This window comes from Dipodomys merriami, unplaced genomic scaffold, assembly GCF_024711535.1.
Source record: "Dipodomys merriami isolate MVZ:Mamm:240054 unplaced genomic scaffold, mDipMer1.0.p SCAF_14, whole genome shotgun sequence".
Taxonomy (NCBI): domain Eukaryota; kingdom Metazoa; phylum Chordata; class Mammalia; order Rodentia; family Heteromyidae; genus Dipodomys; species Dipodomys merriami.
In genome coordinates this window covers 37,848,083-37,920,171 of record NW_027202715.1, presented here as the reverse complement: position 1 = coordinate 37,920,171, position 72,089 = coordinate 37,848,083, and the positions used below count along the sequence as shown (strand labels likewise).

Here is a 72,089-nt window from a genome sequence, read left to right as displayed (position 1 = left end):
TGGTAGAGCGCTAGCCTTGAGCTGAAGAGCGACAGCACCCAGGCCCAGAGTTCAGGCCCCACTACCGGGCCCCCCACCCAAGAAAAGAAACCATAATATGGATTTTTTTAGTGTAAATAATTAAAAGTTTTTCATTCAAGGTAAAGGAAACAACAGAAGAATTATAAAATGGTGCCTGAGTGTGATGTTTTGTATCCCTAATCTGTATTTAAGAGGCAAAATAGGGTAAAAACAGTCCAAGGATAGACTGGGGCAAAAAAAGTCCTAAGTAAAAAATAATTAATGACATTGGATAGTAGAAAGGAAGAAAAAAGAAAAGGAAGGAAGGAAGAGAAAGAGAAAGTAGAAAGAAAGGAAAAAGAGAAGGAAGGAAAAAAGGAGGATAAAGAAGGAAAATGAGAGGAACAATGTGAAAGAAAAAGGGGAAGAAAGAAAGAAACAGGGAAGGAGGGAGGGAGGAAGGAAGGAAAAGATAAAGCAAGAAAAGAAATGAAGGAAAGGGAAAGGAAGGGAAGAGGGAAGAGAAGAGAGACTTTTTCTCAATGATTAAAATGATGCATATCCATCCTGAGGGAGTAAATGCACGTCAACTCCAAGAAATTCCAAATATTAATTAATTTAGGCATAGTCGACTTTTGTGGATTCTGGGATACTGTTCTACACAGTTACCAATTGAACAATATGCTTAGTATTATTTAGAATTTATTCATCACTTAGGCCAAGTTTATATTGGTGGACCATAATAAAGAAATTAAATTCTACTCAAGATTTCTTTTTGGCTTTGAGCTCTGCAGCAAAATGGCTGTGATCAATTCATCAATATGTTTTATGGGTAACAATCTCACAAATTCACATGTAGACTCTAACTAAGGGTGACATGACTTAAATTGTTCTGACTAAATAGTATAGGGCCTCTGAGCATAAGAAACTTGTTATCTTCCTGTATGCCATGCTTTATAGACATTATAGTGTTCTAATATGTCAGAAAATCTATTGTTTTACCCCAGGGTGCTGAGGACAATTTGGAAAGCATTGAGACCGTAGGTTTAAATATGTATCATTTACAGTTAAACTCTTATTTTCAATCTCTTCACTTTACTTGGAAGAGAGAATTTCAAAACAGTCATTTAGATGCAAATAACTAATCAGATTCACTTTTGAAAATGATTTAGTTAGTAGGTGAGTAGAGTTGACTGTGGTAGGGAAATTATCACCATAAATTTCGAATACACAATTCAAACAAGGCCAAGTAAAATGACTTATCAGTAAGTCCAGGAGTCAGAGATAAGAAAATTGCATTTAATAAGTGAGTACAGGCAAAATATTAATGTAATCCTCTCTCAAAATCAAGTTGTTCTAGATAGAGAATGTCTGCAATGCCAGTGCTCAGGAGGCTGAGGCAAGAGGACCATGGTCCTAGCCTGGCTATGGCAAAAAAATAACTCACATTTATGTGAAGGAGAAAACATTGTTCATTAGCCAAGAACATAGCCACAATATCTACATTCATAAGGTTATTCTTTGCACAGCTAACAATGTTTGGGATAGAATAGGATGAACACAGGTTTGATGATCACTCTGCATGTACAACGATGCTTGATACTCACAACCTGGATGCACAACTGCTGCCTGCCATTAGACTGAAACCTTCTTCTTCTACTTGAGCTCACAACTCAGAACCAAAGTGAAAGATCTGGCTGCTCCTGAAATGTTCCCAAGGGCATCAAGAGCAAGGACAGCAACCTGTACGGGTCAGCGAGAAAGCAGCACCCACCACTGGTTTTTCTGAACTCCTCCACCAGGCAGCCAGCTTCCTCTTGAACTCTGTCCTCAATGCTCCTCTTCCCCATCCCAAAATTCCGCAGGGTCGTGAGTGAGAAATGTCTCATCTCTTTGCATCATTTTCCATCGCTGGAAATGATCCCTAGAAGCAGGAGCATCAGAAACTGAGAGGGAAATCCAAGGCCAGACAGATGAAGGTGAAAGCCACACATCTCTGTGTTCTTTTCCCCTCAAACCCACTGCCCACTATGCAAATATGCACACTCTCAGGCACACTTACCATGGCGTTGACTAAATTGGTGTACTGCTGGAAATGTGTCTCTTCCAGAAAACTCCTCGCCATGATCCATCAGGGCTTCCTTCACAGGTTCATATCCATGAAACACCACAGTGGGCTTCATACCAAAATAGACAGTGAACACATGGCCATAGACTTTTGAGAACTGAATATGAGAAGTAAAACCCAAATATTAGCAAGAGAAGTAATCATTTGGTCTATTTCAAACAGATATTACCATTGAAATGTTTATGCTCTTAGTCTAGTACACAGAGTATGAAATAGTTCCGAAGTTCATACATGGACACAGTGGTGAGTTTTATAGCTGTCACTTTCTGAACAGCAGGCAATATGCCATGCACCTGCTGATGCAGTTGGTGCACAGATTAATCTGTACATGACTACAGCTATTGAGTGTATTCATCATGCTTCATGGTATCCAACGAGTGTATTCATCATGTTTCATAATGAATGCAGCTGAGGTCTCAACATTCTAAACTCATTTCCAATGTCCCTGGACTAATGAATAGAAGATTCTGATTTGAACCTGTGTTTATTCAGCATTTGATGCTTGATCATTTTATCATTCCTTTAGGCTCCTGTTGAAGTCAATGTTGATATCAACTGCTTCAGGATGAACTGTCACACTCTGGGTGTGGAGAATCTAGCTCTGAAGCCCTATCAACAGTAATGGCTTGCTACAACAGGTGACTTTTACTGCCTAGATAATTTTGGAGTATAATATAACAAACTCGGGGAGTGTCCCCCCCCACCCCAGGCAGCCTCAGGAAATGAAGCATCTCCTGAAAGAATAATTTCTTCCATATTCACTATTCTTTGCTGCAAATAATAAAGTTTAATATTGTTGTTCAACATTTTGTGATTCATCTTCACCAGTGACTTAGCATAAACATGAGCATAGTTAAAAAATTTATAGAAGCAGTGAGCAAAATGGAGGTCAGGAAGTTTGGCTTGATAAGATTAGAGCTTGAGTAATCCCAAGTATTTTTGAGCCTTGATTATAGGGCAAAGTAAGCAGTAAGTTGCAGCATCACTCATATAATTATAGAAACAGTTGAAGTCAGAAAATACAGGTCAAAAAAGTTTATGTGTTAGAATGTGAATGATCTCATTTCTTGGTGAACCTTGAATCAAGGGCTAAGTAAGAAGGCATTTACTGTATGACACAAATAATTATGAAAAATGGTTAAAGTCAGAAAATGAAAATCAGATAATTTGTTTTTTCTCAGTTGTGGGGCTTGAACTCTGGGCCTGGGCACTATCCCTGACCTCTTCAGCTCAAGGCTAGCACTCTACCCATGGAGCCACAGTGCCACTTCTGGGTTTCTGGTGGTTAGTTGAAGAGTCTGATGGACTTTCCTACTTGGGCTGGCTTTGAACCTTGATCCTCACATCTCAGCCTCCGGAGTAGCTAGGATTACAGTCATGAGCCACTGATGCCTGGAATATGTGAGATAAATTTGTGGGTTATTTTGTCATTAAAATTGGAGATTTTATGTAGGTTCTGGTGGCTCATGCCTGTAATGCAACTATGTGGGGAAGGAGTTGACAGAAGGGTGACACAAAAGTCTTCATTCCAGCAGATCCCCAGTAGCTGTCCTCTTGCCTCAGACACTTGATAGGCTTCCATACTTGACTGACTATCTTTACTTGTTTGTTTGTGTGTGTGCCAGCCATGGGGTTGGAGCTCAGGGCCTGGGCTCTATCTCTGAGCTTCTTTTAGTAAAGTTTGTGCTTTACCACTTGAGCCATAACTCTAATTGTGACTTTTTTTTGGTAGCTTATTGGAGAAAAGAGTCTATAGAGTTTCCTCCAAGATCTGGCTTTGAACTGGCATCCTCAGATCTCAGCTCCCTGAGTAGCTAGGATTACAGACAGGAGCCATCAGCCCCCCATTGATGTTTCTATTTTTTATTTTCCTAAATCAGGAATCTTTGAGTGTTTCTTTCAGTATCTCGACCTTCCCAAAAAAGCAAACTAGCAGCATTTCCAAAGTTCCAAAGGGTGATTTTGTGTCATTGTTTTTGATGGTTTAGATTCCAGAGATAATTCATAATGAAGATGGCATAGTACGACAATCACGTCATTGAGGGGGACAATAGTTTCATCTACTCCACTGCCATGTGCTCTAACTCCTTCATTTAATAAGATGGCATCTGTCAGATCCTCTCTTGTGGATGTTTGCATTTTCCATGTTATTATGCAAACATGGCAAAGTACTTAATACTGGGTAGAAAAAACTGTTACCTTCTTTGCTTTTGTTTCCATTAATGATCCTTGCTTGACTCAATGATCCTGACCTGAAAGGCTAAACAGGATGAAATTTCTAATTCTATCCTCACTTTTGTTTTCTCAAAGGTTTACTGTTTCTTAAAGACGGTTTTGTATTGAAACAAACTGAATTATGACGGGTGTTAGGCCTGCTTTTTGGACTTGTTTATATTTTAGAAGAACACACCTGATGTTTTTATTAAAATGTTTTTATTGTTATTATAAAGGTAATGTACAGAGAGGTTACAGTTGCATGTCAGGTAGAGTATATTCTTTTTTGGACAAAGTCTCCCTTTCCCTTTTTCTCTCCAAGTTTGTTCCCTCCCATCTTCACCCATAAGATGATTCCTTTTCATTCATGATTCATGATTTCATTCATGATTCATTCATAAGATGGTTCATTTTCACCATAGAGTCTAGAGAGTACCATTGCTTTCTTTGTTCACCCTTTTGATGTTTATTTTTAAAATCCTTTAATCCTGTGTTCTGAGAATTCACCCTTAACTCTATCATTTGAATCCATAATCCACATGAGTTGTGTGGATGCTCAGGGACAAACTGGAGTGAGAGGTGGGACAGGCACAAGAGCCCACTCTTGAAGAAAACATGAGCAGCTCAGAAGTTTTTGTAATACCAGAGTGAATGGAATTTCAAATGGTTTTTGAGGGCACATTATTCTTATCTTTGTCCTTATTCTCAGAAACAGCCCCATTGATTGCAACATCTGTCTCAATGGAAATGTCATTGCTCTGTTTTTGAAAACTAGAACTAATTTATTCCAAATGTAATTCTCAACTTCATGATTTTTTTTTATTAGCCTGGTGTTCTGTGTATGTGGTTTCCAGGGCACAACCATTTTGATGTCTGTGCTATATGATAACAAGGTATTCTCCAACACAGAAATGTTTGACCCTGGCCACTTTCTAGATAAGAGTGGCAACTTTAAGAAAAGTGACTACTTCATGCCTTTCTCAACAGGTATCAGTCATCCACTAGTCCATTTGCCTGTGTATCACCCACTCCAAATTCCATCCAATAACCATATTCTCTGGGGCAGATGCAAACACAGGGCTTAGTATTGTAACAATTACATACCAGGAATAACTACACTCTGGTGTATTTTTTTTGTTTCTCTAGGAAAATGGATGTGTGTAGGAGAGGGTCTGGCCCATATGGAGCTATTTTTATTCCTGACTACCATTTTTCAGAACTTTAAACTGAAATCTCTAGTTGACAGAAAGGAATTCACACCATCCCAGCGGCCAATGGATTTGCTGTCTTTCTACCCACTTACCAGCTCTGCTTCATTCCTGTCTGAGTAGGTACACTGTGACAGCACTTCTTCTGAGATCCTGGCTTCTTCTTTACCTATGCAGGATGCCTTCCCTCCACTCAATGCTCATATCACCTCCTGTGCTCAAGATCCAGGAAACCCATTCACCACTTTGTAGACTTAGTGAAAGGTGGGGTGGGGGTGGGGGAGGAAGGGTGTCATTCCACAAACACACCTGCTATTCCTCGTGTTTTATTGTAGTTGTTTTGACCATGCCAATTTCCAGTGCACAGCTGCAGCTGTGTGGTTCATATGCTATCACTGAAAAACGACAAAATGAATCACAGATTATATTTTGGAGCCATTTCTTCTCTTTATGTTCTTGAAAAAAAGTATTCTTGATTGTTCTGACCATTCTTATATCTCTTTTCCTGTGTCAAGGAAGATGAAAGAAAACAGAAATGCAAAGAGGCTCCTTTTCCACTCAATGAAAAGCTGAAGAATTTAAGGGGAGGATGGTAGAAAATAGAGTCAACTGAGTGTCACTCAGTGTTTCTAGAGGTTTTATTTCAAAACAGATGGACGAATCTTAGAAGCATATCCGGCCTATAGGGAAATAGAATGGAAATGAGTCATAGGAAGGAAAATAAATGAAGGTTAGAAATCATGACCCTGTTTTGATGTTACTGTGAACAAATAAGAAAACTTGAAATAGTATTTAGCTAACCTAGAGCCATATGGGAATGTTTGTTTCCATATTTCTGGGTGTTATTCATATGGGTTGAGTCTTCTTCTTTCTCCCCAAGACAAAAATCCTAGAAAACATCTCCTTTACTATTATTTTTCTACCTCCCATGTAGGTTTACATTCCATCTAAATGAGGACAGCAAGAATCTAAAGTCATTATCCCATGATAATGTACATCTAAAACAGGACTGAAATTCGTTTCCTTCCTTTCATCTTAAAATATTATAATGCAAAGTAACTTCTCATTACACTTCCTCTACTCTCCCAAAGGCAACAACCTTGTCAGACAATTTTCAGTTAATACCAATGTCTATGTGGATATGTGACTCTGGAATACATGACTACACAGACACAGATCCACATACCATGCATATTCTTTATAGATATGGCATTATAAATAGAATTCTTTATAGAATTCTTCTTTTTTGTTTTTGTTGTATTTTTTTTTGGGGGGGGAATGTCTGGTCATGGGGCCTGAACTCTGGGCCTGGGTGCTGTCCCTCAGCTCTTCAGCTCAAGTTCAGCGTTCTACCACTTGAGCTGCAGCACTGCTTCCGGCTTTTTTCTTTTTGCTTATGTGGTGCTAAGGAATCGAACCCAGGGCCTCGGGCATGCAAGGCAAGCGCTCTACCACTGAGCCACCTTCCCAGCCCCTCTTTATAGAATTCTTTATAGGTCCAGGTGCATGAACTTTGTACAATGTGTTGTTTGGCCACTGAAACTCTATGCCAGGAAAACCTTCAAGATATAAAAATATGAGACATGATTTTTGATATTTAGGTTAATATCAATTGATATGTTGAAAAGCGAAAATTATGGTATATTTTGGGTTTTTTGAAGCATATATACATTATTGAGTTTACATCAGAATAACCATATTTGTATCCTTACATATTTGTAATTTCTTTGTGATCAATCATTCTCAGTCAATTTTTTTTCTTTGGAAATAGACACTATTATCATAACCAAGTTCCTCTACTGTATATTAGACATTATGGGATTTTATCTGTGCTGTTTTGGTACTGGTCCAGGAGCTTGAACTCAGGGCCTGGGTGCTGTTCAGGAGTTTCCTCACAGTTAGTGCTCTATCACTTGAACCAGAGCTCCACTTCTGGGGTTTTGGTAGTTAATTGCAGTTAATGGTCTGATAGACTTTCCTGCCTGTGCTAGAAACCATGATCCTCAGATCTCAACCTCCTGAGTAGCTAGGATTACAGGTATGAACCACTGGCTCTCAGCTAACATCATATACTTTTATTCCTCTCTAATTGTAACTTAAGATCATTAGTCAAACTTCCCAAATTCTCATTAGACAAAACTCTTCTCAAAGTCTGATAATATCTGTTCTATGCTCAATTTCAAGGAGTTCAATAATCCAATAATTATGTTTATGGTTGGACTACTTCAATAATGTAATGTTTCTATTTCGACATGTTTTACAAAAAATATTATATTTGTGTATGTGTTTAGTATTATAGTGTAAACATGTAACCTATTGGTTACCTTTTTATCTTTTGGTGTTTGTGCAAGATGTCTGTGTCTTAGGTGTAGTAAAGTGTGCTACAGTATTGTCATCAACATACTGTTTTAATTTTCTGTGGAAATTTAGAAGCATTGGGATTGATTGATCCTACTATAGTTCTTTTTCAAAAAAATTGCAGAGCTCACAGACAATATTGCAGAATGTCTATACTACTTCTGATTTACACCAGTATGCACAAGAATTCTAGTTAACCCACAGTACCACCAGCATTTGTTATCTATTTTCTTATTGTGATCAACAATCCTTATGTGGATGAGATATTATCTCTTTGTTATTTGCGTTAGCCCTTAAATGACCTAGTCTCAAAACTAAATCTAAAGAGGGTTGAGTATATGGATCACTAGCCAGTTTGAGGATATCTATCTATCTATCTATATCTATCTATGTATCTATCTATGTATCTATCTATCTGTATATATCTTAGAAGGTTGAGATCTGAGATATATATCTTAGGAGGCTGAGATCTGAGCATTGTTCAAAACCTAGGAAGGAAAGTCTCTGAGACTCTTATCTCTAACTCCTAATAAAAAATGGAACTAGAGCTTTGTCTTCAAAGGTAGGGTACTAACCTTGAGCACAAATAGCCAGTGACAGCATCCAAGTCCTAGTTACAGCCCCAGAGCTAGCACAAGATAAATATAGAAAAAAGAGATAAGATGATGATGGGTGATTGCTAACTATTCTTCCTAGAGATACACTCAATATACGCTCTATAGTCTCACACCTAATTCTAGACAAAACTGCTATGAAAGTGAGTGCGATGGAAAAGTAGTTTTGATTTCATCAAGAGTGCTGAGGCCATACTGAGGGTAATGCAGATCCATAGACTGTAGAAGTAGAAGTCCTAAGGAACTCACCGTGGGCACTGAAGCCTGAGAACATTCCATGCATGGACACCTCTAAAACAGTACAGAAACCAGCAAAAGAATCAGCAGAAAATAGACAATGCATACATAAGAGCCCACAATGACTTTATGTAACATACACATACACATACACTATACATAGACACACATATGTATTATATATGTATTATTAATCCATCAGGAATAATAATATTGCATCATTTACAGAGAAATGGATGGAGCTAGAAAAAATTCATGTTGAGTTAAATCAGCCTGAGAGAGATGGAGTGAATGACTTATCAAATATATGGAAGTTACATTTAAAATATAAACATATATTACAGCACACACAGGAATATATACACAGTCAAACTGAAAAAGCCTGGTTTTCATGGTTTAACTCCTTGAACACATTTAATAGTTCAATGAAGTGAATACTAGGAAGCTGAAACCTGGCTGGTCTGAGCCAGGGTAAAATCTAAGGGGAGGAGCAGTCATGTGGAGAGAGGAATGTCCAGTGAATGAAGTCACATCATTCACTGAGAGTGGAACCAGGAAGATGGAGAAGAATCATGGGAATTGGACAGATAAGAGAGATAGAATGAAGGAATGGGTAGCTGATCAAATGCATCACATACATAGAGGGTCAGGTTTCATGAAAACTCCTTTTTACAACTATTTGAACATAATGAAAATGATTGTAACTATTGTCAATGAAATCCAAGGGGCCAGGAATACTTGAATGAGATCAAACAGAATAAAATAGGCAGCTACATAATATTAAGAAGACAATTTATGACACAAAGAATGACTCAAGAGATGCAATCTGGAAAAAATTAACTGGGAGTTTGAAAAGTTAAGAGAACAACAGATCAAATAAAAGAAAATACTTGGTTGAAAACCCTACCGGTAGGGAAGATCAAGTGAGAGAGAGAAAATCAAGACTAGAAGACAAGAGGGATGAGTTCACATTTTCACTGACAAAAGAGAAGCACAGAGAGACAGTCTCAATAGAAACAATTGGAAAACAGTTCTGGACACTGTTAATAATCCAACAGGAGGGTTAGAGGAATCCCAAGACACAATCACACTAAATACACCTCTTCCACAAACCTTAAAGCCAGGGTGGGGATTTAAGGAAATAATGACTACTTTGAGGTATAAGGCTGGCCTCTGTAAAGAAAAATTTGTCATTGCTCCTCTTGTCTCACAGGGCTTATAACAAGGGCAATCTGCTGAGAATGAGTTTGTTGCAAGCTTGAAAACAGTCATAGCTCAGGGAATCTTGGGATAGCTTGTAACAGTGTTTGGGTGAAATATAAACAGAAGAGTTGGTGGTGGACAGGGAGAAAGCCTGACATGGACCTACAGTGAAGTTTCAGTGGCTCAAGTAGTGAAGAGGGCAGTGGTCAGATGCCCTAAGTCATGGTCTAGCCCAAGCACTGAGCCTGTGGCTGGCAGAGTGTGTGTACTGCGGGAGAGGAAAGTCAGAGGGCTGAGTAGAGTGGACTTATCTTCAAGTCTTATGACACATGTACAGAACTCAAGTATTTGTCATAATGGTAGAATAGAAAAGTGATAATGAATAAAGGCCAAGAGAAGATTTTCACAAATAGGTGAAAGTGATCTGTGGCAAAGCCACCCAGTCATTTGGTTCTAATCTTACTTTGTCACCATGTGCTCATTCCTTAGGGGGAAAAAAAACCGTGTTTTTATAATATTCAGACTACTTGGTCTCAAAGATTGTTCATATCATTGTAAGAAGAAAAGGTCATGTGGGATCCTCATTTCACCAGAAGGAAGACGAAAAAAAGAAGGGGCATCTATTTCTCAGTGTACAAAAAGATGCATCAAAACTACTGAGCTTCTTTTATGCAGAAGAAGGTGGTGTGATACTTTTTTCATTTAGAGCTATGTAGGTCACTCAAACTCTAAAGGTTATAAATGCATACTTTTCTGAACTCTATTAATTATTAACTGAAGGCATATTTATTGGAATGTTACTGATTAAGAACAAAATCAATTTTTTGTATACTTTTCATTTCTTTTTTTATTGTGAAAATACTGTACAGAGGGGTTACAATTACATGGGCAAGATAATGAGTACATTTCTTATCAAGCATTGTTGCCTCCTCCTTTGTTTCCCCTTCCCCTTCCTTCCCATCTTCCCCCACCCCCTCCACCCACTCCTCCCCCCCACAAAAAATCTTCTCACAATCCGAGGGCTTTCTATTAATCGTGCTAGCTATGTCTTTTTCATGCAGAAGCTCTGCAACTACATGCAATCCCATTTGTCCAGCCTTTCTTTGATTTATTGTGTTTCTAGGTCTCTATTAAGAAAATTTCAGCCTGCACCAAGGAGACCTAGGGTTTCTCCTAGTCCATCCTGTAATGTTTTCAGAGTGTCTGCTTTGACTCCGAGGTCTTTGATCCATTTGGAGTTGATTCTGGTGCAGGGTGATATATAAGGATCTAGCTTTAGTTTTCTACAAGTAGTTAACCAATTTTGCCAGCACCATTTACTGAAGAGGCTGTCTTTCTTCTATTAGATGGCTATAGGTCTGTAGGTTCATTTCTGGGTTTTCAATTTTATTCCATTGGTCCTGAGGTCTGCCAGTACCAAGCTGTTTTGATTACTATGGCTTTATAGTAGAGTTTGAAATTTAGTATTGATATTCCTCCAGCACTGCTCTTTCTTTTGAGGATCGTTTTTCCTATTCGGGGTATTTTATTGTTCCATATGAATTTTTGGATTGTCTCTTCTATTTCCTTAAAGAATGAGGTTGGAATTTTGATAGGTATCGCATTGAATTTGTAGATAGCCTTGGGAAGTATTGCCATTTTCACGATGTTGATCTTTCCAATCCAGGAGCATGGGAGTTTTTGCCACTTTCTAAGTTCTGTTCTGATTTCCCTTTTCAAGTTTTTAAAGTTTTCATCATAGAGGTTCTTCACTTCTTTGGTTAAGTTAATTCTTAGGTATTTTTTGGGGGGGGCTATTACGAATGGAATTGCTTTTGTAATTTCAGCCACACTTTTCTCATTGTTGGCATACAGAACAGCCATTGATTTTTGAGGGTTAATTTTATACCCTGCTACTTTGCCAAAGTTTTGAATCAGCTTGAGTAATTTGGGAGTGGAGTCTATGGGATTCTTTAAATACAAGATCATGTTATCTGCAAAGAGGGAGAGATTTACTTCTAATTTGCCTATTTGGGTCCCCATTATGTTTGTATCTTGTCAAAAGCAATTATTTTTCGTAAACACAATTGAATTGAATGTCTTCCTCTGGAGGAAAGGTACGTAGATGTCATAGCTAATGTAAGACAGAAATAGAATCTAAGGAAATGTGTGTTTTAGGCTCAGTTCAACTAACTGGTATTTATGACTTTCACCAATGTCCTCAATATCTAATATTCCGTTTCTAAGCACTAAAAGGGAACAATTTAATGGCAAGCAAGGAAAAATGAGAAAAAAATGGTTATATAAGATATCAAAATCCCTATATACCAGGCTGAAACAACGATAGGCAACTGGATTTTAACAAGTCTTAATTTTTCATACAAAGGAAGAAAAGAGGCCAAGTATAGTGGCTCAGGCCTGTAATCCTATTAGGGGCACCTGCCATTTAGGAAGCAAAGATTCAGAGGACTGTAATGAGCCAACTTGAGCAAATAGCAAAACCCTACCTCAGGCATGGGGGTGTGTGCTTGTAGTTTTAGCTTGGTGGAGGGCTAAGTAGGAAGATTATGATAGCTTTAGTGAGCATAAATATAAAATTCTATTTTTTGAATAAATAACTAAAGCAAAGATGGAGGTGTGTCTTAAGTGTTATAGTACTTTGCACTTGTAAGTGTAAGGCCTGAGTTTCAATCTCAGTACCACCAAAAATTAAAATTAAAACTATCTGCTCTAGTCGATTTAGAACAAATATGATATCCTTATAAACATGCCTTTAGTTATGCATTACTTTCCAAACATTATATGTTAATTTAGTTGTATTTGAGTCTTTCAGTTTTGCATACTGTGGTTGTATTTTACTTGAGTTTAGATGTCCTTATGATCCATGATGACTCAATTATGTCCATATAATTCAGTGACTATTACTCTTTATACTCTCCCTTCTTTACTGTGTATTATTTATTGGCATCAATGAGTTATATAAGAGGCTTTCATGTTGACATGTTGATTTATGCAAACATTGTATCTTGTTTAATTTTCCTTTCCTTAAAAAGAGACCAAAATCAGCATAATAGCTTTTCTGGTTGTGAATGAAAAGCAGAAATGCTGTCATTTCTCCTACTGCACCACTAAATCACATGACGAAGGCTTTTACCTCAGTTATACTGAGCAAGTTTCAATGCTGCAGTGGTGGGAAGAGAATTCCAGGACTGTTCTTCAGGAAGCCATGGTGTATGGCAATGGCCATGAGACATCTCCTTGAAACCCTAGCTCTTCCACCTATGAGCCACGTGGCATCCACAGTTCTGACTCCTGATCCTCCCTTACCTCACTAGAAGAAGAAAAATAATAATGAGCTTTCCATTTTTCTGTTGTATAATGGTTAAGGACCTGCAAATATTGGTCAGTACTCAATATATATTTGGCTTTTCAAAATGCACGACTGATGCTAAGAAATAAAAATGGACAAGTCTACCAACTTCTTGAAGAGTCACAGTAGTGACAACACATCTGGAAGTGTTGAATAGAGCAAAAAACAAGTTTAAATACACATTTCCTGGAAAATACAGGAACTTCCCAAACTTCTCAACTTGTCACTAATCTGAGAATCAAGAAAAATACTCTTTATTTGACTTATGTAATTGCAACCCCTCTGTACATCTACCTTAGAATAGCAACAAAATTTTTTTTTAAAATGAATACCATGTTTGAATAATGTTCAAGTTGTTGACTTTAATACTTCTCAACCATAGCTGAACATTGAAAGAAGGCAGGTTTGAATTTTAAGTAGCCGTATTTGATCACTAACAAGTACAACCAAATCACAATTGCCTCTGTGCCCTCTGGAAAGAGGGACATGTGTACAGGTCATTCTACTTTTACCTCTACCATCAGGACAAATTCTAATCAGAAGAGAGATTAAAGTAAACTTCTATCTAATTCATGACTAAAGCATTAAAGAGGCACACCTACAGTCTCAGGGAGCATTATAAAAGGTCTGCCCTGCAAGCTCACAGTACTCTCAGAAGAAGAGAAGGCCTCAATGGTTCCAGTAGTTGCACTGGTGCTGGGTCTCTCCTGTCTGCTTCTCTTTTCAATATGGAGACAGAACTCTGGGAGAAGGAAGCTCCCTCCAGGCCCCACTCCTTTCCCAATTATAGGAAATATACTGCAGGTTGATATGAAAGACATCACTAAATCTCTGACCAAGGCAAGTACTCTTCATGTTTGCCCAATGGTCTCAGACAGCTATTAATGAAACCATATTTTAAATATACTGCTGAAGGTAGATTAGCATGATTTATTATCATAAAACAAAATCCTTGTAAAAAGTGTAAGATGCTTGTGACTTTTCCAGTTTGTATTTTAATCACGGAATGAAGTAATATATTATGTGAGGAGTTAATGTCTATTTTAGTCTCCGTCACAAAATTGTAAATGTTATGGATGGTTCTCCCCATCTTAGTTAGACAGTCAAATTTATGATGATTTTTTTTCCTGAAACTCCATGGTAAGGAAATTCTGTGATTAATTGTTTGATTCAAAAAGTCATATAGCATATTAGACATTGATTTTTTTAAATCATGAAAGCTAACTTCTCTGAGAAGCTGTGATTGATTGAAAGGAACTATCTGTGAGGATGAGAGAACATAAATACATGAGACCATTTAGGGGATACTGAAGGTATCAGAGTCCACCTGGATTTTTGCATAAAACTTTGGAGCAAAAAATGCTGCTGGGTGAGAAATTGTTTGGGAGGATGTTTCATGTACTAGGGCAGCCTCTGCGGGGCCCACCCTCTGCTTCTAATACCGATAGATCCCAAACTGCACTTGCCTATAGAAACACCTGTGCTGACTTAAAACTGCAGTTTCTCTTGTTTGCCAAAGGAAGTAATATTCTCACCAGTAAGAGCTTCAGAGGTTATCTGAAAGCAGTAATCTGACACTGGTTAGGAGTACAAATGAGAATTAAACATATCTTAAGCATGGAATGTCCAATAAGCATTATCAATGGGGCTTTAGAAATGAATTTAGAATCCACAGACCTTTGTTTTGTTCTTTGTGAATCATGACAAGCCTTCTGTGTGTGTTGATGTGAAGATGAATGCTAATGTTGTATCAACTGCCCCGTCCATTGCATGGCACATTATAGGCCATCTCCAAGTGACAGCTATAGTAAACCTCCTTTATAACATATGATCTTTGCAAATATTTTAAGTTCTGTTTGCCAAAATAAAGAAGCATAAAAAATACAATGATGATATCAGTTTTGCTCAGGCTCACTCTGGGAACAAATAATGACCTCTTTCTCTAGTATTTTTTTTCTTTTCATTTTCCAGTTCTCAGAAGTCTATGGCCCTGTGTTCACTCTTTATTTGGGCATGAAGCCCACTGTGGTGTTGCATGGATATGAAGCAGTGAAGGAAGCTCTGATTGACCATGGGGAGGAGTTCTCTGGAAGAGGCAGGCTCCCATGGGCTGAAAAAGCTAACAGAGGCCTTGGTAAGTGTACCTATGCATGTGTGTGTATATTTGTGTGTGGGCAGAGGATGTGTGGATAAGGAGGATGGGAAAAGAGCCAAAGTTTGGCCATCCCTGTACCTGCCATCTGTCGGCTTCCTTTTCCTTGCTTGACTTCTCCATCCATGTTTTTTATTCCCCTCATTTAGGAATTGCTTTCAGCAATGGACACAGATGGAGAGAGATGAGGCGCTTCTCACTCATGACCTTGCGGAATTTTGGGATGGGGAAGAGGAGCATTGAAGAGCGCGTTCAAGAGGAAGCATGCTGCCTTGTGGAGGAGTTGAGGAAAACCAAGGGTGGGAGCTGCTTTATATCACTATTTTAGAGAGCGATATTAACGGCTCCATTAAGTCCCTTCTGTTTCAGAATTGGGTTGTTTTCCAATCAGAAATCAGAACTGTAGATTTTTTTTGTTTTATGTTATAATTGGGGTACTGGCCAACTCACACTCCAGGTAAAAGATAAGCAGGTTTAATTCAAATGGGATATTTGACTCTTAGAGGAATTGACAAGTAAAACAGTAATAAAATGGTAAAGATGACAAAGGCTGAGTACAGTATGTCATATGCATATTTCATTTGTTTCTAACTCTTCAGGCTCACCCTGTGACCCCACCTTCATCCTGGGCTGTGCTCCCTGCAATGTCATCTGCTCCATTGTTTTCCAGAATCGTTTTGATTATAAAGACCAGAACTTCCTGAACATGATGGAGAAAAGCAGGGAGAATGTCAAGATTCTGAGCTCACCATGGATGCAGGTGAAGCCAAGATCTTTTCTTCCTAAGAAAACACTTGTCTTTTTTTTTTTTTTTCAACAGATCCAAATTAACTAAAGAACCACTAGTAAGGTGAACACCTGGACCCAACAGTCCGACCTAATGAATGGTAGAGTGCCATTCAGGAAGTTACTGCCTATGACCACACATTCTAGCATTTTCTCTGTTCTATTTTTGTAGTAGCTTCAAAGTTTCTGGTTTTATATTAAGGTCCTTGATCAACTTGCAATTGATATTACTTCAGGAAAATAGATATGGGTCTAGTTCATTTTCTGCAGTTCCAAAATGAAGCCTGTTGAAATTGGTTTTGGAAGCAGGGAAGGAAATGATGAGGGAGCGTAGCAGAGGAGCCTAGATATATGGTGTCATCTAGATGTATTGTATAGCTGGGCCTGGTTGGCTCATAGATAAACGTTAGTTACTCAGGAGAGTGAGACCTGGAAGATCAAGGATTTGAGCAAGCCAGGGTAGAGAAGTTTGACAGAATCCATCTCCCAAATAGTCAGCAAAAATAGTCAGTCATGACCAAGAAAGCCAAGCAAGAGTCTGGGGTTCTGAATTCAAATCCTGGTCCTGGCACCAAAAGAAAAAATGCATTTTATTATATATGGACATGTCAAAATGAGAACCTTTGACAGCTAACCTATAATAATAGAAATGGAAGAAAAACAATATAAAGTGATCAGCTGAGAAACATGTCTAAATCTTTAGGATTTACTCAAGCTAATGAACTCAAGCAATTAATTTGATATTTTCCATTAAATCCCAAAGGGATTTTCCTATAAATTGCTTTGTTCAGGTCCTGATAGATGCCTGGTGGATCAGTGGATATCCAGGTGCTTACTGAAAGCTTACATGTCCCACAGGTTTGTTTTCAGATATCTCATATTCATGCTATTACTGAGCAGAAGTATTTTTCCTCAGAAAGGAAGCATATTTGCAACAATAGGAACTACTAGGAATCACTGAGTAGAGTCAGAGTGTTTGCTGATTCCACTGTGATCCTAGATGATGAAGTAGCCTGGGGAGAAATGAGAAAATTGAACTATAAAAATCTTCACAATGTTTTATGGAGTTTGGCATGGCTTAAACTCTGTAAAAGTTAATAACTATGTGATCACAGAGAGGTTAGATACTATATCATGAGACTGAATTTTAGGGCATCCTTGAACCCCACTCATTTTATATGTTCCAGCAAAATTTCCCTTCAAGGTGGAAGCCATGTGTCATTTTTATTTACAGCCAAGTTTTCTATAATATGTATATAGTATGTATATGCATTTATATTTCATAACTTATTACTTTTGCATTTAGATCTACAACCTTTTCCCTGATCTCATTGATTATCTACCAGGAAGTCATAAAACATTCCTAAAAAATTGTGGTGATTCAAATAGCTACCTTTTGAAGAAAATAAATGATCATGAAGAATCACTGGATGTTAACAATCCAAGAGACTTGATTGATTGTTTTCTGATTAAAAAGAAACAGGTAAAATGACAAAAATTACATTTATTTGAATCCTTGAGCATTCTGTGGCATATTAATTAGTATGTGTTACTGGAGATGTTTAAACCATCAGACCAGCAGTGCTTGAAAAAGCAAGTTATCAGTTATGTAAAGGAAGCTACACTAAGCATCCTGGGAAACAAAATTAATTTCTCAAGTAATTAGGATACATTTACTCTTTTTATATAAAAGAATATAATAAGGAGAAGCAGAATGCCCATGGCAGGTGAATAGAAACAATTTCCCTGCAAAATATGTGTCATTATAAAGATGGGTGTCATTATTATATACTGTATACAATAGAATATGTGAATATTATGCATGTTCTCTAAGTCAGAATTGGTTTTGAAGAAATAATTCTGGAATAATCCTTAATTGGTCATGGTTAATCTTCCTTCTAAGGGATTTTCAATTGTGGTATTTAAAAATATATATCACAATATCATTTTATTATGCTTTTCACATTATTATTATCAAATTTATTGTGCAAAGGCTTCTATTATGATATGTTACAAAAGCGTATAATGTAATTTAGTCAAATTCACCTCCTTTGTTTGTTTACTAATTCATCTTCTTTTTATAGATTTTAGAGGTTTCCCTTATGTTTTTTCACATAAACATATAATGAGTATATTATATATGTAACATATATGTAAAATACATATAGATAATGCATATTATATACATATATATTATATACATATGTATAATACATGATATATACATATATAATATATTTCAATCAACTACGCAAAGTTTGAATCCTTATAATGTACCATGGGATTACTATAACACACTTATGTCAGTCTAGTGTGAAATTAGAGTGAATTAGTGTCTGAGTATACTTTTAATCCTCCCCCCTCTTTTTTTTGTCACACATTACATATTTAATACGTTGGGTATCCATAGAATTCATCTATGATTATTGCCTCCTATATTTCCCTTAAAAAAAAAGTGTAGCCTGGCGCTGGTGGCTCACGCCTGTAATCCTAACTACTCAGGAGTCTGAAATCTGAGGACCCAGGTTCAAAGCCATCCCAGGTAGGAAAGTTGGTGAGACTCTTAACTCCAATAAACCAGCTAGAAAACTGGAAGTGGTGCTGTGGCTCAAGCGGTAGATTGCTCGCCTTGAGCTGAAGAGCAGGACAGAGCCCAAGCCCAGAGTTCGAGCCCCACGACAGACCAAAAAAAAACGTATATAATATAAAAAGAGGTTGAATAAAAAATACCATATAATTAACATTCATTATAATTAACATTCATATTTTCTGTTTGCTTGTATTTAACCAGGATATGTATTTCTTGACTTGGTGTGAACTTATTGTTGAATATGCTTTAGTTTCTACTTGAAAGCTGATTCCCTTTAGCACTTCTTACATGGTAGATCTGTTCATCACAGACTCTCTTGTCTTTTATTTATCTTAGTAGTAGTAACTTCTCCTGCATGATGATAGCATATGAGATAAAAATAGTGCTTTAATCCATGACATGGAATCATTAAATTTTCATTCATTTAGAATTCCATTAATTTTTCAACACTTATGCAGCCTAGAGTATAATAGCCTATGTGACCCGCAACTATTAACTCTCCAAATTTATTGTGACAGATGGACGCTTTAATATTGGTGTTTGAACATATTATTCTAGAGTAAGTTGACCTCAAGATTTAAGAGTAACTGTAGTTTGATGATCATAGAAAAGTACATAAAGTAGATATTACCAAAGTTTGTTTAACTTGACCAGCTTTCAAAGCATGTGATGTTGATATAGTCAAAGGAGATGACCATTTCCAAGAAAGTACAAATGTTGAGAGGATCCGTTCATTTTCATTGCTTTAATTACATATTATTAGAAATACTGCAACTCATCTGGAGATTACAAAAGCATGATGGATTTAATGTTGGCCCAGGGACCAGTTAGAAAACGATGTATTTTGACCATTTAATGATTTCCTCATTCAACATCTAAAACTGCAGCCTTGTTGACAACTTGGTTTGGGCCATCTTCTCAGTCCTTGGCACTGCTTCATCCATCCTCTCTCCTTTGTTCCAATGACAAGTTAATGTGAACACGTTTTGTCTTCATGATTAGTGTCACTTCAGCTCATGCATTCCTAGTCATTCCTACTCAGGTTCCCTAGACCACCTGACTTGGTGCTTCCCATCTGCTGACTCATCGGGTTTTGATGAACCCATTCTCGTTCCTTGTGACTCCTAAGTTTTGCTGCCTTTTAGCATTTTCACAAGCAATATTGAGCATATGCAAATGTGTCATACAAGAAGTTAAATTGCTAGAGCTCTAGCCTTGAGCTGAGGAACTGAGGGACAGCGCCTAGGCCCAGAGTTCAGGCCCACGACCGGACCAAAAAAAAAAAAAAAAAAGAACTTAAATTGCAAGAGGAGCCATGCTTGTAATACTACTATCAAGGGGCTGAGATCTATCTAAGGATCAAAGTTTGAAGGCAGCCTGGACATAAGTCTTTGAGACTCTTATCTCCAAATTAAACAGAAAATAGTGGGAAGTGGAGCTGTGGTTCAAGTGGTATAGCACTAGCCTTGAGAAAAGAAGCTCAAGGACAATGCCCACACTCTGTTCAATCACATCAACAGCAAAAAAATTTTAATTGCAGATTTTTGTTTCAGGCTTACAACACCTATGTCCCTAACTTTCCTACTTGCAGTATTCAATTTTCTGATCCTTTAATATTTAGAGAAAATTCAGTTATTAGTAGCTTTAATGAATGATGAGTTTCATGACCTCAAATACAGTCACAGCACCAGATTAGAGTAAGGACAGCCCAGGAGGCCTGAAGCCTTACTAAGTCTCAATTAGTCACCATCCCACTGTCAATTGTGCATTGCTCTTATTCCTTTACTCTCCAACTTCATACCACTGTGAGATACTGAATTTGCTGTCATCACATGTGCTGGTAAATAATATAATTGCATCAAATCTTAGGAGCAAGAAAATCACAAGGAGCCATCGGAATTTACTAATGAAGGTTTGACAATACTTGCATCTGATTTATTTGGTGCTGGGACAGAAACGACAAGCACAACACTGAGATACTCCCTGCTGCTCCTGCTGAAGCACCCTCAAGTCACAGGTAGGAGCACAGGGGGACACCTAGGTAAATCTTCGGGAAATATAGGAAAGATGCTGGTAGTGATTTGCCTTGTCAGGTATGTGTCACTGCTCAACATCCAGCGGAAATCAGAGAGAAGTGATGAGAATAATGTAGTAGGAAAAGCAGCAAGACTTTGTCTTGTGTCTGGATTTTCTGGCACGTTATCATTGGAAAACGACTCAAGCATAAATTGACATACAATAACATATTGATTTTACACCCAAAACTCCAGCTTTCACAATGGGTTCTTCTATACATTTTTCCTCATTGTGGCTATTCTATTCCTGCCATAGGCCCAAGAGATCTCTTGTCACCAATGCATAAGTACAAGTCCTAGAATTAATGAGGACGTATGAGATAAATTCTATTCCTGAACATTTTCTCATTAGAAATGTACAGATACCATACCAGAGGAATTTTACAATTTCAGAAATCTAAGTCCATAAAACTTTTGTTTGGTAAAGTTAGAATTTTACAAGGGCATCTGTAATTTTTATCTTTTACAATGTTGTTTTGTATTTATAGAGTTTTAGGTGTGGAAACACTATGTAAAGTTTTAGGAAATAATTATAAAGTAATTTAAGTGAGAATTAGACCTCTCACAACGAAAAGGAGAAGAGAATACTAACTGGATAAGATGTCTACCAAAATTCTGATACTCAGAGTAGATGTAATTGTGATAAAATAACTGAGCCAGACACATGTTGCTTTCACCTAAATGTGGTAACAGGAAAAGTTCTGAGGGAAGGAAAACTAAGCTATGTCTCCAAAATTCCCATAAAGTTACCCCTCCCCTTTTTATTTTGCCAGTCCTGGGGCCTGAACTCAGGGGCTGGGTAATGTCCCTGAGCTTCTTTTGCTCAAGGCTGGCACTCTACACTTGAGCCACAACCCTACATCTGCCTTCTTCTGTGTATGTGGTACTGAGGAATGAAACCCAGGGCTTCATGCATGGTAGGCAAGCACTCTACCACTAAGCCACATCCCCAACCTCATAAAGTTTCCTATTTAGAAGTAACAAGTATCAAAGAAAATAGAAAAGTATTTAGCAAACAGACTCTCCATGTTTAAATTTTTACCACACCTCCACTCCTTAGGTGAAAAGAAAAACTCTCTCTACACCAAGAAAACTCTCTCTCTCTTTGTGTCTCTCTCTGTGTCTCTCTCTGTCTCTCTGTCTGTCTGTTTGTCTGTCTGTCTGTCTCTCTCCCTCTTTCTCTATCTCTCTGTACTAAGAACTCTCTACTCAGAAATTTTGGGTAGACAGTGAAGTATAAAGTTGAGAGGCCTGGCAAAGCCCTCTTGTTTTTGATGCATAACTTTTTTTCTATATATCTTTTATTGTGAAGACACTGTACAGAGGGGTTACAGTTACATGAAAAAGGTAATGAGTAAATTTCCTATGGAGCATTGTTACCTCTTCCTTTGTATTTCCCCTACCATTCCTTCCCTCCCAACCTCAACCTCTTCCCTCCCCCACCCACAAAGTTGTAAAGTTGGTTTTCAACATAGTGTCTTGTACATCTCATTGTTACAATGGGTCAACCTGTATCCTATTTCAGCATTTTGTTATTTCCTTTCTCATCCCCAAATTAGAAAAATGTATATACAAGATGCAGGGCACTGGAATCAAATACAGTGAAGACAGGGGTTATACCATGGGGGAAGAACATAGACAAGAAACAAGAATATCACATAGTACATTATAAATACGTTGAAAACAACAGCAAAAAAGATAAAACTTCTTTTGTCCCTATCTTTGGGGTCATTTCACTTAGCATCATCTTGTATGGTCATATGTACATAGGTTTTGACCTTATGTGCTTCTCATAGACATATACCAGTTATATATATATATATATATATATATATAAAACTGGTATATATATATATATATATATATATATATATATATATATATATACCAAATTTGCTTGATTCATTCATCTACTGAGGGTCATCTGGGTTGGTTCCATGTCTTTGCTATGGTGAATAATGCTGCAATAAACATAGTTGTGCTGATAGATTTAGTATAGCCTTGTTTGCGATTGTTTGGGTAAATGTCCAAAAGTGGGATTGCTGGGTCATAGGGTTGCTCTATGTGTAGTCTTTTTAGGATCCTCCATACTGCTTTCCAAAGTGGTTGAACAAGTTTACACTCACACCAACAATGCAGTAGGGTTCCCTTTTGGCCACATCCCCTCCAGGTGATGCACAACTTTCTGTCTTTTTTCCTGAAATTCTTCCAGAATGAAGAACTCTACAAACCTCCATATTTTACCAATTTGATAGAAAATTCTTTCGAAGTGTCCAGCAGAATAAAGAGATAAAAGCCTTCACTCAGCATAAAGTTGTAGCTTTCCAGAATACCAGGGTTAGAAAGAAGATCATCACAAGTTTCAGAAAGACACAACTAGGTCAGATATCAAGAGATGATGGGATTGCATCATAATTCTTAAGAGTGGGCTGGGAAGGTGGCTCCGTGGTAGAGCTCTTGCCTTGCATGCATGAGGCCCTGAGTTCAATTCCTCAGCACCACATAAGCAGGAAAAAAAAGCCCAAAGGTGCACTGTGGCTCAAGTGGTAGAACGCTAGCCTTGCGCTGAAGAGCTGAGGGACAGTGCCCAGGACCAGAGTTCAGGCCCCAGGACTGGACCCCCCAACCCCCAGAAAAAATTCTTAAGAGGAAAGAGAAAAGATGGGAGAGTAGACCTCTAAATCAGCCATAAACTTCATACCCCATTTTCTCTTTTATCACACAATATCGTGTAATGTGGTGTAATGCTTTTTTGTTGTTATCAAGGAAATTATGGACTCCAGAAACTGGGACAGTAAGGTTATGGGTAATCGGAAACTCACTGAGGCTGCTAAAAACTCAGAAAACACCCACATCAGAACAAACCAGAAACCAATAATGCAAAGAGGGAAGGAAGGAGACATGGATAAGAGTCTCAGAATTCTGACTTACTGACCATGAATTGCTAGATGTTTTACACAAGTATTTGTGCACTTGCAAATAATTCTAGGTCAGGAAATAGAAAATCATGAACTGACTGATAAGAAAGAAATGGGAAGTACAATAAATGGAATGCAATTCTAATTTCCACCAGGGAACAATATTGCTGAGCCAGAATGATTGAAACTGTGAATATTGGTTCAAAAACTGATATGTAATATCTAGTATATTGTTGTGAATGAAGTAAGGGGAAACATACATGTTTATCTCTATGTGCCTATTTGTAGATGTGGCTAAATATGTAAGACAGAGATGTGAATGCATATTTCACTCTCACATGCTAGGGTATCAATAAATATTCTCTAAAAGTGATTCTTATGTACTCAGGAGTCTGAGATCTGAGGATTTAAATTTGAAGCCAGGCCAGGTATTAAAGTTAATGAGACTCTTATCTCCAATGAACTACTCAGAAAAAGCCAGAAGTGGTGTTGTGGCTCAAGTGGTAGAGCACAAAGTACATATTATTCAACACAAAGAAGTTCAAGGACAGCACCCAGGCCCTGAATTCAAGCTCCAGGTCCAGTAAAAGAAAAAAAAAAGCATCCTTGTTTAGAAAATGAAAATTATTTTCCAAAGCAGATTCTAAGATGTCTAATATGGATATCATCAGAAAGTGGTTTGATAATGGGAGTAGTACTGTACACTGTACACATGCATACACAAAAATATACACTATTTTTTTTTTTTATGTTTTTGGGTCTGGTCATGGGCCTGAATTCTGGGCCTGGGCCCTGTCCCTCAGCTCTTCAGCTCAAGGCTAGCACTCTACCATTTGAGCCAAAACACCACTTCCGGTTTTTTCCTGCTTATGTGGTGCTAAGGAATCGAACCCAGTGCCTCAGGCATGCAAGGCAAGTACTCTACCACTAACCCACCTTCCCAGCCCATGCACTACTTATATAATGCTTAAATAATAATTATTTAAAAATAAAAAATAGTGTTTATTTTTGTTTTTCTTTGAGGACTATCATTTCTTCTGCATTTTTATTAGTTTACATGTATTGTACAAAAGTACTTAATGCTGATACTTCTATAGATGCATACAAAGATTTTCATTTTTATTATTAAATAGCTGTACAATTAAATAGCTGTTTCAATTCAGCAAGCCTTTCATGCATTACAATGTGTCTGGACCAAAGTCAGTCCCTATAATATACATTCATTCATTGTTTCACTTAATTATGTCCTATTTAATTTGTGAAATATATTCTTCTCTTTATATCAACTACAGAAAAAACTAAACTCCATTTTTTAAAAGACACATTATTTACTTATTATCCATAAACTAATAGAATTTGAAAGTCATTTTGTTGTAAAATTATTTCTTATCAACAAAAAAATTTCTGAATTAGAACAAAATGGGACTATTTTATTAACATCTTAAAAGTCATACTTAGAATGATTTATGTTGGCTAGCCCATGAATTATCATTCATATTTGTGGAGATTTGGGAAATCTAGAGATATAAGTGAAGATAATAGTGTCCTCAAAAATGTACTTTTAATGTCAATATTTTATTCCCTTTATTTTAAAATATTTTATTATTGCAGTTTTATAAGCATATTGTTCCTATGATAATATACTTCTTACATGTTAAATAAAAGGTTAAACTAAATAAAGGTATTTTACTTCAATATATAAACTATATTAAATGACATTAATAGTCTTTTTTGTGTGTTTTTCTGAACAAGAAACTAACCTCTATGCCTTGATTAACTCATTATAAGGCTACTAAGCAGGAGGATGATGTGTGTACATGCTGAAGTCTTAATACTCCATGGGATATGAATTTTTTTTTACTTCAAATCTTGTTAAGATTCACTATCACAATTTATTTAGCACTGACTTACTGTGATCAATGCGTCACTTTCCTCCTGTTTCACCATTTCTTATTATGTCTCACCAGCTAAAGTGAAGGAAGAGATTGACCATGTGATTGGCAGGCACCGCAGCCCCTGCATGCAGGACCGGAGCCAAATGCCTTACACAGATGCTGTGCTGCATGAGATCCAGAGATACATTGATCTCCTAACAATGAACCTGCCCCATGCAGTGACCCATGACATTAAGTTCAGAGACTACATCATTCCCAAGGTGAGCTTGTTTCTTTTCTGCTGAGCCTCCGTAGGGTGCCTGAGTTCTTGAGGTCACTGCAGGATTCCTCTCCTCCGTACCACCTGAGAGAGCTGCAAAAGTCTCACAGTTGGCTGCTCAGGAGAGGTTGTGGTATAACAAGTTTGGGGTTGTATATCCAGGCAAAATTATCCCTGGTGTCCCACACTGTGAATCCCAATTTTGTTCTGCCCCTTAAATTCTTTTTGTTTTAGGGTCTTCTCCTTGGTCTTGTTGTCTTTTTTTTTTTCTTCTAGTTCCTCCTTCTCCTGCTGCTGTTCCTCCTGCTGTTCCTCCTCCTCTTCTTCCTACTCCTTCTATTCCTCTTTCTTCTCCTTGTCCTCCTCCTTGATCTTTTGGCTATGCTTAGTTTTTGTATTACCAAATGAGTACAAAAACTTATTATTTATCAATTTCCCAATATGTTCTGCTGGGATGTATATTATGCCTCCAGTAAAGTTATAGATAACTTTGGGAGAAAATGTTACCTTGATTTCTTCAATTCATGAATGAGTCATGCTTCCAGTTTACCTATGCCTTACTTTATTTTCCAAGTAATATTTTGTTTTCAATAGAGTCGATTACAAATATATTCATAGACTTTGTTTATATGCATAGCACTTTGCCTATTACAATTTTAGTTTTTCATTGGCTTGGTGCTTGTTGGCCTGTGCACTGTCCATGAGCTCATTTGCTCAAAGCTAGTGCTCTACCAGTTTGCACCACAGTTCCACTTCCAGTTATCTGGTGGTTAACTGGAGATAAGAGACTCATGGTCTTTGTTGCCTGGGCTGGCTTTGAACCATGATCCTTAGATCTCCTGAGTAGCTAGGATTACAGACATGAGCCACCAGTGCCTGGCTTGATTGTTATTATTTTTATGGTGCCATTGCTATCATTTGTACCTGATATATAGAAACATACTTGCTTTAATCATTCTGATGACCTCATGAAATGTGGACTCATGAAATTTACTAGTCATTGCTAATGAATTTCTGTAGATTTGTTTGGAACTTTAGGGTGTATTACCATAATATCTTGTTTAATAGGTTCTACTTGCTTTTCCGATTCTTGTGCCTGTAATTGTGCTTTGTTGAATTTTTCTACTGGTAGCCAGGATAGTGTAAACAAAATAGATTTTAGTGGTCATCTTTGTTTCATTATGATTGGCAGAAAAGATTTCTAGCTTGGTATTTCACAGTCAATTCTGGTATCTTAAATAGATTTGTTTTTTTAAAATAACATTAGGGAAGTTTACCCTGTGTTCTTATGTGTATATGAATTTTGAACATAAACATGGTAATATTTTGAATCAGATCTATTCTCTGTAATGATTCTTCTTCTTTGAAAAGTTTTAATTATACAGGTGATGTGCAGAGGGGTTACAGTTACATAATTCAGGTACAGTAGGTTTCTTCTTGGACACTGCCACCCCTTCCTTGGCTCTCTCCCAGTTTTTCCTTCTCATCCCCATCCACAAGTTGTACAGTTCATTTTGAACAGTGTCTGGTGAGTGCCACTGATGCATTTGTTCACCCTTTGTCCCTCCATTTCTGTGTCTCCCCTTATACTCCAAAGAAAGACAAATGAACAAACAGAACAAAGAGGAAAGAAAACAAAAAAGAGCAAAAGAAAGAAAAAACCCTCATTTTTATTTCCTGGAGTTCATTCCAATAAATATTTCTTTGTATGATCAGATGCACATAGGCATTGAACCTTTGTGTTCTCCCCAAAGTATCCTCCTGTGGTCTCACAGTGTGAATGCCTCTGTTTCTTCTTTTTATGTGTTTAAAATTTTACTGTGGTGCTGTCTTAGGCGGCACATATAGTAAAAAACAATACAGAGAAGATTAGCATGGCCCCTGCATAAGGGTGACTCTCAAATTTGTGAATCATTCCATATTGTTATCAAAACGAATACCAGGCAATGGAAACACTGGAGGAGGGATATTAGGGGCACAGGAATGGAGGAAAGACTGATAAGCAAAAGCAGCCATTGTATTCTAGATGGGTAGTTGTTGACCTTTATTGCTTTATGCCCTTCTTGCTTTTAATGTTTCTGTTGTTGAGAAATCTGGTATTATGCTGATGGGCTTGCCACCATAGATGACTCATTGCTTTTCTTTGGCAGCTGTCAGTACTGTTTATTGTTTCTGAATATTTAATGTTTAACTATAATGTGTCTTCCAGTGATTCTTTTCTGATATGATCTGTTTGCTGTTCTAATACCTCGTGCAACTGGATTGTAAACATTTAGGAAATATTCTCACATCATTTTTCTGACTATGTTTTCTATTGTTTTAGCATGGGCCTTTTCTTCAGCCTCTATGTCTATGTTCCATAGGTTTGACCTTTCAAGTTTCCCAGGTGGGCTTTTATAAACTTTTCATACTTTACTTTTCACCTAGTTCTTCATCTGATTATTCTAATGTACCTACTTTTTCCTTGATCCCTGATAGTCTGTATCAATTTGATTCACTCTTTTCTATTGAGTTCTTTTTATTCATATAGCTTTTCATTTCCAAAAGTTTAGTTTAACTATTTTTAATATTTCTGTATCTTTATTGAACTCCTCATTTATATATTGCATTGTTTGTCTTACTTCATGTAGCTGTTTATTTGTATCCATTTCAAATTCACTCATTTTTATACTTGTTCTTTTTATTGTATTGAAATCATTTTGTTGAAATAATTTTTCTTTTAATTTTTATTTTTATTGTGAAAATACTGTACAGAGGGATTACAATTACATGGGCAAGATAATGAGTACATTTCTTACCACGCATTGTAGCCTCCTCATTTCTTTCCCCTTCCCATTCCATCCGATCCTCCCCCCGTGCCCCATCTAATTCTCCTCCCCACCGCAAAATTTTAAAGTTCATTTTTCCATATAACGACTTGTACATCTCATTGTTGCAATGGATCCACCTGTATCCCTATTTAAACGATTTGTTTTTTTCCCTTCCCATCCACAAAATACACCAACCTCAAATACAGTAAAAGCAGGGGTTGTACCATAGGGGGGGATAACATACAAAGCAACAAAGAAATAATCTTATAAATGTGTTAGAAACAATTTCATGAAATAAAAAAAACATTTGAATACGTATCTTAGGGTTCATTTCCCTAACATCAACTTATCTGACCTTTTCTGCTTGACTCAGACATATACTAGTTATTGCAAATAAGGGAAACCATGGGACCTATGTTTCTTTGGGCCTGGCTTACTTCACTTAATATAATTTTTTCCAAGTCTTTCCATTTCCTATCAAATGGACTAATGTCATTCTTTCTGATGGAGGCATAGAATTCCATTGTGTATATATACCACATTTTCTTGATCCATTCATCTACTGAGGGGCACCTGGGTTGGTTCCATATCTTACTTTGGTAAATAAGGCTGCAGTAAACATAGTGATGCTGGTAGCTTTAGTGTGGCCTTGTTTGTGATCATTTAGGTAAATGCCCCAAAGTGGGATTGCTGGGTCATAGGGGAGCTCTATGTGTAGTCTTTTGAGGAACCTCCATACTGCTTTCCAAAGTCGTTGAACAAGTTTACACTCCCACCAACAATGCACTAAGGTTCCCTTATGTCCACATCCCCTCCAGCATCTGTTGTTATTAGAGTTCTTGATTATAGCCATTCTAACTGGAGTGAGGTGGTATCTCAATGTTGTTTTGATTTGCATTTCTTTTATGGCTAGGGATGTTGAACATTTCTTCATGTGTCTCTTGGCCATCCTTCTTTCCTCTTCAGAGAAGTTTATCTTTAACTCTTTAGCCCACTTATTTATTGGGCAGTTGTTTCTTTGAGGATTTGTTGTTGGGGGATTTAATTTTTTGAGTTCCATGTATATTTTAGATATGAGACCCTTGTCTGTTGTATGGTTAATGAAGATCTGCTCCCAATTTGTGGGCTTTCTATTAATCTTCCTAGCTATGTCCTTTGCCATACAAAAGCTCTGCAATTTCATGCAATCCCATTTGTCCAACCTTCCTTTGATTTGTTGTGTTTCTGGGTCTCTATTAAGAAAATTTCGGCCTGTGCCAAAGAGTCCTAGGGTGTCTCCTATTCCATCCTGTAAAGTTTTCAGGGTGTCTGCTTTGACTCCGAGGTCTTTGATCCATTTGGAGTTGATTCTGGTGCAGGGTGATTTATAAGGATCTAGCTTTAGTTTTCTACATGTAGATAACCAATTTTGCCAGCACCATTTACTGAAGAGGATGTCTTTCTTCCATTCTATTTTTTTAGCTCCCTTATTGAAAATTAGATGGCTATAGGTCTGCAGGTTCATTTCTAGGTTTTCAATTCTATTCCATTGGTCTTGAGGTCTGTTCTTGTGCCAGTTCCAAGCTGTTTTTATTATTATGGCTTTGTATTAGAGTTTGAAATTTGGTATTGATATTCCTCCAGCAGTGTTCTTTCTGTTGAGGATCGTTTTTCCTATTCGGGGTATTTTATTGTTCCATATGAATTTTTGGATTGCCTCTTCTATTTCCTTGAAGAATGAGGATGGAATATTGATAGTGCGTTGAATTTGTAGATAGCCTTGGGAAGTATTGCCATTTTCACGATGTTGATCTTTCCAATCCAGGAGCATGGGAGTTTTTGCCACTTGAAATATTTTTTCTTGCAATCATAATTTTGACTTCTTTGTGCTTTAATCTTCTTCAATATCCTTTATGCTATTGCTATAGAATTGTTAAACTTTGGAAATATTTGCCTTTTTTCCATACATATTTTTTGGTTCTGAAGCCAGTTCATTGGTTGGAAATTTTCATTACCTATAGACCAGAAGAATGAACTGAGTGATTCTCATTGTATCTTTTGCCATTTTAACTATTTGTTTTCTGTTTTTTTTTGGAGGGGTCATGGAGAGGGGATATGGGGCTTGAACTCTGAGCCTGAGCACTGTCCCTGACCTTTTATGTTCAAGTGGTTTACCACTCTGAGCCACAGTGGCAAATTAGAAATAACAACATCATGGGCTTTCCTGCCTGAACTGTCTTTGAACTGTAGTCCTCAGATCTCAGCCTCCTCAGTATCTAGGATTACAGGTGTGAGTCTCTATTTACATATATTTGCATGTATGTATAGTTTATATATATGCACAGGTTTATACAGATCTAGGTATATATATGTATCGATCTATGTAGATCTATAGCTCTATCTATCTGTCTGTCTATCTATCTATCCATCCATCTATCTATCTATCTATCTATCTATCTATCTATCTATCTACTATCTATCTATCTATCTATCTATCTATCTATCTATCTATCTATCTATCTATCTATCTATCTAATTAGCTTATGTTATCTGTGTGTATTGTTCCCAGGGCACATCCATACTGACATCACTGACATCTGTGCTGCATGACCCCAAGGAATTCCCCAATCCAGACAAGTTTGACCCTGGCCACTTTCTGGATGAAAGTGGTAACTTTAAGAAAAGTAACTACTTTATGCCTTTCTCAGCAGGTAATACAATTTCATTTCCATACCTCAGGATAACTTTGGGGGGGATGTCAGTGGGAACTTACATAAAGCCTCCTTGGGGCTGGCGTATTTCCCAGAAGCTCCAGATTAGGAGCAGCACTCTCAATGCCAATGCACTTTCCTGTTCGTGATGCATCTCCACTGTTTGATCAGATTAGCGAGACCTCAGTTTCTCTGTGCATTTCTTCCAAGTTCAACAAGGTAAAGCAAGCAATTCTGGCATTCTTTCTTTACATATATCATAATGATCTCTTCCTAAACAGTAAAACTCATTTAGACTTTCCTCACTCACAATGAAAAAGATGATCTCATCAGAGGTCCCTCCCACATCTTTCTGTGGCATTTGTCACCCCCAGGCTTCTCTATAGAATGAATCTCTCCCAAAAGGCACAGAAGAACACCAAAGGGCAGTGAGGGAAGATCATCACAGATGACAAGACATGAAGATTTGTGGAGGAAGTATTTGTCACTTTCTTGAACTTGATTATTAAACAGAAAATGGCATTAGCAACATTTTAAGACATGTAAGGTACTTCAACAGGGACAGATAGTAGATAGAAGACAGAGCAGAACATTAGAAAGAAAGTCAAGAACCACAAGAACAGAACACTTTTTTCAAAACTGTCAGAAACTGTCAAATATTGGTAGATTTCCCACAATGATCACAGAGCACTCAGCTCTTCTAAGACTCAGTCTAAGACATGTATCTGGATATTGTATCCCCACACCTGCAGTATGTGTGCTGTGTGTCTGACAAGGGAGCAGCCTTCCTTCACTGACACTGTGACTTTTTGTCTTTTTTGTTTGTTTCTTTATTTGTCTGGTTTTGGGGTTATTTTTATTGTCAGTTGTGGGGCTTGAAATCAGGGTTTGGGCCCTGTTCCTGACCTTTGTTGCTCAATGCTAGCATTCTCCGACTTTGAGCCACAGCTGTACTTCTGCTTTGTAGTGGTAAGAGTCTCAGGGACTTTCTCACCCCAGGCTCACTTCTAATCATGATTTTCTGATCTCAGCTTCCTGAGTAGTTAGATGGTAGACATGAGCCACTGGCACCCAACTATTGACCTGACCTTTGATATCTGCTTTACATCTGTCATATTGATACCATGGGAAAGGCAGTGATCTCTCTTCAAAAATTCACTTTTTTTTACACAAAGGGAAACATTTTAAATAATGAGAAAATTATGCTTTCAAATGATTTGAGTGTCAGTGAAAATCTGAATATGATATTTGGGAAGCTGAATGAGGGCAAGATTTTATGGCTTGAAGGGACACAAAGAGCACAAGAAAAGACATGAAATGTGGTCTGTGTCTTGATGTCTGTAGGGGAAATGTATCATAGCCAAAAGGAATTTCATGATATAGTACTTAAACTTTGTAATTTTATGTAGGCTGATAAAATGGACAGTTGGTTTTTCAATATTAAAATACAAAAAGTGTTCATTATTTTTCTGGGGACAGTTCACATGAGCGATATGAATGGGTTTTCTTAGAAAAGCATAGATGTCTCTAGAATATACAAAGTATATCATTGAAATCTAAGACTCAAATTTTTTGTTAATAAATAATGAAACTTTGATTAAAATTGTTATAAATCCTAATCTATTCTTATTTTAATTTCTCACCAACATTTTATGAAGGAATTATTAGCATCCCCATTTAATATTTGAAGAAAATAAGGCTCAGATATTTTACTAACTTACCCCACATGGGTAGTTAATGACGGTGTCAAGATTTGACTTCTGAGTTGACTTGGAAAGCAGTATTTCCTACCACTAATTTTACATGTGATGAATTCCACTTGGAGTCACGGGTAGGTCTATGCCCTCCACTCCTACATTTTTACTATTCTATAGATACAAAGGTTTAGAGGTAATCCTAAAACACATGGTACAATTCCTTTCTGATTAGTAAGAATAATACTGGAAAAGAAGGAATGGGAGTAGGTCTTAAGGTTGAGGACAGACTATATTAAATCCTCATCTCAACCAGAGGAAAAAATGTATGCTTGGAAGATAAAAGTTCTTCCAAAATTATGATTCTTTCCTTTAGCAGGGAACATATTAGAGTAATGACATAATAATTTGGCAACCCACAACCTGGCATAGAGAAGGAGATAAGAGGGAAGAGAGGACAAAAGTGGTTATCAACTCAAGATTCTTCTGCATTAGTCACCTGTGTTAGACTAACAAGTTTTTGTGTGCCTATTCTACCATTCTCAGATTTAAAAAGCAAACAAATGTATTAGTGAAGATTACATATTCTCAGGTATCTGTACAGCTTTCCTCCTTTCTGTGCATTCGGTAATTCACTGAAGACACATTGACACTTTCTTTTACCAGTTACAAATGCAGTGCTTCACACTCTCACACTTACATACATGGAGTTATTTCTTACTTTGACCTTTTTTTTTTTTTTATTTCAGGCAAACGGATATGTGCTGGAGAAGGCCTGGCCCGCATGGAGCTGTTTTTATTCCTAACCACCATTTTACAGAACTTCAACCTGAAACCTCTCGTGGATCCACATGACCTCGATATCACTCCAGTTCTGAATGGACTTGCCTCTTTGCCACCATCATACCAGCTGCGCTTCATTCCAGTGTAAAGAAGAGCTCTGTGTCTGGCTCCAGCTGTGCAGCAATCTGCAGTTCCCTCCTCTGAGCCTCCACTCACCAACTTCCCCTGTCAGGGATGCTTTCCTGTCCTCCTTTCTCACATCTCCCCTCTCCTCCAGATCCAGGAAGATCCATTCTCCATTTTGGACCGTTTCCTGTGTAACTGCACTGTCACATCTATAGTCCCCTGTGCTTTATAATAGTCTTATTCAACACCCCACATGCTAATACTTCTCTAATGCTGATTTATTAATTTGCTAGTATGACAAAACCAAAAAATGATTACCTTGTGACAACACAAACTCCTTTCTCTCTATATTACCGATAATAAATATTATTTTTCATGCCTGGGTAGTTCTTGGACTGCCCTACTTTGTTCAAAATCCAGTGAAGCAATGAAACAAAATAGAGTGCCATGTTGTTCATATTATGGCAAGCACTGGGAATGGGAAGGGGAAGAGGGTAGGAAAACTCCTTGTTTATGTCCCCTGTCAGATTGGGAGATGTGTATTCAATAAACAAAAGCAATGTCCAGAATCAGCTCCTCCTGGAGGAAAATACTCTGTGACACAGACATAGACAGGAATAAACATTAAAAACTAGGGTTCGTGTCGTTTCTTTGACATTAGTGTGAATACTAAATAAAAACTGTAATATTGTTGTCAATATGTTTCCAACTGAAAGCCAGATATGAATTTATGTTTTTATATTACTAATCACCTGTTCTAGTACATTTAATGGCGTACATCAATTGTACAATTTGAGGTGCTTCATACGTGTGTACAATATACTATGACCATGTCATTTTTTCCTTCATTTTCACAATACTAAAGTTTAAATTCAGGGCCTGCTCATCTGGCTCTCATACTGTAGGGAGTTTGGGGAACTGCTGAGGTGGTAGATCCTGACTAACAGCAGGCTTCGGTTTTTCTGTTTCTGTCTTGATCTTGTCTCGTTCTGTTTTCTTAAGAATTAGTACACAGTGTAGTGGGGATCCTTCTTTAGTGTGTCATGTTTCCAACTTTATTATTTGGGCTTTCTTATGGGAAGTGAAGGGGGGAAGTGAAGGTGGCCCTGGGCCTGGTTTGGACCCTTAGTTAACCTTGGTAGTTTGGAAGCTTATCTTCCACCAAAAAAGCCACAAGTGAAGTTGTGGCTCAAGTGGTAGAGTGCTAGCCTTGAACAAAAAAGCCCAGTGTCACTACCCATCAGCACACTCAGACACACACAAACACACACACACACACACACACACACACACACACACAAATAATACATATAGACACTTGACTGCTACCTTCAGTCTACCTTTGGCTAAAGAAAAATAATTTCCGTGTTATAACCCAGGCCTCAGGTTCATTTTTTTGGATAAAGATATAGCACTGAAAGGGCTAGAGATGAGGTCATAACCCATAAACCCCAAGTCTCATAAGATGCTATGTAGTTAAAAACTTCAGTTAAAACAATTTAAAAATTCTCTCAGTGTGTACTGTTTTTCAATATTCATGTTAATCACTGACTTTCAAAACAAATAAGAGTTTCATAATGGTAGTATCCATTGATTAAAATAAGGGTTAGGACCACGTTGTGTTTTTCATCTTGACAACTTGCAAATTCTTTATGATGAATGAACTCTTTTTCCAGGACAAAACTAAGCAGCAACTTTTTTTTTGGTCCGGTCATGGGGCCTGAACTCTGGGCCTGGGCGCTGTCCCTCAGCTCTTCAACTCAAGGCTAGTGCAATACCACTTGAGCCACAGCGCCACTTCCGGTTTTTTCTTTTTTGCTTATGTGGTGCTGAGGAATCGAACTCAGGGCCTCATGCATACAAGGCAAGCGCTCTACCACTGAGCCACCTTCCCAGCCCCTAAGCAGTAACTTTTTGAGTTCATTCATCAAATAGTGTTTGCAACTCACAGAGCTCTGAACTCTAAGCCATTGCAATCTAGTTCAGGACTAATAGAACAAAATCTTTTATTTTGGATGAACTATATTTGATTCCCTATGAGTATTCCCACTCTTCTCTTCATGTCATGATGCAAAGAAGGGTTTTGAAGAGTTTTACAATAGATGAATTATATATGACATATTGCATGTTCCACAAAATATATCTAGTTACCTGATTTAAATACTGTATCCTGCATACAATTATTAAAAACCTAACATGCAGCTTGGGTCCAGTGGCACTTGCTGGTATTATTAACTACGCAGAGGGTTGAGATCTGGAGGACTGCATTTTGAAGCCAGCCCCAGCAGAAATGTACAAGACACTTCATCTCCAAAATTGCAAGTAAATCAGGCTACGGGGATATTTCAAGTGGTAGAACACCAAAGACAGTATGCCAACCAAGGATGGAATCCTGAGTGCAAACTCCAGCTCCACCAAAAATAAAATCATGGGGCTCCATAAATATAATTTTTTATTTTGTGTATTATTTTAAATATCAAACAATCATATCTAATTTTGCCATATCTTGAACATTTGACTGGCATATTTTTCAACAGGAAAACAGCAACTTGTACAAAATGCTTTTTTAGGGGCTGAGTAGCAGGTCTTGGGGATCAATGTGGGGCCTGCGCACTGTCCCTGAGCTTTTTGCTCAAGGATTCTGCTTTATCAGTTGAGCCACAACACCACTTCTGGCAGTTTTGTGATGAATGGTAGATAACAATCTCCTGGACTTTCCTGTCTGGGCTAGCTTGGAACCCTAATCCTCTGATCTCAGCCTCCTGAGTAGCTAGGATTATAGCCATGAGCTTCCAGTGCATGTTCAATATACTCTTATAGTGAAACAATTTTATGGAAAACTATATATAATGTATGCTTTTGTCCTGTATAAATACATCTTGTATATATAAACAGGCATAACGATTCACTGATACATGTACAGATTGTGTATGCATCTAGGCCCAAATATATGAGATTAAAAATTGCTGTGTACATATGACCACATAAGATGAGGCTAAGCAAAATGAACCCCAAGATATGGACACAAGATATTTTTCTTTGTTGTTGTTGTTTTTAATGTACTATGTGATTCTTTTGTTTGTTTCTTTGGTATGTTCTTCCCCTTATGATATGTCCCCTGTTGTCAATGTATTTGATTTTGGTACCCTGCATCTTGTATATACTTTTATATAATTTGGGGATGGGGAATGGCAAAATGCTGAAATGAGGACACAGGGTACCCCTGTCACAAGACACTGTTGGAAATGAACTTTACAACTTCTGTGGAAGGGAGGATTGGGGGAGGTGGGAGAGAAAAGAGATAGTAGGAGTAAATCAAAGAATGGGGTAACAATGTTCGACATGAAATATACTCATTACCTTACCCATGAAACAGTAACCCCTCTGTACAGCATCTTTACAAAAATAAATTAATCCTGGGCCAAGGGGCTTCCTCTTGTGAATGAGTCCAGCATTGGTGAAGAATGACAGTAGTTCTCATGTGATGCATAGCAAGGTAGAAGGAAGGGAAAATTGTGTGTAAAATGCATAATTGTGAAGGTTTGAAAAATGAAATGGGAGGAGTGATTTCAGTGCCCTTTTTATAATTGTCATCACATTTATGTCGAGTGTAAAACAATGTGCACAATGTAGAAAGACAGATACAGGATATAGTCTAATCAATAGAGTTCTTGTCTAGGAAGAACAAAGCCCCAAATTTAAAACTTAGTACTTCTAAAAATGAAGCAAAAACTGGTATGGTCAAAGTAAATTGTATGCAGGTATGAAACATCTCAAAATGTACAATTGATGTGCATAAATAAAAATAATGGAACATATGATTATCAATATGAAAACATAAACTCATATCTGGCTTTCAGTTGCAAAGATCAATTGACAAGAAAATTTCACTTTTATTTATTTATTTATTTTTTTTGTTGGTTATGGGGCTTGAACTCTGGGCTTAGGCGCTGTCCCTGCACTTTACAGTTCAGGGCGAGCGCTCTACCACTTGAGCCACAGAGGCAGTTCTGGTTTATCTAGTGCTTTATCGGAGATAAGAGTCTCACGGACTTCCCTGTCTGGGCTGGCTTTGAACCTCGATCCTCAGATCTCAGCCTCCTGAGTAGCTAGGATTACAGGCGTGAGCCACCGGCCCCCGACTTTTCCCCCTTTTTTTTTTTTTTACACTAACACCAAAGTAAAGACGTGAACATTAGCCTTTAATGTTATTCTCTGTATGTCTGTGTCTTACAATATTTTCCTCCAGGAAGAGACACTTGTGGACATTGCTTTTGTTCATTAAATCTGCATCCCTAGATATGACAGGTGACATCATCAAAGAGTTTTCCTACAACCTCCCCCTTCCCATTCCCAGTGCTTGTTAGAATGTGTTCAACATGGGACTCTAGTTTGTTTCAATGCTTCACTGAATTTTAAACAAAGTAGGACAGTCCAAGAATGACAAAAGGCATGATGTTTATTGTGGATTATATACAGAAAAAGCAGTTTGACCTATCACATGGTAATCATTTTTTATTTTTGTCATACTAGCATATTAGTAAATCAGCATTAGAGAAATATTAGAACATGGAGTGGTGAACAAAACTATTATAAAGCATAAGAGACTATAGATGTGATAGTGCAGTGACACAGGAATCCCTCCAAAATGGAGAATGGATCTTCCTGGATCTGGGAGGGAGAGAGGAAATATGAGAAGGGAGGACAGGAAAGCATTCCTGGCAGGGGAAGGAGGTGAGTGGTGGCTCAGAGGAGGGAACTGCAGATTGCTGCACAGCTGGAGTCAGACAGCAGAGCTCTTCTTTACACTGGAATAAAGCGCAGCTGGTATGATGGTGGCAAAGAGATAAACCCATTTAGAACAGGAGTGGTATCAAGATCCTGTGGATCCACAAGTGATTTCAGGTTGAAGTTCTGTAAAATGGTGGTTAGGAATAAAAACAGCTCCATGCGGGCCAGGCCTTCTCCAGCACAAATCCTTTTGCCTGAAATTTTTGTAAAACAAAAACAAAAACAAGTCAAAACAGGAAATGACTCCATGTATGTAAGTGTGAGAGTGTGAAGCACTGCATTTGTAACTGGTAAAAGAAAGTGTCAATGTGCCTTCAGTGAATTCCCTGCACAGAGAGGAGGAAAGCTCTACAGGTACCCGGGAATATGTAATCTTCACTAATACGGTATCTGAGAATGGCAGCACAGGCACACACAAACTTGTAAGTCTAGCACAGGAGACTAATAAAGAGAATGCTGAGTTGGTAACTACTTTGGGCTACATTTTTAAGATCTTCTCTAAAACAAATCCAAAGAAAATCATACCAAACTAAATTATATTTTGAGAAAACAGATTACCATCTTCATATAAGCAATTTATTAAGTATTTTTACATGATAAATGCTCTTCAAAAACATTTTTCCTCTTCTCCTCCCTCTTTACTCTTTCTCTATGCTTGGTTGGAGATTGCCAAATTATTATATCAGTTATTCTAATATGTTCCCTGCTAAAGGAAAAGATCATAATTATGGAAGATCTTTTACCTCCCAATCTTACTTTTTCCTTTTTTCAACCTGAATGCTTACTCCCATTCCTTTTCTCTTAGTATTATCCCTACTAATCAGGAAGGCCTATGATCATATTTTGGGATTTCCTCTAAACCTTTGTACCTATAGAATAATAAATATGTAAGAGTGGAGGACATAGACCTACCTATGACTCCAAGTGGAATTCATTACATGTAAAATTAGTGGTAGGAAATACTCCTTTCCAAGTCAACTCAGAAGTCAAATATTGACACCGTCATTAACAACCCACGTGGAGTAAGTTAGTAAAATATCTGAGCCTTATTATCTTCAAATATTAAAGGGAGATGCTAATAATTCCTTTATAAAGTGTTGGTGAGAAATTAAAATAATAAAAGATTTTGATTTATTACAATTTTAATCAAGGATTCATTATTGATTTATAAAAATTTTGAGTCTCAGGTTTCAATGATACACTTTGTATGTTCTAGAGACATCTGTGTTTGTCTAAGGAAACCTATTCATATTGCTCATGTGAACTGTCCCCAGAAAAGTAGCGAACACATTTTGCATTTTAATATTGCCAGCCCAACTGTCCATTTTATCAGCCTACATTAAATTACAAAGTTTAAGTACTACATAATGAAATTCCTTTTGGCTATGATACATTTCCTATAGACATCAAGACCCAGCCCACATTTCATGTCCTTTCTTGTGCTCTTTGTGTCCATCAAGCCATAAAATCTTCCCCTCATTCAGCTTCCCAAATATCATATTCAGATTTTCACTGACACTCAAATCATTTGAAGCCATAATTTTCTCATTACTTAAAATGTTTCCCTTTTTGTAAAAAAAAAGTGAATTTTTGAAGAGAGATCACTGTCTTTCTCATGGTATCTATTGATAGATGTAAAGCAGATATCAAATGTCAGGTCATTAATTGGGTGCCAATGGCTCATGCCTACAATCCAACTACTCGGGAGGCTCATATCAGAGGATCATGATTAGATGTGAGCCTGGGGTAAGAAAGTCCCTGAGACTCTTACCTGCAATTATCCACCAAAAAGCAGAAGTACAGCTGTGGCTCAAAGTGGGAGAATGCTAGATTTGAGCAACAAAGGTCAGGAACAGGACCCAAACCCTGACTTCAAGCCCTACAACTGACACTTAAAAAAAAAAACCAAAAACCAAATAAATAAAGGAACAAACAAAAAAGATAAAAAGTCACAGTATCAGTGAAGGAAGGCTGCTCCCTGATCAGACACACAGCACACATACTGCAGGTGTGGGGATAAAATATCCAAGACACATGTCTTAGACTGAAAGAAGAGCTGAGTGCTCTGTGATCATTGTGGGACATCTATCATACATTGCTGATATGTCCATAGGATTATTTCACAGTTTCTGACACTGCTAAGAGTAAATGTTTTGTTCTTGTGGTTCATGACTTTCTTAAAAACGTTTTACTCTGTCTTCCATCTACTCTCTGTCCATGTTGAAGTACCTTAAGTGTCTTAAAATGTTGCTTATGCCATTTTCTGTTTAATAATCAAGTTCAAGAAAGTGACAAATGAGCCGGGCGCTGGTGGCTCACGCCTGTAATCCTAGCTACTCAGGAGGCTGAGATCTGAGGATCGCGGTTCAAAGCCAGCCCGGGCAGGAGAGACCGTGAGAAGAGACCGTGAGACTCCTATCTCCAATAAACCACCAGAAAACCGGAAGTGGCGCTGTAGCTCAAGTGGTAGAGCGCTCGCCTTGAGCTGAAGAGCTGAGGGACAGCGCCCAGGCCCAGAGTTCAAGCCCCACGACCGACAAAAAAAAAAAAAAAAAAGTGACAAATGGGTTAATACTCCACCCACAAATCCTCCTGTCTTGTCATCTGTGATGATCTTCCCTCACTGCCTTTTGGTGTTCTTCTGTGCCTTTTGGGAGAGAATCATTCTATAGAGAAGCCTGGGGGTGACAAATGCCACAGAAAGATGTGGGAGGGACCTCTGATGAGATCATCTTTTTCATTGTGAGTGAAGGCAGTCTAAATGAGTTTTACTCTTTAGGAAGAGATCATTATGATATATGTAAAGAAAGAATGCCAGAATTGCTTGCTTTACCTTGTTGAACTTGGAAGAAATACACAGAGTAACTGAAGCCTCACTAATCTGATCAAACAGTGGAGATGCATCATGAACAGAAAAGTGCAAGGGCATTGAGAGTGCTGCTCCTAATCCGGAGCTTCTGGGAAATACGCCAGCCCCAAGGAGGCTCTATGTAAGTTCCTACTGACATCCCCCCCAAAGTTATCCTGAGGTATGGAAATGAAATTGTATTACCTGCTGAGAAAGGCATAAAGTAGTTACTTTTCTTAAAGTTACCACTTTCATCCAGAAAGTGGCCAGGGTCAAACTTGTCTGGATTGGAGAATTCCTTGGGGTCATGCAGCACAGATGTCAGTGATGTCAGTATGGTTGTGCCCTGGGAACAATACACAGATAAGCTAAGTTAATTATATAGATATAGATGTAGATATATGTATAGAGACACCTGTATCTATATCTATATATACATAGATCTATACATGTATATACCAAGATCTGTATGAATTTATATATATATATAGTTAGATCTATATAAATCTATACACACATATGTAGATATATAGATATATGAATGTATGTATGTATATAAAGCCAGGTGCCAGAGGCTCACACTTGTAAACCTAGATGCTCAGTAGGCTGAGATCTGAGGACTACAGTTCACAGACAGTTCAGGCAGGAAAGCCCGGTGTTGTTTTCTCCAATCAATTACCAGAAAATCAGAAGTGGCACTGTGGTTAAGTGGTAAACCAGTAGCCTTGAGAAAAAGGTAAGAGACAGTGCTCAGGCTCTGAGTTCAAGCCCCATGAACGATAAAAAATAGTTAAAGCAGTGACAGATACAATGAAAAACACTTAGTTCAATCCTCTGGTCTATAGGTAATGAAGACTTCCATCCAATGAACTGGTTTCAGAACCAATAAATATCAACACAGAATGAATGGAAAAAAGGCAAGTATCTCCAACGTTTAACAATTCTATAGCAATAGACATAAAGGATATTGAAGAAGGGGCTGGGAAGGTGACTCAGTTGGTAGAGCGCTTGCCTTGCATGCCTGAGGCCCTGGGTTCGATTCCTCAGCACCACATAAACAAAGTGAAAAAAAAAGCTGGAAGTGGTGCTGTGGCTCAAGTGGTAGAGCGCTAGCCTTGAGCTGAAGAGCTGAGGGACAGTGCCCAGGCCAAGAGTTCAGGCCCCACGACTGGACAAAAAAAAAAAAAAAAAGGATATTGAAGAAGATTAAAGCCCAAGGAACTCAAAAGAACAAGTATAAAAAATGAGTGAATTTGAAGTGGATTCAAATAAGCAGCTGAATGAAGTAAGACAAACAATGCAATATATATAAATGAGGAGTTCAATAAAGATACAGAAATATTAAAAGAGTAATTAAACTAAAATTTTGGAAATGAAAAGCTATATGAATCATAAAAACAATAGAAAAGAGTGTATCAAATTGAAACAGAATATCAGGGATCAAGGTTAAAGTAGATATACTAGAATAGTCAGATGAAGAACTAGCTGAAAAGTAAAGTATGAAAAGATTATACAAGCCCACCTGGGAAACTTGAAAAGTCAAACCTATGGAACATAGACATAGAGGTTGAAGAAAAGGCCCATGCTAAAGGAATAGAAAACATAGTCAATAAAATTATGTGAGACTATTTCCTAAATCTTTAACAATCCAGGTACAAGAGTTTTTAGGACAGCAAACAGATCATATCAGAAATGAATCACTCCAAGACACATTATAGTTACATTAAATGTTCAGAAACAGTAAACAGTACTGACAGATGCCAAAGAAAAGCAATGAGTCATCTATGGTGTCAGGCCCATCAGCATAACACCAGAGTTCTCAACAGCAGAAACCTTAAAAGCAAGAAGGGCATAAAGCAATAGAAGGTCAACAACTACCCATCTAGAATACAATGGCTGCATTTGCTTACCTGTCCTTCCTCCATTCCTGTGCCCCTACATGTCCCTACTCCAGTGTTTCCATTGCCTGGTATCCATTTTGATAAAAATATGGAAGGATTCACAAATTTGAGAGTCACCCTTATGCAGGGGCCATGCTAATCTTCTCTGTATGTGCTGCCTAAGACAGCACCACAGTAAAATTTTAAATACATAAAAAGAAGAAACCTAGGCATTCACACTGTGAGACCACAGGAGGATACTTTGGGGAGAACACAAAGGTTCAATGCCTATGTGCATCTGATCATACAAAGTAATATTTATTGAAATGAACTCCAGGAAATGAAAATGTGTTTTTTTTCCTTCTTTTGATGTTTTTTGTTTTCTTCCTCTTTGTTCTGTTTGTTCATTTATCTTGCTTTGGGAGTATAAGGGGAGGCACAGAAATGCAGGAACAAAGGGTGAACAAATGCATCAGTGGCACTCACCAGACGCTGTTCAAAATGAACTATACAACTTGTGGATGGGGACGGAAGGAAAAACTGGGAGAGAGCCAAGGAAGGGGTGGCAGTGTCCAAGAAGAAACCTACTCTACCTGAATTATGTAACTGTAACCCCTCTGCACATCACCTCTATAATTAAAACTTTTCAAAGAAAAAGAATTATTACAGAGAATAGATCTGATTCAAAATATTATCATGTTTATGGTCAAAATTCATACATAAGTAAGAACATAGGGTAAATTTCCCTACTGTTATTTTTTAAATCTACTTAAGATATCAAAATTGACTGTGAAATACCAAGCTAGAAATCTTTTCTGCCAATCATAATGAAACAAATATGACCACTAAAATCTATTTTATTTACACCATCCTGGCTGCCAGTGCAAAAATTCAACAAAGCAAAATTATAGGCACAGGAATTAGAAAAGCAAGTATAAATTATGGTAATGCATCCTAAAGTTCCAAACAAATCTACAGATAATTCATTAGCAATGACTAGTAAATTTCATGAGTTTATATTTTGTGAGGTCATCAGAATGATTAAGGCAATTACGTTTCTATATATCAGTTACAAATTATAGCAAAAGCACCATAAAAATAATAACAATCAAGCCAGGCACTGGTGGCTCATGTCTGTAATCCTAGCTACTCAGGAGATCTAAGGATCATGGTTCAAAGCCAGCCCAGGCAACAAAGTCCATGAGTCTCTTATCTCCAGTTAACCACCAGAAAACTGGAAGTGGAACTGTGGTGCAAACTGGTAGAGCACTAGCTTTGAGCAAATGAGCTCATGGACAGTGCACAGGCCAACAAGCACCAAGCCAATGAAAAAATAAAACAGTAATAGTGAAAATGCTATGTATTTAGAGAAAGTCTATGAATATATTTGTAATCGATCTTGAAAACAAAATATTACTTGGAAACTAAGGTAAAGCATAGGTAAATTAGAACAGGACTCATTTGTGAATTGAAGAAATCAAGGTAACATTTTACCCCAAATTTATCTATAGCAGAATATATTGGGAAATTGATAAATGATAAGCTTTTGCATTCATTTGGAAATACAAAAACTAAGCATAGCCAAAAGATCAAGAAGAAGGAGAAGGAAAAACAGTAGGAGGAGGAAGAGGAAATAAAGACAACAAGGAGAACAAGGAGAAGAAGTCTTCAAAACAAAAAAGAATTTAAGGGGCAGAACAAAATTGGGATTCACAGTGTGGGAGACCAAGGATAATTCTGCATGGATATACAACCCCAAACTTGCTATACCACAACCTCTCCTGAGCAGCCAGCTGTGAGACTTTTGCAGCTCTCTCATGTGGTATGGAGGAGAGGAATCCTGCAGTGACCTCAAGAACTCAGGCTCTCTATGGAGACTCAGCAGAAAAGAAGCTCACTTTGGGAATGATGTAGTCTCTGAACTTAATGTCACGGGTCACTGCATGGGGCAGATTCATGGGTACAAGATCAATGTATCTCTGGATCTCATGCAGCACAGCATCTGTGTAGGGCATTTGGCTCCGGTCCTGCATGCAGGGGCTGCGGTGCCTGCCAATCACACGGTCAATCTCTTCCTTCACTTTAGCTGGTGAGACATAATAAGAAATGGTGAAACAGGAGGAAAATGATGCATTGATCACAGTAAGTCAGTGCTCCATAAATTGTGATGGTGAATCTTGACAAGATTTGAAGTAAGGGCTGGGAAGGTGGCTCAGTGGTAGAGTGCTTGGCTTGCATGCATGAGGTTCTGGTTTCGATTCCTCAGCACCACATAAGCAAAAAGAAAAATGCCGGAAGTGGCGCTGTGCCTCAAGTGGTAGAGTGCTAGCCTTGAGCTGAAGAGCTGAAGAACAGCACCCAGGCCCAGAGTTCAGGCCCCACAAATGGATCAAAAAAAAAAAAAAAGAATTGAAATAAAAAAAATACATGCCCCATGGAGTATTAATACTTCAGCATGCACACACATCATCCTACATGGTAGCCTTATAATGAGTTAATTTAGTTTCTTGTTAAGAAAAACACAAAAAAACAAAAAGACTATTAATGTACATGTAATATACTTTACATTGAAGTGAAATACCTTTAATATATAAAAAGTATATTATCATAAGAACTACATACTTATAAAACTGTAACAATGAAACATTTTAAAATAAAGGGAATAAAATATTGACAATAAAAGTACAAATTTGAGGACACTATTATCTTCACTTGTATCTTAGGGGATTTCACAAATTTCCACAAATATGAATGCTAATTCATGGGCTAGCCAACATAAATCATTCAAAGTATGACTTTGAAGATGTTAATAAAATATTCCCATTTTGTTTGAATTCAGAAATATTTTTTGCTGATAAAAGAGATAATTTTACAGTAAAGACTTTTAAATTCTATTAGTTTATAGATAAAAAGTAAATAATGTGTCTTTTTAAAAAGGAGTTTACTTTTTCTGTAGTTGATATCAATAGAAGAATATATTTCAAACACTAAACAGGACATAATTAAGTAAAAGTATGAATGAATGTATGTTATAGGGACTGACTTTGGTCCAGACACATTGTAATGCATGAAAGGCTGCGCTGACTAGAAACCCTTTGTACATATATCAAATAATAAAAATGAAAATCTTTCTATGCATCTATGGAAGTATCAACATTGAATACATTTGAACAATAAATGTACCCTAATAAAAATGCAGAAGAAGAAATGGTAGTTCTCAAAGAAAAACAATAAACATTATTTTTTATTTTAAAATAATTATTATTTAAGAACTATACAAATAGTGTATCTTTGTGTATGCATGTGTACAGTGTAAAGTACTACTCCCATTATCGAACCACTTTCTGATGATATTCATATTGGACATCCTAGAATCTGCTTTGGAAAATTATATTAATTTTCTAAATAATGATGTTTTTTTTTTTTTACTGGACCTGGAGCTTGAATTCAGGGCCTGGCTGCTGTCCTTGAACTTCTTTGTGATCAATAATATGTACTTTGTGCTCTATCAGTTGATCCACAACACTACTTCTGCCTTTTTTCTGAGTGGTTTATTGGAGATAAGAGTTTCATTGACTTTAATACCTGGCTTGGCTTCAAATTTCAATCCTCATATCTCAGCCTACTGAGTACATAATAATCCAGGCATGAGCCACCTGTTCCCAATATCCAGTTGATTTTTTAAATCACTGTTAGAGAATATTTATTGATATCCTAGTATGAGAGAGTGAAATGTGCATTCACACCTCTGTCGTATATATTTAGCCACATCTACAAATAGGCACATAGAGATAAACATGTATGTTTCCCCTTACTTCATTCATAACAATATACTAGATATTACATATCAGTTTTTGAACCAATATTCACAGTTTCAATCATTCTGGCTAGGCAATATTATTCCCTGGGTGGAAATTAGAATTGCATTCCATTTATTGTACTTCCCATTTCTTTTTTATCAGTCAGTTCATGATTTTCTATTTCCTGAGTTAGAATTTTTGAAAATGCACAAATACTTGGGTAAAACATCTCGCAATACATGGTCAGTAAGTAAGAATTCTGAGACTCTTGTCCATGTCTCCTTCATTCTCAGTGTCTCCTCTCCCTCCTTGCATCATTGATTTCTGGTTTGTTCTGATGTTTTCTGAGTTTGTAGCAGACTCAGTGAGTTTCAGAGTACCCCATAACCTTCCTGTCCCAATTTCTGGAGTCCATGATTTTCTTTGACTTGGTTTGAGATAACTGAACAAAATGCGTTTCACCATATTATACTATATTGTGTGAAAAAAGAGAAAATGGGGTATGAAGTTTATGGCTGATTTGGAAGTCTACTCTCCCATCTTTCCTCTTTCCTCTTAAGAATTTTGATGCAATCCCATCATCTCTTGATATCTGACCTAGTTGTGTCTTTCTGAAACTTGTGATGATCTTCTTTCTAACCCTGGTATTCTGGAATGCTACAACTTTATGCTGAGTGAAGGCTTTTATCCCTTTATTCTGCTGGACACTTAGAGAGAATTTTCTATCAAATTGGTAAAATATGGAGGTTTGTAGAGTTCTTCATTATGGAAAAATTTCAGGAAAAAAGACAGAAAGTTGTGCATCACCTGCAGGGGATGTGGTCACAGAGGAACCCTACTGCATTGTTGGTGTGAGTGTAAACTTGTTCAACCACTTTGGAAAGCAGTATGGAGGTTCCTCAAAAGACTCCACATAGAGCTCCCCTATGACCTAGCAATCCCACTTTTGGACATTTACCCAAACAATCACAAACAAGTCTATACTAAATCTACCAGCACAACTATGTTTATCGCAGCATTATTCACCATAGCAAAGCTATGGCACCAACCCAGATGACCCTCAGTAGCTGAATGGATCAGAAAAATGTGGTATTATATATATATATATATGTATATATATATATATATATATATATAATACTAGTATATGTCTATGAGAAGCACAAAAGGTCAAAAGCTATGTACGTATGACCATACAAGCTGATGCTAAATGAAATGACCCCAAAGATAAGGACACAAGAAGTTTTATCTTTTTTGCTGTTGTTTTTAATGTATGTATAATGTAGTATGTGATATTTTTGTTTCTTTTCTATGTTCTTCCCCCATGGTATAACCCCTGTCTTCACTGTATTTGATTTCAGTGCCCTGCATCTTGTATATACATTTTTTTAATTTGGGGAGGGGAAGGGAAATAACAAAATGCTGAAATAAAAACACAGATTGACCCATTGTAACAATGAGATGTACAAGACACTATGTTGATAACCAACTTTACAACTTTGTGGGTGGGGGAGGGAAGAGGTTGAGGTGGGGAGGGAAGGAATGGTAGGGGAAAAACAAAGGAAGAGGTAACAATGCTCCATAGGAAATTTACTTATTACCTTTTCCATGTAACTGTAACCCCTCTGTACAGTGTCTTTACAATAAAAGATTTATACAAAAAAGTTATGCATCACAAACAAGAGGGTTTGTTTAGGCCTCTCAACTTTATACTTCACTGGGTTTGCCCAAAATTTCTGAGCACAGAATTCTTAGTACAGAGAGAGAGAGTTTTCTTGGTGTGGAGAGAGAGTTTTTCTTTTCATCTGAGGAGTGGAGGTGTGATAAGAATTTGAACATGGAGAGTCCATTTGCTAAATTCTTTTCTATCTTCTTCGATACTTGTTATTTCTAAATAGGAAACTTTATGAGGTTGGGGATGTGGCTTAGTGGTAGAGTGCTTGCCTATCATGCACAAAACCCTCGGTTTCATTCCTCAGTACCACATACGCAGAAAAAGGCAGAAGTAGGGTTGTGGCTCAAGTGTAGAGTGCCAACCTTGAGCAAAAGAAGCACAGGGACAGTGCCCAGGCTCTGAGTTCCAGCCCCAGGACTGGCAAAATTAAAGGGGGAAACTTTATGGAAGTTTGGAGACATACCTTGGTTTTCCTTCCCTCAGAACTTTTCCTGTTACCAAATTTAGGTGAAAGCAACATGTGTCTGGCTCAGTTACTTTATCACAATTACATCTACTCTGAGTATCAGAATTTTGGTAGACATCTTATCTGGTTAGATAAGATGGTTAGAGAATAAAGCATTCTCTTTTCTTTTTTGTTGTGAGAGGACTAATTCTCATTGAAATTATTTTATACTTATTTCCTAAATCTTTACATAGTGTTTCCACACCTAAAAGCAATAAATATTAAACAACATTATAAAAGATTAAAAATCACAGATGCCCTTGTAAAATTCTAACTTTACCAAACATAAGTTTTATGGACTTAGATTTCTGAAATTTTAAAATTCCTTCAGGTATGGCATCTGTCTCAATAATACCTTTCTAATGAGTTTCTTTTTAGAAAATGTTCTGGAATGGAATTTATCTCATACATCCTCATTAATTTTTAGGACTTGTACTTATGCATTGGTGACAAGAGATCTCTTGGGTCTATGGCAGGATTAGAATAGCCACAATGAGGAAAAATGTATAGAAGAACCCATTGTGAAAGCTGGAGTTTTGGTTGTAAAATCAATATGTTATTGTATGTCAATTTATGATAGAGCAGTTTTCCAACGATTACCTACCAGAAAATCCAGACACAAGACAGTCTTGCTGCTTTTCCTACCTGCCGTGTTCTCATCACTTGTCTCTGATTTCAGGTGGAGGCACAGGATGTTGAGCTGTGAGACATACCTGACAAGGCAAATCACTAGCAGCATCTTTCCTATATTTTCTGAAGTTTCACCTAGGTCTCCCCCTGTGCTCCTACCTGTGACGTGAGGGTACTTCATCAGGAGCAGCAGGGAGTATCTCAGTGTTGTGCTCGTCGTTTCTGTCCCAGCACCAAATAAATCAGATGCAAGTATTGTCAAACCTTCATTAGTAAATTCCAATGGCTCCTTGTGATTTTCCTGCTCCTAAGATTTGATGCAATTATATTATTTACCAGCACATGTGATGACAGTGAATTCACAGTATCCCACAGTGGTATGAAGTTGGAGAGTAAAAGAGTAAGAGGAATGTACAATTGACAGTGGGATGGTGACTAGTTTAGACTAAGTAAGGCTTCAGGCCTCCTGGGCTGTCCTGACTCTGATCTGGTACTGTGACTGTATTTGAGGTCATGAAACTCATCATTCATTAAAGCTACTAATAACTGAATTTTCTCTAAATATTGAAGGATCAGAAAATTGAATACTGCAAGTAGGAAAGTTAGGGACATAGGTGTTGTAAGCCTGAAACAAAAATCTGCAATTAAAAATTTTTTGCAGTTGATGTGATTGAACAGAGTGTGGGCATTGTCCTTGAGCTTCTTTTCTCAAGGCTACTGCTATACCACTTGAACCACAGCTCCACTTCACTATTTTCTGTTTAATTTGGAGATAAGAGTCTCAAAGACTTTTATGTCAAGGCTGCCTTCACTCTTTGATCCTTAGATCTCAGCCCCTTGATAGTGGTTTTACAAGCATGGCTCCTAATTGCAATTTAACTTCTTGTATCACACATTTGCATATGCTCAATATTGCTTGTGAAAATGCTAAAAGGCAGCAAAACTTAGGAGTCACAAGGAATGAGAATGGGTTCATCAAAACCTGATGACTCAGCAGATGGGAAGCACCAAGTCAGGTGGTCTAGGGAACCTGAGTAGGAATGACTAGGAATGCATGAGCTGAAGTGACAGTAATCATGAAGACAAAAAGTGTTCACATTAACTTATCATTGGAACAAGGAGAGAGGATGGATGAAGCAGTGCCAAGGACTGAGAAGATGGCTCAAAACCAAGTTGTCAACCAGGTTGTAGCTTTAGATGTTGAATGAGGAAATCATTAAATGGTCAAAATACATCATTTTCTAACTGGTGTCTGGTCCAGCATTAAATCTATCATGCTTTTGTAATCTCCAGATGACTTGCAGTATGCCTAATAATGTGTTATTAAAACAATTTAATTAAACGGATGCTCTCAATATTTGTACACTCTTGGAAAAGAGTCATCTTCATTGACTATATCAGCATCACATGCTTTGAAAGCTGGTCAAGTTAAACAATCTTTGGTAATATCTACTTTTCTATGATCATCAAACTACAGTTACTCTTAAATCTTGAGGTCAACTTACTCTAGAATAGTATGTACAAACACCAATATTAAAGCTCCATCTGTCATAATAAATTTGGAGAGTTAATAGTTGCGGGTCACATAGACTATTATACTCTAGCCTGTATAAATGTTGAAAAATTAGCGGAAATTCTAAATGAAGAAAAATCCAATGATTCCATGTCATGGGCTAAAGCACTAATTTTATCTCATATGTTATCATCATGCAGGAGATGTTAATACTACTAAGATAAACAAGAGAAGAGAGTCTGTCATGAATAGATCTGCCATACAAGAAGTGCTAAGGGGAATCAGCTTTCAAGTAGAAACTAAAGCATATTCAACAATAAATTCACACCAAGTCAAGAAATACATATCCTTGTTAAATATACCCATACAGAAAATATGAATGTTAATTATATTACATGTTTTTCAACCTCTTTTTAGGTTTTTAATATATATTTTTAAGGGAAATATAGGAGGCAATAATCATAGATGAATTCTATGGATACCCAATGTATTAAAGATGTAATGTGTGACAAAACAACCGAGGAAGGATGCAATTTGAGGGGAGAGGATTAAAAGTGTAGTCAGACACTAATTCGCTCTAATTTCACACTAGATTGTCATAAGGGTGTTATAGTAATCCCAGGGTAAATAACAAGGATTCAATTCTACTTAGTTGATTGCAGTATACTATATAGATATATAATACATATTATGTATGAATTATCTATATGTATTTTACATATATGTTACCTATATAATATACTCATTATATGTTTATGTGAAAAAACATAAGGGAAACCTAAAACCTACATAATGAAGATGAATTAGTTAACCTAACAGAAGGGGTGAATTTGACTAAATTACTTTATACACATCTATAACATATCACAATAGAAGCCTTTGCATAATAAATTTGTTAATAAAAATGTGAAAGGCATAATAAAATATTATTGTGTATATATTTTTAAATACCACAATTAACAATCTGTTATAAGGAAGATTAACCAAGACCAATTAAGAATCATTCCAAAATTATTTCTTCAAAACCTATTCTGACTTAGAGAACATGCAGGAAGTCCACCATGATTACATAATCTATTCTATACAGTATATAATAATGACACTCATCTTTATATAATGACACATATTTTGCAGGAAAATTGTTTCTATTTACCTGCTATGTGCATCCTGCTTCTCCTTATTATATTATTTTATATAAAAAGAGTAAATGTATTCTAATTATTTGAGAAATTAATTTTAAGTTTCCAAGGATGCTTAATGTAGATTCCTTTATATAACTGATAACTTGCTTTTTCAAGCACTGCTGGTCTGATGGTTTAAACATCTCTAGTAAAACAGACTAATTAGTATGTCACAGAATGCTCAAGGACTCAAATAAATGTGATTTTTGACATTTTACCTGTTTCTTTTTAATCAGGAAACAATCAATCAAATCCCTTGGATTGTTAACATCCAGTGATTCTTCATGGTCATTTATTTTCTTCAAAATGTAACTATGTATATCATCAAAATTTTTTAATGATGTTTTATGACTTCCTGGTAGATAATCAATGAGATCAGGAAAAAGGTTGTAGATCTAAAAGCAAAAGTAATAACTTAATAAACATATTTGCATATACATACCATATATATTATAGAAAACTTGGCTGTAAATAAAAATGACACATGGCTTCCATCTTGAAGGGAAATTTCAATGGAACATATAAAATGAGAGGGGTTCAAGGATACCCTAAATTACAGTCTCATGATAGAATACCTAACCTCTCTGTTATCACATATTTATTAACTTTTACAGAGTTTAAACTACGCCAAACTCTGTAAAACATTGTGAAGATTTTTTTGGGGGGGGTCTGGTCATGGGGCCTGAACTCTGGGTCTGGGCGCTGTCCCTCAGCTCTTCAGCTCAAGGCTAGCACTCTACCACTTGAGCCACAGTGCCACTTTCAGCTTTTTTCTTTTTGCTTATGTGGTGCTGAGGAATTGAACCCAGGGCCTCATGCATGTAAGGCAAGCGCTCTCTCACTGAGCCACCTTCCCAGTCCCAATTGTGAAGATGTTTATAGTTCAATTTTGTCATTTCTCCCCAGGCTAACTTATCATTTAGGATCACAGTGGAATCAGCAAACACTCTGACTCTACTCAGTGATTCCTTGTAGTTTCTATTGTTGCAAATATGCTTCCTCTCGGAGGAAAAATACTTCTGTCCAGTAATAGCATGAATATTATAAGATGTCAGATTGGAAAACAAATCTGTGGGAAATGTAAGCTTTCAGTAAGCACCTGGATATCCACTGATCCACTAGGCATCTATCAGGACCTGAACAAAGCAATTTATAGGAAAATCCCTTTGGTATTTATTGAGAAATATCAAATTAATTGCTTAAGCACATTAACTTGAGTCAATCCTCTAGGCTTAGACATCTTTCTCAGTTGATTACTTTATATTGTTTTTCTTCCATTTCAACATCAGTTAGCTGTCAAAGGTTCTCATTTTGACATGTCCATATATAAATAAAGTTAATTTTCCTTTTGGTGCCAGTACCAAGGTTTGAACTCAGAGCCCCAGACTGTTGGTTGGCTTTCTTGGTCATGACTGTTTTTTGCTGACTATTTGGGAGATGGATTCTGTCACACTTCTCTGCCCTGGCTGGCTCAAATCCCTGATCTTCCAGGCCTCATTCTCTTGAGTTTATCTATGAGCCAACAAGGCCCAGCTACACAATACATCTAGATGAGACAATATATCTAGACTCATGCATTACTCTCCCTCACTCTCCCTCATCATTTCCTTCCCTGTTTCCTAAACGAGTTTCAACATGCTTCATTTTGGAACTGCAGAAAATGAACCAGACCCTTATCTATTTCCCTGAAGTTACATCAATTGAAAGTTGATCAAGGATTTTAATATAAACCTGGAAACTAATAGGGAAAATGCTAGAATGTGTGGTCATAGGCAGTAACTACCTGAATGGCACTCTACCATTCTTTAGGTAGCACTGTTGGGTCCAAGTATTCACCTTACTATTTATTTAATTTGGGTCTGTTGAACAACAACAAAAAAAGACAAGTGTTTTCTTAGGAAGAAAAGATCTTGGCTTCACCTGTATCCATGGTGAGCTCAGCATCTCAACATTCTCATTCAATTTCTCCATCAAGTTCAGAAAGTTCTGGTCTTTATAATCAAAACGATTCTGGAAAACAATGGAGCAGATGACATTGCAGGGAGCACAGCCCAGGATGAAGGTGGGGTCACAGGGTGAGCCTGAAGAGTCAGAAACAAATGAAATATACATATGAAATACTGTACTCAGCCTTTGTCATCTTTACCAGTTTTTATTACTGTTTTACTTGTAAATTCCTCTAACAGCCAAATATCCCATTTGAATTAAACCTGCATATCTTTAACATGGAACCTGAGTTGGCCAGTACAAACCAACTAGCAAAATAATGTCAGTTCATACTAATTACCTTTACCTATAGTCTTTCAATCAGATATATGCTATGTTGGAAAAAGAAGACTTTTACATACCTAATAGTCAACCATTCAGAGTAGCAATAAATCTGTTTCCAAAACCTATAGACTACACAAAACTGAGAAAGTCTGTGATGGAATATCAGGTGTCTATAGCTTTTTAAAATCACCAATGGAGAGAAACTAAAGAGAGATTTTACCAGAGTTCAAGTACTAGAATGAACCAAGGTAAAAAACAGAATGCTTTCATGTTGCATGAGGAAAAAGAGTAATAACTAAATTTAAGCCTGTTATTAAATGTAAATGTCAGGGAAGGCAAACAAAAACATAGCATTAATAAATGGGAGATTTTTTTTCATTTCAAAATTAATAAGTAAATTTCCTCTCCCTAAGGAATAAGTAGACACTAAGTCTAATCAAACACAAAATTTAATTTATGGACAGGGCTGAAATTTTGAAATTCTTCAATAAACAATATATACATACATATTTAAATTTGTCTGCCTCTCAGGTTCTATTATTTGACAGATTAATTTTATTTTTGGCACTCTGTACAATGAAATGGCTATGAGCAAATCATCAACATGTAAAATGCTACTGAGTTTAAACTGAAAGTAAATAGTCATGAATTAAACACATTGTGAATTGACGTGGGTTCTTTGGATTAAACAAGTGTCATTGAGCTAGTTGCATATATTCAGGCTAGTTAATGATTGAAATGAGTCTAAGCTCTCAGAAAAACTTTTATTATAACTATGAAGGGGGCATTTATTTGGGAAGTTGTTGAGATTTGCTATGACTGCAGGTGTGACATTCACAGGTTAAATCTGATTTTAAGTCTTTCAATTTATTTGGAACAATGAATTTAAACAGCGAGGTTATGTGGAATCCAAGTGGACAATTCTATCCATTGTAACCATAGGTTAGTTGATTTAGGTAAACGTGTAATTAACAGAAGATTTTTAACATAAAATTCAATACATATGGAGAAAAAGAGACGGACAAAATTGAAAAATGAGCTAGAATACACTAAAAGAAGACTGGATAAAGAACTGATCATAATAGTTGAAATATAGCTAATTGTGTGTATTTTACAGATAGAGCACATATTTATTCAAAATACATAAATAAAATTCTAAAGTACTGGGTAAGAAGAAATAAGTAATGTTGACCTATAGAAATTGTACTATATTTTCAGAGAAATAATTTTTTAATGAATTTTATTGAGACAATAAAGCAAATAAAAGCTTACACCATACCACGACTATCCAAAATTGTAGGCATGGATACTGAGAAATCACTGAAATGTCAATGATAATAAGCGTATCATATAGTTGCATCTTTGTGGGTAGACAGGGTCGTTACCACACTGTTCAATTAGCGCGCACGATCATGCAATGGCTACATTACATACCCTCAATTATGCTAAGAGGGAAGCATTGTTCCTTAACTCTTCAGAAAAGAAACAGAAAGTATCTATTTAGCCAAACACTGGTGTGTTAGGTCCCCACGGAAAGTCAGAGGCTAGAGGCTTATTCCTTTGGTTCTTTCCTCTTGAATCCTAGAAGTCCCTGGCCAGCACTTGAAACCCAAGCAACTGGCATGCCTGGGTGCAGCTCAAGGTCCCTCTGAGATGATCTCTGCTTCCACTGTGGACACACCCCCTCCCCGCCTTCCCTATATAATTTTTCTCCTCCCCTCATAATCTCTCTTGCTCCGCCCAATCCCGTTTTGTGAGGCTCAAGGTTTGCTCTCTCCCTCTCTCAATAAACACTCTTCCCTTCAACCAATCCAGAGTTCCCTTTTGGCAACCTTTACATGATGATGTGATGTTCTTAACAAGAACCCAGATACTCAGGAGGCTGAAATCTGGGGATTGTCGTTGGGAACAAGCCCAGGCAAACAAATCGCTGCAAATCTCTCACCAGCTAGAAGCTTGAACAGGAGGTATAGCTGAAATGGTAGAGCACCAGCCATGATCTGGGCAAGAGTGTAAAGCCCAGAGTTCGAACCCCAATTATGGCATAAAACAAAAAAAAATTACATTCATGATTTCTGATTGGAAGACAAAATAACCCATTTCTGAAACAGAAGGGACATAATGCAGCCTTTTATATTCCTCTCTAAAATAGTGATATAAAGCAGCTCCCACCCTTGGTTTTCCTCAACTCCTCCACGAGGCAGCGGGCTTCCTCTTGAACACGCTCTTCAATGCTCCTCTTCCCCATCCCAAAATTCCGCAAGGTCATGAGTGAGAAGCGCCTCATCTCTCTCCATCTGTGTCCATTGCTGAAAACAATTCCTAAATGAAGGGAAGCAGATACATGGATGGAGAAGTCAAGCAAGGAAAAGGAAGCTGACAGATGGCAGGTACAGGGATGGCCAAGCTTTGGCTCTTTTCCCATCCTCCTTATCCACACATCCTCTGCCCACACACACACATGGATATGTACACTTACCAAGGCCTCTGTTAGCTTTTTCAGCCAGTGGGAACCTGCCTCTTCCAGAGAACTCCTCCCCATGATCAATCAGAGCTTCCTTCACTGCTTCATATCCATGCAACACCACAGTGGGCTTCATGCCCAAATACAGAGTGAACACAGGGCCATAGACCTTTGAGAACTGGAAAATGAAAAGAAAAAAAAATACTAGTGAAAGAAGCCATTATTTGTTCCTCAGAGTGAGCCTGAGCAAAAGTGATATCATCATTATATTTTTTATGCTTCTTTATTTTGGCAAACACAACTTAAAATATTTGCAAAGATCATATGTTATAAAGGAGGTTTATTATAGCTGTCACTTGGAGATGGCCTATAATGTGCCATGCAATGGACGGGGCAGTTGATACAACATTAGCATTCATCCTCACATCAACACACACAGAAGCCTTGTCATGATTCACAAAGAACAAAACAAAGGTCTGTGGATTCTAAATTCATTTCTAGAGCATCATTGATAAGGCTTATTGGACATTCCATGCTTAAGATATGTTTAATTCTCATTTGTACTCCTAACCAGTGTCAGATTACTGCTTTCAGATAACCTCTGAAGCTCTTACTGGTGAGAATATTACTTCCTTTGACAAACAAGAGAAACTGCAGTTTTAAGTCAGCACAGGTGTTTCTATAGGCAAGTGCAGTTTGGGATCTACCGGTATTAGAAGCAGAGGGTGGGCCCCGCAGAGGCTGCCCTAGTACATGAAACATCCTCCCAAACAATTTCTCACCCAGCAGCATTTTTTGCTCCAGACAAAGTTTTAAGCAAAAATCCAGGTGGAGGGCTGGGAAGGTGGCTCAGTGGTAGAGCGCTTGCCTTGCATGCCTGAGGCCCTGGGTTCGATTCCTCAGCACCACATAAGCAAAAAGAAAGAAGCCAGAAGTGGCACTGTGGCTCAAGTGGTAGAGTGCTAGCCTTGAGCTGAAGAGCTGAAGGACAGCACCCAGGCACAGAGTTCAGGCACCATGACCGGACCAAAAAAAAAAAAAAAAATCCAGGTGGACTCTGATACCTTCAGTATCCGCTAAATGGTCTCATGTCTTTATGTTCTCTCATCCTCACAGATAGCTCCTTTCAATCACTCACAGCTTCTCAGAGTCGTTAGCTTTCATGATTTTGTTTAAAAAAAATCAATGTCTAATATGCTATATTACTTTTTGAATTAAACATTTAATCACAGAATTTCCTTATCATGGAGGTTCAGGGGAAAAAAAAACCTCACAAATTTGAGTGTCTAAGTAAGATGGGGAAAACCATTTGCAACTTTGTGGCTGAGACTAAAATAGACATTAACCCCTCACATAATACATTACTTCATTCCATGACTAAAATAAAAACTGGAATGGTCACAAGCATGTAACACTTTTTACAAGGATTTTGTTTTATGATAATAAATCAGGCTATTCTACCTTCAGCAATACATTGGAAATATAGCTTCATTAATATCTGTCAGAGACCATTGTGCAAACATGAAGAGTACTTACCTTGGTTAAAGATTTAGTGATGTCTTTAATATCAACCTGCAGTATGTTTCCTATAATTGGGAAGGGAGTGGGGCCCGGAGGGAGCTTCCTTTTCCCAGAGTTCTGTCTCCATATTGAAAAGAGAAGAAGACAGGAGAGACCCAGCACCAGGACAACTACTGGACCCATTGAGGCCTTCTCTTCTGAGAGTACTGTGAGCTTGCAGGGCAGACCTTTTATAATGCTCCCTGAGACTGTAGGTGTGCCTCTTTAATGCTTTAGTCATGATTAAGTACAAGTTTACTTTAATCTCTTCTGATTAGACTTTCTCATGATAGAGATAAAAGTAGAATGACCTGTACACATGTCCCTCTTTCCAGAGGGCACAGAGGCAATTGTGATTTAGTTGCACTTGTTAGTGATCAAATACTGGTACTTAAAATACAAACCTCCCTGCTTTCAATGTTCAGCTATGCTTGAGAAGTATTAAAGTCAACAACTTGAACGTTATTCAAACATGGTATTCATTTTAAAAAAATTTTTGTTGCTATTCTAAGGTAGATGTACAGAGGGGTTACAATTACATAAGTCAAATAAAGAGTATTTTTTTTGATTCTCAGATTAGTGGCATGTTGGGAAGTTTTGGAATTTAGGATATTCTGTATTTTCCAGGAAATGTGTATTTAAACTTGTTTTTTCCTCTATATAATACTTCCAGATGTGTTGTCACTATTGAGACACTTCAACACGTTGTTAGACTTGTCCATTGTTATTTCTAACTCAATGTAAAATACTTAGCATCAGTCATGCATTTTGAAAAGCTAAATATATATTGAATACTGATCCAAAGTTGCAGGTCCTTGATCATTATAGAAGAGAAAAATGGAAAGCTAAGATGTTTATTATTTTTCTTTTTCTAGTGAGGTAAGGGAGGAGCAGGAGTACAGAACTGTGGATGCCACGTGGCTCATAGGTGGAAGAGCAAGGGTTTCAGGGAGATGTCTCATGGCCATTGCCATGCACCATGGCTTCCTGAAGAACAGTCCTGGAATTCTCTTCCCACCACTGCAGCATTGAAATTTGGTCCGTATTACTGAAGGGAAAGCCTTCATCATGTGATTTAGTGACAGCTTTTCTATTTTTCATTCAAACCAGAAAAGCTGTTATGCCGGTTTTGGTCTCTTTATAAGGAAAGGAAAATAAAACAATATTCAATATTTGCATAAATGAACATGTCAATATGAAAGCCTCTTGTATAACCCATTGATGACATTAAATAATTCACAAATAATACACAGTAAAGAAGGGACAGTATAAAGAGTAATAGTCACTGAATTATGTGGACATAATTGAGTCATCATGGATCATAAGGACATCTAAACAAGTAAAATACAACCACAGGATGCAACAACACTGAAAGACTCAAATACTACTAAATTAACATATAATGTTTGGAAAGTAATGCGTAACTAAAGGTATGTTTATAAGGATATCATATTTGTTCTAAATTGACTACAGCCGATAGTTTTAATTTTAATTTTTGGTGGTACTGCGATTGAAACTCAGGCCTTGCAATTACAAGTGCAAAGTGCTATAATACTTAAGACACACCTCCATCTTTGTTTTAGTTATTTATTTAAAAAATAGAGTTTTATATTTATGCTCACTAAAGCTATCATAATCTTCCTACCTAGCCCTCCACCAAAGCTAAAACTGCAAGCACACACCCCCATGCCTGAGGCAGGGTTTTGCTATTTGCTCAACTTGGCTCATTGCAGTCCTCTGAATCTTTGCTTGCTAAATGGCAGTTGCTCCTAATGGGATTACAGGCCTGAGCCCCTATACTTGGCCTCTTTTCTTCCTTTGTATGGAAAATTAAGACTTGTTAAAATCCAGTTGCCTATCATTGTTTCAGCCTGGTATATAGGGTTTTTGATATCTTACATAGTTATCATAACCATTTTTATTCTCTCATTTTTCCTTGCCCGCCATTGAATTGTTCCCTTTTACTGCTTAGAAACTGAATATTAGATATTGAGGACATTGGTGAAAGTCATAAATACCAGTTAGTTGAACTGAGCCTAAAACACACATTTCCTTAGATTCTGTACCTATGTCTTAAATTAGCGATGATGTCTACATTCCCTTCCTCTAGAGGAAGACATTCAATTCAATTGTGTTTACAAAAAAATACTTGAACTAGTATATGTCTGAGACAAACAGAGAAGGTCAGATATGTTGATGTTAGGTGAAATGAACCACATGATAAGTATTCAAATTATTTTTTACTTTCATGCGATTGTTTCTAACACATTTATAAGATGATTTCTTTGTTGCTTTGTATGTCCCTCCCCCATGATATAACCCCTGCTTTCACTGTATTTGATGTTGGTATAATTTGTGGAGGGGAAGGGAACAAACAAATCATTTAAATAGGGATACAGGTGGATCCACTGTAACAATGAGATGTACAAGTTGTTATGTCAAAAAACAAACTTTACAACTTTGGCTGGAGGAGATATGGGGGGGGGAGGGAGGGACATGGGAAGAGATATGAAGGGGAAACAAAGGAGGAGGCAACAATGTTTGGTAAGAAATGTACTCATTATCTTGCCCACGTCATTGTAACTCTGTATGGTATTTTCATAATAAAAAATTAAAAATACATGATTTTGTTCTTGATCAGTAACATTCCAATAAGTATGCATTTAGTTAATAATTGATAGAGTTCAGAAAAGTATGCATTTATAACCTTTAGAGTTTGAGTGACCCCAGATGCTGGAAAACACATTATGTAGAAAGAGGAAGTAGTAACTGCTTGACCTACATAGCTCTAGATGAAAAAAGTTTCACACCACCTTCTTCTGCATAAAAGAAGCTCAGTAGTTTTGATGCATCTTTTTATACCCTGAGAAATAGATCCCCCTTCTTTCTGGTGAAATGAGGATCCCACATGACCTTTTCCTCTTACAATAATATGAACAATCTTTGAGACCAAGTAGTCTGAATTTTATAAAAAAAAAAAAAACTTTTTTTTTTCCCTAAGGATTGAGTACATGGTGACAAGGTAAGATTAGAACCAAATGACTGGGTGGCTTTGCCACAGATCACTTTCACCTATTTGTGAAAATCTCCTCTTGGCCTTTATTCATTATCACTTTTCTATTCTACCATTATGACAAATACTTGAGTTCTGTACATGTGTCATAAGACTTGAAGATAAGTCCACTCTACTCAGCCCTCTGACTTTCCTCTCCTGCAGTACACACACTCTGCCAGCCACAGGCTCAGTGCTTGGGCTAGACCATGACTTAGGGCTTCTGACCACTGCACCCTTCACTATTTGAGCCACTGAAACTTCACTGTGGGTCTGTGTCAGGCCTTCTTCCTGTCCACCACAATTCTTGTGTTCATATTTCACCCAAACACTGTTACAAGCTATCCCAAGATTACCTGGGCTATGACTGTTTTCAAGCTTGCAACAAACTCATTCTCAGCAGATTACCCTTTGTTAGAAGCGCCTGAGACAAGAGGATCAATGACACATTTTTCTTTAGAGAGGCCAGCCTTATACCTCAAGGTAGTCATTATTTCCTTAAATCCCAACCCTGGATTTAAGGTTTGTGGAAGAGGTGTATTTAGTATGCTGGTAGAATTGTCAGTCTTGCCAGTGCCATCTTATTTACCTTGTGTTGTGTCTTGGGATTCCTCTAACCCTCTTGTTGGATTATTAACAGTGTCCAGAACTGTTTTCTAATTGTTTCTATTGAGACTGCCTCTCTGTGCTTCTCTTTTGTCAGTGAAAATGTGAACTCATCCCTCTTGTCTTCTAGTCTTGATTTTCTTTCTTTCACTTGATCTTCCCCATTGGTAGGGCTTTCTTTTATTTGATCTGTTGTTCTCTTAGCTTTTCAAACTCCCACTTAATTTTTTACCAGATTGCATCTCTTGAGTCATTCTTTGTGTTATAAATTGGCTTCTTAATATTATGTAGCTGCCTGTTTTATTCTGTTTGATCTCATTCAAGTATTCCTGGCCTGACAGGAATGAGGCGGAGCTGGTAAATGTGTGGAAAGGCAGCAGATCCATTGGCTGCTGGGATGGTATGGCTGAGATGGTATGGCTGTCCTATGGGTCAACTAGAGATTTTATTTCAAAGTTCTGTAAAATGGTAGTCAGCAATAAAAACAGCTCCATATGGGCCAGACCCTCTCCTACACAAGTCCATTTTCCTAGAGAAACAAAAAAATCCACTAGAGTAGTTATTCCTGGCACGTAATTGTTACAATATTAAGCCCTGTGATTGCATCTGCCCTAGAGAATATGGTTGTTGGATGGAATTTGGAGTGGGTGATACACAGGCAAATGGACTAATGGTAGACTGATACCTGTTGAGAAATGCATGAAGTAGTCACTTTTCTTAAAGTTGCCACTCTTATCTAGAAAGTGGCCAGAGTCAAACATTTCTGTGTTGGAGAATACCTTGTTATCATATAGCACAGACATCAAAATGGTTGTGCCCTGGAAACCACATACACAGAACACCAGGCTAATAAAAAAATCAAGAAGTTAAGAATTACATTTGGAATAAATTAGTTTTAGTTTCTAAAACAGAGCAATGACATTTCTATTGAGACAGATGTTGCAATCAAAGGGACTGTTTCTGAGAATGGGGACCAAGGTAAGAAGCATTTGAAGTTCCATTCACTCTGGTATTACAAAAACTTCTGAGCTGCTCATGTTTTCTTCAAGAGTAAGCTCTTGTGCCTGTGCCACCTTTCACTCCAATTTGTCCCTGAGCATCCACACAACTCATGTGGATTATGGATTCAAATGCTAGAGTTAAGGGTGAATTCTCAGAGAATGAGTTTAAAGGATTTTAAAAATAAACATCAAAAGGGTGAACAAAGAAAGCAATGGTACTCTCTAGACTCTATGGTGAAAATGAACCATCTTATGAATGAATCATGAATGAAAAGGAATCATCTTATGGGTGAAGATGGGAGGGAACAAATTTGGAGAGAAAAAGGGAAGGGGAGACTTTGTCCAAAAAGAAATATACTCTACCTGACTTATGCAACTGTAACCTCTGTGTACATTACCTTTATAATAACAATAAAAATATACCATTAAAGATGTATTTTAATGTTTTCGTTTCTTTCATGCATGTGTTTCTAACGCATTTATAAGATTATTTCTTTGTTGCTTTGTATGTCCCTCCCCCACAGTGTAACCTCCGCTTTCACTATATTTGATGTCAGTATAACATGTGGAGGAGATGGGGACAAACAAGTCGTTTAAGGATTCAGGTGGACCTGTTGCAACAATGAGAAGTACAAAATGTCATGTCAAAACCAGCTTTACAATGTCGGTGTGGGGGGGGAGGGGGGTAAAATTGGGTGGGGGGAGGGGGGAGGCGGGGAAGGGAAGTGAAGGGTAAACAAAGGAGGAGGCTGCAATGCTTGGTAAGAAATGTATGCATTATCCTGCCCATGTAATTGTAGCCCCTCTGTACAGTATGTTCTCAAATAAAATAAAATAAAATAAAAATAAAAATAAAAAAATAACAATAAAAATATATTAATAAAAACATCAGGTGTGTTCTTCTAAAATATAAACAAGTCCAAAAATCAGAGCTAACACCTGTTATAATTCAGTTTGTTTCAATACAAAACCATCTTTAAGAAACAGTAAACCTTTGAGAAAACAAAAGTGAGGATAGAATTAGAAATTTCATCCTGTTTAGCCTTTCAGGTCAGGATCATTGAGTCAAGCAAGGATCATTAATGGAAACAAAAGCAAATAAGATAACTTAGTTATTTCCACCCAGTATTAAGTACTTTGCCATGTTTGCATAATAACATGGAAAATGCAAACATCCAAAAGAGAGGGATTTGACAGATGCCATCTTATTAAATGAAGGAGTTAGAACACATGGTAGTGGAGTAGGTGATATTTTTGTCCCCCTCACTGACGTGATTGTCGTACTATGCCATCTTGATTATGAATTATCTCTGGAATCTAAACCATCAAAAACAATGACACAAAATCACCCTTTGGAACTTTGGAAATGCTGCTAGTTTGCTTCTTTGGGAAGGTCGAGATCCTGTAAGAAACACTCAAAGATTCCTGATTTAGGAACAAAAAGTAGAAACATCAATGGGGGGCTGATGGCTCCTGCCTGTAATCCTAGCTACTCAGGGAGCTGAGATCTGAGGATGCCAGTTCAAAGCCAGATCTTGGAGGAAACTCTATAGACTCTTTTCTCCAATAAGCTACCAAAAAAAGTCATAATTAGAGCCATGGCCCAAGTGGTAAAGCACAAACTTTACTAAAAGAAGCTCAGAGATAGAGCCCAGGCCCTGAGCTCCAACCCCATGGCTGGCACACACACAAACAAACAAGTAAAGATATCTATAGTCAGTCAAGTATGGAAGCCTATCAAGTGTCTGAGGCAAGAGGACAGCTACTGGGGATCTGCTGGAATGAAGACTTTTGTGTCACCCTTCTGTCAACTCCTTCCCCACATAGTTGCATTACAGGCATGAGCCACCAGAACCTACATAAAATCTCCAATTTTAATGACAAAATAACCCACAAATTTATCTCACATATTCCAGGCATCAGTGGCTCATGACTGTAATCCTAGCTACTCCGGAGGCTGAGATGTGAGGATCAAGGTTCAAAGCCAGCCCAAGTAGGAAAGTCCATCAGACTCTTCAACTAACCACCAGAAACCCAGAAGTGGCACTGTGGCTCCATGGGTAGAGTGCTAGCCTTGAGCTGAAGAGGTCAGGGATAGTGCCCAGGCCCAGAGTTCAAGCCCCACAACTGAGAAAAAACAAATTATCTGATTTTCATTTTCTGACTTTAACCATTTTTCATAATTATTTGTGTCATACAGTAAATGCCTTCTTACTTAGCCCTTGATTCAAGGTTCACCAAGAAATGAGATCATTCACATTCTAACACATAAACTTTTTTGACCTGTATTTTCTGACTTCAACTGTTTCTATAATTATATGAGTGATGCTGCAACTTACTGCTTACTTTGCCCTATAATCAAGGCTCAAAAATACTTGGGATTACTCAAGCTCTAATCTTATCAAGTCAAACTTTCCTGACCTCCATTTTACTCACTGCTTCTATAAATATTAACGATGCTCATGTTTTTGCTAAGTCACTGGTGAAGATGGATCACAAAATGTTCAACAACAATATTAAACTTTATTATTTGCAGCAAAGAATAGTGAATATGGAAGAAATTATTCTTTCAGGAGATGCTTCATTTCCTGAGGCTGCCTGGGGTGGGGGGGGACACTCCCCGAGTTTGTTATATTATACTCCAAAATTATCTAGGCAGTAAAAGTCACCTGTTGTAGCAAGCCATTACTGTTGATAGGGCTTCAGAGCTAGATTCTCCACACCCAGAGTGTGACAGTTCATCCTGAAGCAGTTGATATCGACATTGACTTCAACAGGAGCCTAAAGGAATGATAAACTGATCAAGCATCAAATGTTGAATAAACACAGGTTCAAATCTGAATCTTCTATTCATTGGTCCAGAGACATTGGAAATGAGTTTAGAATGTTGAGACCTCAGCTGCATTCATTATGAAACATGATGAATACACTCATTGGATACCATGAAGCATGATGAATACACTCAATAGCTGTAGTCATGTACAGATTAATCTGTGCACCAACTGCATCAGCAGGTGCATGGCATATTGCCTGCTGTTCAGAAAGTGACAGCTATAAAACTCACCACTGTGTCCATGTATGAACTTTGGTACTATTTCATAATCTGTGTACTAGACTAAGAGCATAAACATTTCAATGATAATATCTGGTTGAAATAGACCAAAGAATGACTTCTCTTGCTAAAATTTAGGTTTTCCCTCTGATTTTCAGTTCTCAAAAGTCTATGGCCATGTGTTCACTGTGTATTTTGGTATGAAGCCCACTGTGGTGCTTCATGGATGTGAAGCTGTGAAGGAAGCCCTGGTTGATCATGGAGAGGAGTTTTCTGGAAGAGACACATTTCCAGCAGTATACCAATTTAGTCAACGCCATGGTAAGTGTGCCTGAGAGTGTGCATATTTGCATAGTGGGCAGTGGGTGTGGTTTTGGAGGAAAAGAACACAGAGATGTGTAGCTTTCACCTTCATCTGTCTTGCCTTGTATCTCCCTCTCAGTTTCTGATGCTCCTGCTTCTAGGAATCATTTTCAGTGATGGAAAGAGATGAGACATTTCTCACTCAGGACTCTGCAGAATTTGGGGATGGGGAAGAGGAGCATTGAGGACAGAGTTCAAGAGGAAGCTGGCTGCCTGGTGGAGGAATTGAGGAAAACCAATGTGGGTGCTGCTTTCTCGCTGACCCCTACAGATTGCTCTCCTTGCTCTTGATTCCTTTGGGAACATTTCAGGAGCAGCCAGATCTTTCACTTTGGGTCTGAGCTATGAGTTCAAGTAGAAGAGGAAGACTTCAGTCGAATGGCAGGCAGTAGTTGTGCATCCAGGTTGTGAGTATCAAGCATGGCTGTACATGCAGGGTGGTCATCAAACGTGTGTTCATCCTATTCTATCCCGAACTTTGTTAGGTGTGCAAAGAATAACCTTATGAATGTAGATATTGTGGCTATTTTCTGGGCTAATGAACAATGTTTTCTCCTTCACATAAATGTGAGGTATTTTTTTTTTTTTTTTGCCGTAGCCAGGCTAGGACCACGGTCCTCTTGCCTCAGCCTTCTGAGCACTGGCATTGCAGACATTCTATATATTGGGCCACTTGATTTTGAGATAGGATTGCATTAACATTTTGCCTGTGCTCACTGATTAACTGCAACTTTCTTATATCTGCCTCCTGGACTTACTGATAAGTCATTTTACTTGGCCTTGTTTGAATTGTGTATTTTAAATTTATGGAGATTATTTCCATACCATGTCAATTCTAATCAGCTACTAAGTAAATCATTTTCAAAGGTGAATATGATTACTCATATGCATCTAAATGACTGTTTTGAAATTCTCTCTTCTAAATAAAGTGAAAAGATTGAAAATAAGAGTTTAACTGTAAGTGACACACTTGTAAACCTACGGTCTCAATGCTTTCCAAATTGTCCTCAGCACCCTGGGCTAAAACAATAGATTTTCTGACATATTAGAACACTATAATGTCTATAAAGCATGGCATACAGGAAGATAAGAAGTTACTTATGCTCAGAGGCCCTACTATTTAGTCAGAACAATTTAAGTCATGTCACCCTTAGTTAGAGTCTATATGTGAATTTGTGAGCTCGTTACCCTTAAAGCATATTGATGAATTGATCACAGCCATTTTGCTGCAGAGGTCACAGCCAAAAAGAAATCTTGAGTAGAATTTAATTTCTTTATTATGGTCTAGCAATATAAACTTGGCCTAAGTGATGAATAAATTCTAAATAGTATTAAGCATATTGTTCAATTGGTAACTGTGTAGAACTGTATCAAAGAATCCACAAAAGTCAACTATGTCTAAGTTAATTAATGTTTGGATTTTATTGGACTTGACGTGCATTTACTCCCTCAGTATGGATATGTATCATTTTAAATATTGAGAAAAAAGTCTTCCTTCTCTTCCCCTCTTCCCTTCCTTTCCCTTTCCTTCATTTCTCTTCTTGCTTTATTCTTTCTTCCCTTCCTCCCTCCCTCCTTCACTCTTTCTTTCTTCCTCTTTTGCTTTCTCTTTCTTCCTTTCTCTCATTTTCCTTCTTTATCTTCCCTTCTTTCCTTCTTTCTTTCCTTCCTTCTCTTTTTCTTTTCTTTCTACTTTCTCTTTCTTCTTTCCTTTCTTTTCTTTTTTCTTCCTTTCTACTATCCAATGTCATTAATTATTGTTCACTTAGGGCTTTTTTTGCCCCAGTCTAGCCTTGGACTGTTTTTACCCTACTTTTGTCTCTTAAATACACATTAGGTATACAAAACATCACACTCAGGCACCATTTTATAATTCTTTTGTTTTCTTTACCTGAGTAAAAAACTTTTGTTTACGCTAAAAATTCCATATTATGTTTTCTACTGTTCACATTACTCTTTCAACTCGCATAGTTTGTGTGCTCTGCTTTTCATCTTTATTTCCTCCAACTCATAAAATAACCTATTTTTTCTCACTTTAGCTTTCTTTTTTGTATATATTTTTTATTGTAGGGATACTGTACAGAGAGTTTACAGTTACATGAGTAAGGTAATGAGTACATTTCCTATGGAGCATTGTTACCCCCTCCTTTGTTGTCCCCTACCCTGCTTTCCTTCACCACCTCCCCAGCTCCTCCCTCCTTTCCTCGTAAGTTGTACAGTTTGATTTCAACATTGGGTCTTGTACATCTCATTGTTACAATGGGTCAACCTGTATCCTTATTTCAGTATTTTGTTATTTCCCTGCCCCTCCCCAATCAGAAAAATGTATATACAAGATGCAGGGCACCAGAACCAAATACCGTGATGACAGGGGTTATACCACGGGGAAGAACATACAAAAGAATCAAAGCAAAAAAAAATCACATAGAACACTTTAGCTTTCTCATTTAAAGCAAGGTTCTTTGAATGGTTAATTGAACATAAAAAGTTTCAGGTACCCACTAATTGATTACCATCCCTCTTAGTGCTGCTTTGTCTGTGTGCTTGACAGAGAGATGGGACTTGCTCTGAATGCATGAATGACCATCTCACCTAAAGCTAGCATTGCTGCCCAGAGGCCCGGCCCGGAGCCAGGTCTGGCACTTGCAATGCATCACAACCAGCTGGTGTGGAGGACACGGCGTCCCACTGCAGGCCTGCGATGCTGAATCCACACCCGCTTCTGAGCCTTACCGCTCCAGGGCATGGAAATCCAGTTACCTGGTTCCACACTTGTGTGGTCCGGAAGAAGAAGAAGGAGGATTAGCACACAAGCGCTGCATGTGTCACCCTACCCTCTCCGATGAACACGGTGCAGACTCAGCAAAGGGGGTGAGACAACCATGGTGCCAGCACCTTTCCCATGGTGCCAGCACCTTTCCCGGGAGCCGGGAGCCATGAGCAGAGAGCCGGGGGGCACAGAGCAGAGAGCAGACAGCAGACAGCAGAGAGCAGAGAGCAGAGAGCAGAGAGCCGCTCTGAAGGGCTCAGGACAGGCCTGGGTCCATGGGCACCTTCCGCGCCAGCTCCTTCAGAGCATGTGCCGAAACACCTCGGCCCGGATTCCAGGAGGGCACCCGCTCGGCCTGCGCTCCCTCGGCCTGCGCCCTTTTGCAGGGAAGCTATTTGGTTCCACTCGAGACTGGCGAATTTGCCGACAGGTCACAGTTCTAACGTGTGCAGGTCAAAGGACTCATTCCAAGTCAAAGCAATAACAGGCCTTCCTGTGGAACACAGAAAAAGCACCATGCAAAGAAACGCTTCTCTCCCAGCCTTGTCCCACTGGCAGACCCAAGTCTGGTGGAAGTTAATTTGGAGTTGCCGCAGACAACTCAAAATGTAAACGATACACCAGAGCCTAGCACAGATGACCCGAACACAGCAGTTACTTTGAGAGCAGCAGCATGTTCCAGAAGCCTACTGTAGCCACAGCCTACAGCTAGGCCTCAGAACGGGGCACGGGGCAGGTTATTAAGGTCGCTGAAGCCTCCATCTCTACAGCTGGCTGACTTTCTGGAGGATTTCGGAGAGAAATCCAGGAGAGCTGGTTTCGGGGTTCCCACGGACACTCTAACGGCTACAGACAGACATATTTGATACTTATTTGTAGAAATAAATCTGCTCATGGCATACTAGTTTGTTATATATATTATATCTATATAATTTGTGTATGTATGTGTGTATATTAATTCATATCTATTGTACACGTTCATATATTGCATACAACACACATAATATATACATATGTATGAACTGAACTGTATACTTCATTAAATAATTTTCTTCTTATAGATCTATAACAGATTTCTTGCTCTCATTGATTATCTACAGAAAGTCATAAAAACAATTCTTGAAAATGCGAACTATGCTAAAAAAAATTATGTTGTGAAAGAACACAAAACGAAGCTGGATATAAACAGCCCTTAGGACTTTCATGATAAATATGGAGCACGTAAAGTGATTATGTCAGCTTGGTCCTTTCCTTGCTTAAGAGTTCTGTGGATCACTGGATTTTCTGTAATTACTAGAGACACTCACATGCTCAGACCACAAAGGACTGAAAGCACTTCAAGTTTTATTATGCATGTGATTCTACATCAAGTATCCTTAAAAACATGAACTGAATTTGCTCAATAATTAGATCATATTTTCTTTCTTTACATAAAAATCCTCTCACTGAGGACAAACTGATTGTACAGAGTAGACAAAATAAAAACTATTTTCAAATGAGCTAAAAAATACAACATATGATGTTGACATTACAGGTGTGAGCCACTAGCATCTGACTATTGAATTTACATTTTTAAAATTTCTTATCTTTAAATAGTTGTACAAAACAAGTTCGATTTAACAAAGTAGTTTATAAACAGGATGCAAGTTCATCAGTGATAGCCCCTTCCACATTCCCACCCCACTTCAACCTACTCTTTCCCTTACTTTTCTTAGACTTGTGATATATACAATGAAATCTGAATGGCAGTCATAAGGCTCTTGATTTTTTTTCTCAGTGTATTTGAAAGAGTTCACTGTTAGCATCCTAGACATAGAACAATTGGAAATGATTCTTCTAACTATACATTTTAACTTTCATTTCATCCAATTCCCTCTTTGCATTTGTTTGTTATGATTTCCACTTCATGCATTGTGTACATACAGTGTCTTTCCAATGATTATCTTATGTATTCTTTTAAAGGCATAGAGAAATTAAGATTGTTAAACATAACAGAACATTAGTGTTAATATTTATACATATATAGTTTATCTTAATG

The 72,089-nt window shown here is 37.6% G+C and overlaps 2 protein-coding genes, 1 non-coding gene and 2 pseudogenes across 8 annotated transcripts; 2 read left to right on the top strand and 3 right to left on the bottom strand.

Moving 5' to 3' along the window:
• LOC138825675 (cytochrome P450 2C25-like) overlaps window positions 1-2,458 on the bottom strand; it is a 23,441-nt pseudogene extending 20,983 nt beyond the window's left edge.
• Window positions 2,459-13,983: 11,525 nt separating this feature from the next.
• Window positions 13,984-34,111, top strand: LOC138825803 (cytochrome P450 2C5-like). 6 transcript variants are annotated; one of them, XM_070020468.1, is made up of 9 exons: window positions 13,984-14,151; window positions 15,283-15,445; window positions 15,613-15,760; window positions 16,091-16,223; window positions 17,556-17,732; window positions 20,709-20,856; window positions 25,800-25,987; window positions 31,345-31,486; window positions 33,930-34,111. In XM_070020468.1, exons 1-9 carry the CDS (start codon window positions 13,984-13,986, stop codon window positions 34,109-34,111), a joined length of 1,449 nt encoding a protein of 482 aa, XP_069876569.1. The 6 variants fall into 6 exon arrangements, with proteins under 6 accessions (XP_069876569.1, XP_069876568.1, XP_069876567.1 ...); XM_070020467.1 differs by having other exon boundaries at window positions 15,613-15,762; window positions 16,063-16,223; window positions 20,712-20,856; XM_070020466.1 differs by having other exon boundaries at window positions 15,613-15,762; window positions 16,063-16,223.
• On the top strand, window positions 27,810-27,912 carry LOC138826229 (U6 spliceosomal RNA). Its single transcript, XR_011371591.1, has one exon. It is a non-coding gene; the product is annotated as a U6 spliceosomal RNA (small nuclear RNA).
• A 4,781-nt stretch (window positions 34,112-38,892) lies between the features above and the next one.
• Window positions 38,893-59,351, bottom strand: LOC138825802 (cytochrome P450 2C5-like). Its single transcript, XM_070020465.1, has 9 exons — window positions 59,184-59,351; window positions 57,663-57,825; window positions 57,356-57,505; window positions 54,833-54,993; window positions 53,131-53,307; window positions 50,378-50,525; window positions 45,507-45,694; window positions 41,933-42,074; window positions 38,893-39,074 (listed from the first exon to the last, which is right to left on the bottom strand). The coding sequence occupies exons 1-9, from the start codon at window positions 59,349-59,351 to the stop codon at window positions 38,893-38,895; spliced, it is 1,479 nt and encodes a 492-aa protein (XP_069876566.1).
• On the bottom strand, window positions 43,712-43,797 carry LOC138826237 (U6 spliceosomal RNA; annotated as a pseudogene).
• Window positions 59,352-72,089: the final 12,738 nt, after the last annotated feature.

Coding starts and splice junctions, on each gene's coding strand:
- LOC138825803 (XM_070020466.1), top strand. CDS start 13,984: ATGGTTCCAGTAGTTGCACTGGTGCTGGGTCTCTCCTGTCTGCTTCTC. Junction 17,733..20,708: donor TTCTGATTAAAAAGAAACAG/GTAAAATGACAA, acceptor ATCAAATCTTAG/GAGCAAGAAAATCACAAGGA. Junction 31,487..33,929: donor CTTTATGCCTTTCTCAGCAG/GTAATACAATTT, acceptor TTTTTATTTCAG/GCAAACGGATATGTGCTGGA.
- LOC138825802 (XM_070020465.1), bottom strand. CDS start 59,351: ATGGGTCCAGTAGTTGTCCTGGTGCTGGGTCTCTCCTGTCTTCTTCTC. Junction 53,308..54,832: donor TGAGCTCACCATGGATACAG/GTGAAGCCAAGA, acceptor TTTTGCTTTTAG/ATCTACAACCTTTTTCCTGA. Junction 39,075..41,932: donor CTTTATGCCTTTCTCAGCAG/GTAATACAATTT, acceptor CAAAAATTTCAG/GCAAAAGGATTTGTGCTGGA.